The following is a 72,089-nucleotide window of genomic DNA, read 5'->3' as shown; positions in this document are numbered from 1 at the left end:
GTAGAAATGATGCACGTGTTTTATCCTTTAACATTACAAAACATCTTTTAAAATTCCAAACTCTGTTGTGTCTGATAACAAAGACTCTTCAGGTCACAAACCCTTCTCAACTTTGTTAACTCCAACATACTTCTTTCTCTTTGGCCGGGTCCACTTCCTGTTAGCAGGTTTCCACGTAAGTATCCCAGGGCTCTCATATCTTCAACATATTGGGGTCTTCAAGGCAATCTAGGCTTCACTTTCAGAGCTTCACCCAATGACACTTCTGAGTCCTCATGCAGGGACAACACCCCTGATACATACCTGGCCTCAGGAACTGTCCTAAGCAATGAGAGATTCCACAATCCTTTTCTTCTATCTTTGACCCCAATACGGAAGCACATGGCTGAAGCTGCCTTATTCTGCTGCTTGCCTGCGCTGGCACATGGGCCCCTCATTCAATTATGTCTTCACCAGCTCTCTGTTTTCAATGATTTCCTTCCTGCCTGATCTTGGCTGTCCTGGAACGTGTTCTGTAGACCAGGCTGACCTTGAACTCAGCGATTTTATGCCTCTGTCTCCTGAGTGCTGGGATTAAAGGTGTGTACACCACGGCTGGACATAAACTGTTCTTTCATTCGTTTTGCACAAGAGAGAAGCTTAGCTGAGTGGGGCCTTCCCCCAAGGTCGCTATTCCTTTCTTCCATTTCTTACTTTGCCATTTCCTTGAACATAGACTTGAGCTCCATTGACTTTTTAGTAGCTCTTTTCTCCACATTTTGTATTTTTCCTTGCTCATCTTCACCACAGTAAAATCTAGAGAAGTTTGCTGGGTTTTCTTCATTTGGTCCAGTATTTCGTCAATGTGCTCCCTTTCCTGTTTTGGATCTGCAATGTATACTTCGTGCCAAGTATGATTACAATTGACTAAACCTCTGAAACTGTAAGCCAACCCCAGGTACGATAACAGGAAAACTCCCTGCAGAGGATTCTGAATTGTCTGAGAGTAGAGAAAGCAAGCTAAGCACAAGCATGCATAAATTTAACTCTCCTCCCCCCCTCCCTCCCTCTTCCTCTCTACCCTCTCCTCCTTTCTCCCTCTTCCTCTCTTCCTCTCTTCCCCTCTCCCCCTCTTCCTCCCTCTCCCTCTCTCCCATTCTCCCTCTCCTCCCTCTCTGTCTCCATCTCTGTCTCTCTGTATCTGTCTCCCCCCCCCTTTCTTTCTTGATTGGCCATGTGACTAGCAGCTTCAAATTACTTCTACCTTACTTTTGCTATAATGAACTGTGACCTGAACTGTGACTGTGTGAGCACAATAAACCTTTCTTCCAAAAACAGGCAAACAACAACAAAGCATATATGTACATATATAATTAAAAGTTATTATAGTATTATCTTTCATTTGTGTTTTTCCATTGTTATCACTCTCTTAATTCCATACCTTATTTTAAGTTGAATGTTTGTTTTATTGGTGCTTAGGTATGATTAGTTATTTGTATTTCTACACATTAAGCTTCTGGCAAACATATAGGCAGCAATGGTTATTTATCATTCTATAAGATATCTCTCCAGTTGATGGATTTTTTTTGTGCTGTACATAAGCTCTTGAGTATTGTGATATCCAATTTGTCAATTATTGGTCTTAATGTCTGGCCTATAGTTGACTTGCACAGAAAATATTCATATATCTCTAAATTGAAATGTAGTCCCCATTTTCTCCTACAGGAGAGTCAAATTATTGGTTCTTAGGTTGGATCTTTCATTCACATCGAGTTGAATTTTGAGCAGCATGACAGATGGAGATTTAATTTCTTCCTTCTTCCTGTCCTGTCCTCTGTATTCAATATTTTCTTTTGAAGATGCTACCTGTTGTTTTCTGTACAGTTTTTGTTTGTTTGTTTTTACATTTTCGTATTGAGATGCAACACTATCCAAAAGAAATTAGGGTAGGAACAGAATTATTTCACCTAAATGTTACAGTTTATGACTGAAGAAACTCAAGGCAGGAAGTGAAACAGAGAACATGCAAGAGTGCTGCTTACTTGGTTATTTCCTGCTTCTGCATTCAAGCTTCCTTAGACAAGGTATATAGTCAGTACCCTCAGTTGTCCCTGCCTGAAGTAGGCTAGTCCCTCCTCTATGAACTAATAATCTGGAAAATACTCAACAGACACACCAGTAGCCTGTTTTATTTTTGGTCCTCACTTCTCTATAGTGTGTGATTGACAACTAACAATTACCATCACAGATATTTCAGAAGAGTTTAATGCTAAGGGACGTGTATGTTAGCTTTCTCTATCATGCTCCTATTTGAGTTTTCAGATCAATTTTTCAATCTGTACAAAGAAATGCATTGGAATTTTGGTAGTGATTTCATGCAAATACATTCTATCTCACATGTGGTTGCTTCCTTTGAATCTTGAAATAATTGTGTTGAACTGGTGTTTCATAAAGGTCAGAAAAATAATATAATGCCATAGGGGATATTTCTAGGGAACAGTATTAAACACAAAAGAAATGAAGAAAAATGGGTAATAATGCAGAATAAAGAATAAACAAGTGACATATTAAAAGTAGAGGAGAGAGTATAGGAAGGAATAAGGAATGAAAGACAGTTGAAAAGAGTAGATGAATAATTATTATTACTATAGCAAATTCTTACAATACATATTATGTATACAAGAAAGAATTTAAATGGATTACCCAGTAACAAGCAGTCAGTTCCTTTCCCTAAACACCCTGTATATCATTGAATAAGCCTAATGTAGGGTATTTGTTTCCTCTTTTTTGACTTGTCAGTGGCATCTTAGAGACCTGCGAGACATTTAGGGTACTGTCATTGTTTTTGATTATCTTCCAAAACTTGATAGAATGACTGTAGTTTTGAAAATACCACATTTGTGTGATACAAGGCATGGAAAAATCAAAGTGGCACAGAAATGAAGGTTCTGACCCTTTTTATATACTGCTGGAAGGTTCTGTGCTCACTGCTGTGAGAGAAAGGTAATCAGCAGTCTTACTCTGATGACAACACTATGACATATAACCTTGCCTGTGTGAAAGATATTCACACTGGTACAACAGTGACATTAATGACAATACCCAAAAACCTGCTATTGGACTTAACATGGAACTCATTCCTGTTAAGTAGAGTCCAAAACTTATCACTGGTAAGTTCAGCATCCTGGGGAAAGAATGTACTATTTTATTTCAAAGCAGAAATAATAAAACCCTGCTAACAATTTAAAGGAGTATTTCCTGTTGTTGATGATTAATACAGACATTGACAACTGAATGTTTTGCAAGAACCTGGGACTATGGAGACCTTAGGTATGGTAGATAGTGAAGACTGTCAACTTAAATGGCCAGTAAATATCTTCAACAAAATTATAGAACAAGACTTCTCTAACCTAAAGAAAGAGATGCCCATAAACATACAAGAAGCCTACCAAACTCCAAATAGATTGAACCAGAAGAGAAATACCTCCTGTTACAGAATAGTTAAAACACCAAATGCACAATAAAAGAAAGAATATTAAAAGCATTAAGGGAAAATGGTCAAGTGACATATAAAGGCAGACCTATCAAAATTACACCAGACTTCTCACCAGAGAAAAAAGCCAGAAGATCTTGGACAGATGTCATACAGACCTTCAAGTGTCAGCTTAAGTTACTGTATCCAGCAAACCTCTCAATTAACATAGATGGAGAAACCAAGATATTCCATGACAAAACCAAATTTACACAATATCTTCTACAAATCCAGCCCTACGAAGGATAATAGATGGAAAACTCCAACACGAGGAGAGAAACTACACCACACAGAAAGCAAGAATATAATTTCCTTCCAATGAATCAAATGAGAGACACACAAACATAATTCCAGCTCTAACAACAAAAATAACAGGAAGCGACAATCACAATTGGTTAATAATTCTCAACATCAACGGACTCAATTCCCCCAATAAAAAAGACATAGACTAATAGAATGAATAGGGAAGGGGAACCCTGCATTTTGCTGCATGCAGGAAACACAGCTCAGAGACAAAGACAGACACTACCTCAGAGTAAATGGCTGGAAAACAATTTTCCAAGCAAATGGCCTGAAGAAAGAAGCAGGAGCTGCCATTCTAATACCAAATAAAATTAACTTTCAACCAAAAGTCATTAAACAAGATAAGGAAGGACACTTCATATTCATCAAAGGAAAAATCCACCAAGATGAAATCTCAATCCTAAATATCTATGTTTCAAAAGCAAAGGTACCTACATTCATAAAAGAAACTTTAATAAAGCTCAAAGCACACGTTGCACCTCACACGGTAATAGTAGGGAATTTCAACACACTCTCATAAATGGATAGATAATGGAAACAGAAATTAAACAGAGACATACAAAAACTAACAGAAGGTAGGAACCAAATGGTTTTAACAGATATTTATAGAACATTCCATCCTAAAACAAAAGAACATACCTCCTTCTCAGCACCTCATAGTACCTTCTTCAAAACTGACCATATAATCGGTCACAAACCAGGCCTCAACAGATACACAAAGAAATAATTAATCCCACACATCTTATCAGATAGCCAAGGACTAAGGCTGATCTTCAATAACAACAATAATGACAGAAAGCCCACATAAACATGGAAGTTGAACAATGCTCTACTTAATGACAACTTGGTCAAGAAAGAAATAAAGAAAGAAATTAAAGACTTCTTAGAATGTATTGAAAATGAAGATACAACATTCCCAAATATATGGGGCACAATGAAAGCTGTGCTAAGAGGAAAACTCATAGCTCTGAGTGCCTGCAAAAAGAAACAGGAGTGAGAATATGTCAGCAGCTTGACAGCACACCTAATAGCTCTAGAACAAAAAATAAATAAAAAATAAACCCAAGAGGAGTAGAAGTCAGTAAATGATCAAACTCAGAACTGAAACCAAAAAAGTAGAAACAAAAAGGACTATACAAAGAATCAACAAACCAGCAGCTGGTTCTTTCAGAAAATCAACAAGACAGACAAACCCTTAGCCAGACTAACCGGAGGTCACAGAGAGTATATCCAAATTAACAAAATAAGAAATGAATAGGGAGACATAACAACAAAATCTAAAGAAATTTAAAATATCATCTGATCCTACTACAAAAGCCTATATTCAACAAAACTTGAAAATCTGGAGGAGATAGACAATTTTCTAGACAGATACCAGGTACCAAAGTTACATCAGAAACAAATAAACCATCTAAACGACCCCATGACTCCTAAAGAAATAGAAGCAGTTATTAAACGTCTCCCAACCAAAAAGAGCCCAGGACCAGATGAGTTTACAGCAGAATTCTATCAGAGCTTCATAAAAGACCTCATACCAATACTTTCCAAACCAATCCACAAAATAGAAACAGACAGACCACTACCAAATTCCTTCTATGAAGCCACAATTACTCTTATATGGAAACTGCATAAACCCAACAAAGAAAGAAAATTTCAGATCAATTTCCCTTATGAATATTGATGCAAAAATACTCAATAAAATTCTTGCAAACCGAATCCAAGAACACATCAAAGCGATCATCCATCTTGATCAAGTAGGCTTCATCCTAGGGATGCAGGGATGGTTTAATATACAAAAATCCATCAATGTAATCCTCTATATAAACAAACTCAAAGATAAAAACCACATGATCATTTCATTAGATGCTGAGAAAGCATTTGACAAAATTCAACACCCCTTCAGGATAAAAGTCCTGGAAAGATCAGGAATTCAAGGCCTATGTCTACACATAGTAAAAGCCAAGCCATATACAGCAAACCAGTAGCTAACATCAAACTAAATGGAGAGATACTTAAAGCAATCCCACTAAAATCAGGGACTAGACAAGGCTGCCCACTCTCTCCCTACTTATTCAATATAGTACTCGAAGTCCTAGCCAGAGAAATCAGACAGCAAAAGAAGGTCAAAGGGATACAAATTGGAAGGAAAGAGATTAAAATATCACTATTTGCAGATGATATGATAGTGTGCTTAAGTGACTCCAAAAGTTCCATCAGAGAACTACTTACCCTGATAAACAACTTCAGCAAAGTGTCGGGGTATAAAATTAACTCAAATCAGTAGCCTTCCTCTAGTCAAAGAAAAAAGAGGCTGAAAAAGAAATTAGGGAAATGACACCGTTCCGAATAGTCCCCAGTAATATAAAATATCTGGAGGTAACTTTAATCAAACAAGTGAAAGATCTACAGATAGTACAATACAAGAACTTCAAGTCTCTGAAGAAAGAAATTGAGAGGGTCTCAGAAGATGGAAAGATCTCCCATAGTCATGGATTGGCAGGATTAATATAGTAAAGATGGTCATTTTGCCAAAAGCAATCTACAGATTCAATTCAATCCCCATTAAAATTCCTACTCTATTCTTTATAGAGATAGAAAGAGCAATTTGTAAATTCATTGGAATAACAAAAAACCCAGGATAGCGAAAACTATACTGAACAATAAAAGAATTTCTGAAGGAATCACCATCCATGACTTCAAGTTGTATTACAGAGCAATAGTCAAAAAACTGTACGGTATTGGTAGAGAGAAAGGCAGATAGATCAGTGGAACAGAATTAAAGACCTAGAAATGAGCCCAAACACCTTGATCACTTGATGGTCACTTGATCTTTGACAAAGGAGCTAAAATGAACCAATGGAAGAAAGATAGCATTTTTTTTTTTATTAACTTGAGTATTTCTATATACATTTCGTTATTCCCTTTCCCGGTTTCCGGGCAAACATCCCCTCCCCCTCCCCTTCCTTATGGGTGTTCCTCCCAACCTCCCCCCCATTGCTGCCCTCTCCCCAACAGTCTAGTTCACTAGGGTTCAGTCTTAGCAGGACCCAGGGCTTCCCTTCCACTGGTGCTCTTAGGATATTCATTGCAACCATTTAGGTCAGAGTCCAGGGTCAGTCCATGTATAGTCTTTGGGTAGTGGCTTAGTCCCTGGAAGCTCTGGTTGGTTGGCATTGTTGTACATATGGGGTCTCGAGCTCTTCTGCTCTTCCAGTTCTTTTCTCTGATTCCTTCAACAGGGGTCCTGCTTCAGTTCAGTGGTTTCTGCTGGCATACGCCTGTATTTGCTGTATTCTGGCTGTGTCTCTCATGAGCGATCTGCATTCACATTTTGATCATCCTTCTTGAGTTTCATTTGTTCTAGGCCATCTAGGGTAACTCAAGCATTTGGGCTAATAGCTATTTATCAATGAGTACATACCATGTATGTCTTTCTGTGATTGGGTTAGCTCACTCAGGATGATATTTTCCAGTTCCAACCATTTGCCTACGAATTTCATAAAGTCATTGTTTTTGATAGCTGAGTAATATTCCATTGTGTAGATGTACCACATTTTCTGTATCCATTCCTCTGTTGAAGGGCATCTGGGTTCTTTCCAGCTTCTGGCTATTATAAATAAGGCTGCGATGAACATAGTGGAGCACGTGTCTTTTTTATATGTTGGGGCATCTTTTGGGTATATGCCCAGGAGAGGTATAGCTGGATCCTCAGGCAGTTCAATGTCCAATTTTCTGAGGAACCTCCAGACTGATTTCCAGAATGGTTGTAGCAGTCTGCAACCCACCAACAATGGAGGAGTGTTCTTTTTCCACATCCTCGCCAGCATTTGCTGTCACCTGAGTTTTTGATCTTAGCCATTCTCACTGGTGTGAGGTGAAATCTCAGGGTTGTTTTGATTTGCATTTCCCTTATGACTAACGATGTTGAACATTTCTTTAGGTGTTTCTCAGCCATTCGGCATTCCTCAGCTGTGAATTCTCTGTTTAGCTCTGAACCCCATTTTTTAATAGGGTTATTTGTCTCCTTGCTGTCTAACTTCTTCAGTTCTTTGTATATTTTGGATATAAGCCCTCTATCTGTTGTAGGATTGGTAAAGATCTTTTCCCAATCTGTTGGTTGCCGTTTTGTCCTAACCACAGTGTCCTTTGCCTTACAGAAGCTTTGCAGTTTTATGAGATCCCATTTGTCGATTCTTGATCTTAGAGCATAAGCCATTGGTGTTTTGTTCAGGAAATTTTTTCCAGTGCCCATGTGTTCCAGATGCTTCCCTAGTTTTTCTTCTATTAGTTTGAGGTGTCTGGTTTGATGTGGTATCAACATAATAATAATAGCCAGAAGCTGGAAAGAACCCAGATGCTCTTCAACAGAGGAGTGGTTACAGAAAATGTTGTACATCTACACAATGGAGTACTACTCAGCTATCAAAAACAATGAGTTCATGAAATTCTTAGGCAAATGGAATGAACTAGAAAATATCATCCTGAGGGAGGTAACACAATCACAGAAAAATATGCTTGGTATGCACTCATTGGTAAGTGGATAGTAGCCCAAATCTCAAAGTACCCAAGATGCAATCCACAGACCACATGAAGCTCAAAAAGAAGGATGAACAAAATGCTGATGCTCCCTCTCCTTCTTAAAATGGGAAAAAATATCTATAGGTGGGGATATAGAAGCAAAGTTTGGAGCAGCGTTGGAAGGAACAGCCATTCAGAGGCTGCTCCACATATGGCATATATATGTATATGTATATGTATATGTATATGTATATGTATATGTATATGTATATGTATATGTATATGTATATGTATATGTATATGTATATGTATATGTATATGTATATGTATATGCATATGCATATGTATATGTATATGCATATGCATATGCATATGCATATGTATATGTATATGTATATGTATATGTATATGTATATGTATATGTATATGTATATGTATATGTATATGTATATACACACACAGCCACACACACACACACACACACACAGCCACCAAAACTAAATAAGATTGATGAAGCTAAAAAAAATGCATGCTGAAAGGGACTGGATATAGATCTCTTCAGAGAGACACATCCAGAGCATGTCGAAAAAAGAGGTCAATGTTAGCAGCAAACCTATGAACTGAGAAAAGGACCCCCTTGTGAGAAATTACAGGAAGGACTGAAAGAGTTGAAGGAGCTTACAACACTTTAAGAACAACATTGCCAACCAGACAGAGTTTCCAGGGACTAAACCACTACTGAAAGACTATACATGGACTGACCCAGGGCTCCAACTGCATATGCAGCAGAGAAAAGACTTGTTTGTTCACCAGTGGAAGGGGAAGCCCTTGGTCCTGCCAAGGTTGGACCCCAGTGCAGGGGAATAGGGGGGGCAGTAAGGGGGATGGATTTGGGGAATACGCGCATAGGCAGATGGAGGGGTTGGGGACTTTTTGACAGGAAACTGGTAAAGGGAATAACATTTGAAATGTAAGTACAGAAATATATCTAATAAATAAATAAACAAAGTAATTAGCATGGTATAAAATTGGTTGATAAGTGGTATGAAAGGGAAACTCAGTTTTCTTCAGTTCAACATCATACTGTTTCTATCAACCATCTTCTAGAGAAGTTTGACAAAAAATTACTTCATGGTTTCTGTTTCTTTTTTGTGTATTTTCTCTCATTAATTTTTTAAAATTATTTTGTTTACTTGTTTAGAGATAAGGGATAGACAGAGAGATGGAGAGTGATGAGAGATTCCTAACTTGGAAGGTATGACTGTGAGAAGTATTGTGGCAAAGAATTGATCAAAATATATAGTATGGAAAACTAAACTTTAAAAAACAATCACTTTTCTCTTTCCTATATAAAACCCAGCTTAACATGGGGGTGAAAGATGACCATGACATCAAGGGAACTATTTCTACAACTTAGAGAACGATGCAGTGCATCGATTTTGAATGAATGAAAAGTGGTAGATCATTGCTCTGTATTAAGGTTTTGAATTATTTTTCTGCATGGTGACAGTAAAAAAAAAAACAGGTGAATAAGAGATATAATGCGGAAGAAGATAATGCATATATTCTAAGTGGTATATAAATACACACAGAAAAAGTAAATAAATCCAGCTATCGTTAGTGAAGGCATTAGGCAAAATACTGAAGAATAGGTCAGAAGAGTCTGTAAGTGGTTATGTAATACACAGTGGTCAGTACTGAGTTCATATGCATAAAGATAACATTATGCAAACTAAAAACATCACTTTGAGGTATTTAGGAATAGATCAATATTTAAAGAAAAAGAGGCCATGGATTTTATAAAGGGCGAGAGGAGTACATATGAGGAATAGAGGACAGAAAATCAGAAGGAGCCAATGATTTAATATTTTTCAAAGTGAATTTAGCAGCATTTACAAAACCTTGTTGTAAGTAGAATGAAAAGAGAACAGCTGATATGATCTTCAAAGTAGAAGAAACCAACATAGTCACCGTGAGTGGGAGTAGGGCGCGAGAGTGGGACACGTGGCTTTCGCAGCATTAGCGGCATATTCAAGAAGTCTGTAATAATCCAGTGAAAGGTCAAAGTTTCCGAAGAACTGGAATGGAGGACAAAACTTTAGATTATATTAACAAGTGTTGTCATTTATGGTAATGATCCCAGTGTAAATTATTAGATGCCTTCATGGATGATAAAGACTCAGAGAGAAGTTTCTGCAGAAAAAAAAAAAGAGCTGAATAGAGAGGAAATAACGGGAGAGAAAGAAGAGGGAATCAGAGAGGGCAGAGGGGAGAGAATGAAGGAGATTAAGGCAGCGCCTATGAATAAACCGTTTTCTGTGACTGGAAATGCTTTCTCTTAAACGGATACGATTTTACAGGTCATTTTAGTTATTTGAAACCACGTATATTACTGATAAGTAAACAAGTTCTTCATGCTTCAGAAGCAATGCAAAATAGAAATGTACGAACTACTTTTAAAGTGTTGGTCAGTGTGGGGTTTAGGGAGGGAGTAGAACAGCTAAAAATAGATCAAATTAGCTCTGAGTATAAGATGAATTTGCATATTCTACAGCATGCAAAATTGTCAAGTGAAGTCTCATAATTTCCTTTTATTTTAATTCATGAGAAGCTTGATCTGCATTCAGGAGCGTGTGATTAGCTGTACATTACCATCTCCTTCCTCATTCAATGTGGCTTTACGAAAGAATTGCCAAGGAGTAAGTTAGTGTAATTATTCATAGAGGAAATTAAAGTTGTATGAAAAGCATGAAGTTGAAATGTGAACTGCTCCACATTGCCTTACTCTAACCTAAAAGGCAAATATGTGCCTTGGAGTCATGGTAAAGTCATAATTGCTATGCATTAAAAGTTTATTAAACATAATAAGAAATGTATATGTAACTTTTAAAAAGTGGTATATGTCACTAAGTGTGATAGTTTTTAACTCACAGAAAAAATATAGAATTTATTAATCCCATAAAGAATAGAGTAGTTGAAAAGAGAAAAGTGTTTGAAACATTAATCAGAAATTCTGATAAAAATTAAGTGGACATTCCTAATGCTAACTTGAGACTTTAATATTATTATTACTTTTTTTTTGGGAAAAAATGGGACTATGTTTACCTCTCTTTTAGGATTAACAACATTACTTATTCCTTCCCTTTTATCCTTCTAGTCGATTTACTATGTTGAAATAATAAATCCACCAAATCTAGTAATTGTTAAATTGACTTATTTCTATCCTTTGAAATAATTGATCCATTAACAATTACATGTAAGGATCAGGGTAACACTGAACATCCAAGCATTAAATACCCTTCTCCGAATTTGTCCCTCAAAGTGTCCATAGCCAAACATGGATGGGATATTGCTATTCCCCTAATGCTACAGTCACGCTGCAGCCTTTATTTATTTGGGTTCTCAGTCACTGCCTAAGTGAAATTGTCATTGCAATTCACAGTGCCGATCTGAAGATTCCTCAAGCCACCAATATTCATTTGTTAGAGCTGGCAGCTTCAAACATATTGTCCCCAACCATATGTTCATCCCATTACTACTAACTAGTCATTACAGGCATGGATTATTTCCTCATCACACTCTCCTAGCCAGAATACTGTCTTTCAAAACTCCTAAATCAAGCAGGAGCATGTCCACCATGGTTTAAATTTTACTCTACCTATCACAGCTCTCCCAGTGTCACAAACTTTTGTATTGTTTCAATGCAATTAGTACATTGTGACTTTTTCTTGGAACTATATGGAATATATAGTAAAATGTGGGTTTTTTCATGTTCAATTCATCTCTATTCCCATTTTTAACTACAAAATATTAATAGGCGAAGCCTGTGTAAAATTTTAATCAATTATTAAGAACTTGGTCAAATTTACAATTAGCTATGTAATTTGCATATTGCCTTTCCTAAGCTTGAGCTCATAATTCAGGTGTTTTGAATGATATAATACTGCTTTTCTTGAAGAGAACTCATATTGAATTTATAGAAGAAGATCACTGTTGCAAATATATGTTGCAAGAACTTTTACATAGTAAACATGGGGAATAACCAATACAATGTGACTAATACAACAATCAATTCTATTTTGAATATATATGTACATATATATTTATTGATTATTAGATTTGCACATAAAACCATCTTGTGAGACACAGCTATGTGTAAGGGACTGTGTTAAAGTAGCAATTGCAAAATCAAATACTGTGTTATTTGTGCCATTAGCAATAAAGTCTGTTTGTTGAGATAGTGTGCTATTGAGATCACCTGCTTCTCTGAAAACTGGAAGTTAAGAATAAAGGAGGGATCAGCTTCCATTCACAATCTCCTCAGGAGAGATATAGATTTGTCTCTGTATCAGAGTTCTAGAGGAAAAGCTTAAGGAACAAGTGATAAGAATGATTGGCTTGTCAGTCACAGAACCTTTCAACCACAACAGCCAGTATAAGAAACAGAGAGAGGAAAAAATTAAAACCAACAAGAAAGAAACAATTGTCCTTTGGGTTATGTTTCCAGTAATGAGCTGGTCCCTACATCCAAATTAGTTATGTGGACTCATTAATCATTTAGTACAATTTTCTGTGTAGCCTGTCCTAACTTCAGTTGATTATGCTAATATATTTTAGACTACATAGGTGAGGCTGTACAATGATAGGAGGCATATGATGTGATGATTCCTGCACTAAAAGAGTTGAAAAGACACACCACAGATCACGTTTATGCAAATCTGAGGGTTCTTTTCCCTTTTCATTTTTGCACTCTGCATTATGAGTGAGTATGTGTTAGTATGAGTTTTGGAAAGTTGTAGGTTGAAGACTAATTTAGTTCTTTCACAATTTAAGTTATTTGGGGATATACCATCCCTTCTGCCTCAGTCTAAAGAGAGCTCAAGTTGACAAACAGCTTTGCTTAGCAATTGAACTGTATTTTCCAGTGTGTATATTTATTTTGTAAGATGACAAAAGTCTCTTATTTTCTCTTTTGTAATTGTATGTAATCATGTATTTAATTTATAAAATTGAGATGAATTAACAAAGCAAGAAATAGATTCAAGCAAAAATACTCACATTTAGGTTTATGCAATTGACCCTCAACTAATGAAAAGCTCACTTCTCAAATAGGTTCATCATGGGTTGGAAATGGTAAGTTTATAATCTATATACAAAAACATAATATCTGAGTAGTAAAATACATTCTAGAGCCTTTGTTTTCTATGTTGCCCTTGTTGCTTATATGCATATCTTTCTAGATATTACTGGAAAAATATCAAAATTCAAAGTTCAGTTTCAACTGTTCATATACTGTTTTCATAATATTTTAGAGTGGAGAATTGTGTGTTGGTCCACCATAAGTCAGAAATCATATAACATGCTCTGATCATGGTATAATATTAGACATGTTTTTGTCAGAATCCAATCTCCTCACTTTTGTTTGTCAGCTTGCCTGCTATGCACTAACCTTGAAATCCAAATTACCACCTCATAATCAATAGCACATTCATAGACATTTCCACTTCACTCATTTGTCCACTAGGCTTATCTCCTCTTTCTCATAACATAAAATAATTGTCAAACCATATCATATCCTCTTATCCTAGCAACTGTACATAACAACAGCCTCCTTTGTGTTCCCCCCTACACAAAAATCAAAAGGTGCTCTAAATATTTACCCCCCTCATATTATTCCTACAAGTGGCCCTTTTTCCCCCTGAAAGGGCAGCCAAATCAGTAAGAGATCTTTATACAAATTTATAACAACATAATATTTTATGGACTCATGAAACAATTATATTTGCATAGGCATGGATTACTAGACAAAAGTAAAACTTTTAACATAGAATAATAGGTAAGTTGAGAAATCAATGTAGTAATAATAAGAAAATACCCTGTGTGCTATTATCCTTGAGTGCTTGATCCCTACTTTTACTTTGTGCTTTGGTGCTTACAGTTCAAAATGTAAGCCCTCGGGTTTCTTTCCTGCCACCATCCCCCATGCAGACTGCCATTGTTCTATTTTGCAATATGCACATGTTTCCATCAGAAACTACAAACCAACAGAAACCATATTCCCCATAAGTTGATTTCACATGTTTTTCTTTTTGTTATCAGAACAGAAAAATAAGTAATATGAAAATAGGCTGGTAAAAGTCTTCATTATCAGTTTATAATAATTAGTTAGAAAAAGCCTTTGTGGACAGACTGGATAATAGAAGAGAAATACCAAATGCATTGTTGGTACAAATAAAAATAGATGGTTGCCCTGTCTACAAGATGTTCAGGGATAAAGATAGCAGGGATATAAGGATAACAAAGATCACAAGAGTAAAAGGGAACAGAGACTGAGGGAATAGTCAACCAATGACTGGCTCGACTTGAGTCCCATCCCACAGGACAGAGCCAACCCCAAAGCTATTACTGATGCTCTACTATGTTTGCACACAGAAACCTAGCATAACTGTCTCCTGAGAGGTGTCATCCAACAGTGGATGGAAACAGATGCAGAGGCACATAGTCAAATATTGGGTGAATCTCTTGAGTCTTGTGGAAAAGTAGGAGATAAAATTGAGCAAGCTGAGCAGGTTAAGGACACCATAAGAAGACCTATAGAATAAATGAAACTAGGCCCATGGGGGGAATCACAACATTGAATCAACAAACAAAGAGTATGGAGGGGCTTTTAAACATACCCCCCAACATCATTTGTAGTAGATGTGCAGTTTTGCTCTTCATGTGGGCCCTTGGACAATTGGAGCAGGGGCTGTCTCTCCTTATGTTGCCTGTCTTTGGATTACATTTTGCTATCTGGACTGCCTGGTTGCGCCTCAGTGGAAGAGGAGGTGCTTAGTCCTGCTGGGACTAGATATACCAGGATGGGTGGTATCCAAGGTAGCCTCTCAGTAGACAGTTATGTCAAGTTCCTGTCTAAAAGCATAGCAGAGCATCATTAATAGTCTTGAAGTTGGCTCTGTCCCATGGAATTTTGCCACAGTCATTGGTTGACTGTTCCCTCAGTCTGTTTTCTTTATCCTTGGTAGTATCATTTTCTATACTTAAAAACTTGAATAAAACCATAATTATCTAATAATAGTTATTAGATATTCAGATTTCTTCATATTTACCAAGATAATAATTTGGTTTTCCAGGGAGGCTGAAATTAATAAATTGTGTTAAACTTCATAATCAGAAATAATTGACCTAACTAATGTTTTGTTGTATTCTTTTCAATAGCTAGTATTTATTTTTACCATGTTCTGTCTTCATTTTTTCTTCCACATCAACTAATTAGAGAACCAACTCTGATGGCATGTACATCCATATGTCTGTGCACATCAACATTTATACACTAAAATTCAATGTGATTTGAATTTGTTAGTAAAGGACAGAGCTGGAGTGAAGTCCCAAAGGTCCTTGTATGCACTTATAAGAATCCATTAAGGGAGGATTATAAAATTCCTACCTATGTGTATTAAACTTCCTTAAAGGTTTCTAAAGTCAGCACCACTCAAGTGAGGTTATTCTATCTCCAATATTTAAGAATTGTTCTCAGTTTACAACGAGACAAAAGTGGAGCAAAGACTGGAAGAAAAGTAGCCCAGTGACTGGTCCAACTTGGGATCCATCCCATCCATGGATACTAAACCTGACACTATTACTGAACCCATGCTATGCTTGCTGACAGAAATTTGGCATGGATCTCCTCTGAGAGCCTCTACCAGCAACTGACTGAGACAGATGGATTTACTCACAGTCAACCATTGGACTGAGTCTTGGGACCCCTATGGAAGGGTTAGAGGAAGGATTGAAGGAGCTGAAGGGGATTGCAACTCCATAGGAAGAACAATAATCAACTAACACAGACCTCCTCAGAGCTCCCCGAGACTAAGTCACCAACCAAGGAGCCTACAGGGGCTTTTCCACAGCCTGGGCACATCTGTAGCATAAGGCTAATATTTGGGGGAGGAAAAGCTTAATCCTATGGAAACTTGATGCCCCAGGGAAGAGGATGAAGGTGGGGGTGAGATGGGAGTGGGTGGACAGGTAACAGAACACTCTCTCAGAGTGAAGGGAAGGGGGTTGAAGTGAAGAAATGGAAACTTGAGGAGGGGAGACTAGTAAGCAGGCAAGGGCAACTTTTGTGTAAATAAGTAAAATAATTTAATAAAAATATAAAAAGAAGTATAAAAAGAATATTTAAGTGTCATATGATCATTTAACATGTTGAAAACATCCATCCTAGGTCCTATGAACTTTAACAAAGCAATAAAAAGTTAATGGAAACATTTAAATGGGCTAATTCTGTCCATATTACTTTGCCTGAAAGAACTATAGGTACCAAGAAAATTACAAAAAAAAGTAATTAATTTTTTAAAATGCTGGGTGTACATTTGGATCCAATGCTGACAAAATAGTTAAAGACATCACAATAGAGAAACATTTAATATGTGGCAAAATTCCATTTCAAATCATAAAACAGAACACTGGCTTATTTAATTAACAATGGAAAGTTATTTGTATAACAATGTGTGCAGGCAGGCTAGATTCTGATCTGAAATGTACCCAGATACACCAATGGAGTAAATTCTTAAAGCAGGAGTCTTGGATGAAAAAATAAAAAAAGATTGTATGAAAGCCAAGTAGTGAGAGCAGGTGTGCTCAACACATTCTTAAAAGAGTGTAGGGACAGTGAAAACAGTAGCGTACTAGGAAACTTGGGAGTTAAATGTGCATGATAATGTTGAATGTGGCAGAGATACTGAAGCATGACTGATTAAAGTGAGGCGATGAAGCAAATGCTCATGAAAAAGGATAATTACAGCTGAGAGTAGAGTGGACACTGGAGCAGGAGAGAGAGCACCACAAGCTCACATGTGGGAGGTTTTTTTTTTTAGATGGGTACATTTTATTCTGTACATTATTGGGAAGTGTGAGCGTGTGTGTGTGTGTGTGTGTGTGTGTGTGTGTGTGTGTGTGTGTGTGCATTTGTGCAGTCATATAAGCCATAGGATCATAGGTATATCTGAAGATTTCAATTGATACTGGGATAACTATATATATATATATATATGTATGTATGTATATATGTGTGTGTGTATTCATACATAGATAGATAGATATATACATATATATTTATATAGATATAGATAAATACATATATAGATAGATTTGTATCTACATATCAAAAATAGTTACTTAAGCATTTAAACAATAAGACTTTAGTGTATTATAAAGTTGTTATAATATTTAAATTTCAGTCCTTATAAATAAAATCTTAGCATAATCCTGGTCATTTTGTTAAAGCCTTGGGACTTCAATATTACCAGAGAAGGTTTGAACAGTTTTTGACAGGACCACATGGCTCACAAGGTGAGGAACATCACTCTATTTAAAGGCATAAGCGGTTGACCACTAGTACTCTATGAGTTTCCCAATCTTTACAGCATCACAGCAATTTGTATGATGCATGTCCATGCCTCATATAGAGTATGAACATAGATCTTCGAAAAGAACATAGTGACAATGTAGTTTTTATGAATTGTGTAATATATGTATGTAATTATATCCGAGTGTTATAAAAATGAACACATACTGAGAACCAGTGGTATAGGATTTTGAGACACATAATCTCTTATGTTTTCTATTTGGAGGACTGTAGCGAATTTCCAAGAACAAGCTTTTATTTTCCATTTTAATTAAACTAAACATTTAATTACATTTCCACTACTCTGTCAGCAGAAATGAATCTATAAATGCGGAGTGAAAAATTATGAGAGTTGGTCTTTAATATCCCATCACAAGCAGAGCATGTTATGGGCAATCTGTTCTTGGAGGGTACATAGCAGCCGTGTTTCCCATGAATGCTAATTTTGCTGGAGCATTCAACTACAGTATAGAACTTTTATATTTTCAGCTAATATATACCACTTGGTTTCCAAGCTCTTGAAAGTACATGTCATATTTACAATCATACCTTTGCCCCTAAGGGTTTTAATTTTCAGCACAAGAGAATTGAATAAGTGGACAGACTTTGCATATCAAATACAACACCGCTGCATAGCTGAGTATGCATTGCCTATGATCAAATCAAATCAATAAAATTATATGAACACTTTGGATATTTTTTATTTTATTTTCAGGGGCCAATATGTCTACAGCGATTTGCTAGGCACCATGAAAACTAAATGGTATCATCACACAAAGTGTTTGTAACAATACACGAAGGAAGGCTTATAAATGTGACTGGCAATAAGAAACAAAGAAAGATTCTGCATAGGGATAGGTGCCACTTCCTGTTTTGTTCATATTTTTGTAACCAATGTAAATCTGTATTTACCAAGATTATAAGAGTGATATATAAAACCAATGTGGTTATATGTTAATACAAATTTGGGATGTAACATGGAATTTGACCAAAATAGCAAGCTTTGGTTCAAGTGTGTCCTCTATATAAACAAAAAGTAGTATCACGTCAGAAAAGAGTTTGGGGAATACAGACAGAGATTGGTTAATAAGATCCTTAAGACATTTATGCCAGGGTTGGGGATTTAGCTCAGTGGTAGAGCACTTCCCTAGCAAGCCCAAGGCCCTGGGTTCGCTCCCCATCTCCGAAAAAAAGAAAAATAAAAAAGACATTTATGCCATCGAACTAAAGAAATTAAATTCCTTTTTTTCTCGAGCTTTTGCTAATAACATATTGGAGGCCAACCCTTTGAGAAATAAAAATTCTAATATTTCTTGTTGGCTACAGTAATTGTACCATTCCTTTTGGAAAGATACTTTTCCTTACAAATTTAATAAGTGCATCACTCTGGGGCTAACCTTTCTTTGTTTCTCAGTTTGGTTCACCCAAGGCAATTGCCTTACAGCTGTGTGTAACTTCAGGTCCAGGGAATTCTAGGTGTTCTTTGCCTTAAAGCTACTGCACTAAGGTGAAACATACTTACACGGGTCTCAGACATCAATCGGGCCCCTAGCTGTATCAGTACCACTGATCCACAGATCTTTCAGCAACATAATGGGCCACAGTCATCCTTCAAGTAGGTCCCATCCAGAATGTGAGCTGCTCATTTCAGAACTCAATCACTGCCCAGAGCACAGGGCTACTTAGGAGCAAGGTGGGGTATTCTGGGACTGAATCTGGATCTGCTGCAGCCGCAGGTTGCTGTATACCGCCCCACCAAACCCACTGCACAATCATTTTTTTTCCACTGTGGATCTCAGCTCTCTCTCACACACATGTCACGGCCATCATGTCTCCAGTTCCACCTCTCTCTACAACTCATTCACTGCTCTGCCATTACATCTGTCTTATATTGTTCCTTGTTCTGGTGTCTTGCTGGCCACACGAAGTGGGGCAGGATGACATACTGAGGGCGCAGTGCCAAAAGGTAGATATTTAATAAATGCAATATGCTTGTAATTATGTTTTGTTATTTGAGGATGATTATATCCATTTACATTTGCTTGCTCATAATTCTTTGGTTATGTTAGTAACGTTTTTAAACTATGAATGTAGAACTTTATACACTTTCTTTTTCTTGGGGTGTATACTAGCAGGGGCCTAAGTGTTTGCACAAATATCAGATGGGACTGTGCAGTTCTTTTCATTTACAATACAAAATATTGACAAATATTTTCATATATACTTTAAATTTTCTACGATTTGGTTACGTTTAATTTTATCCCTTTAGTCCAGCAAATGTTTTAATTAAATGTCATTCATTAATCCATCTTGGGGATACTTTTAAGTATAGAGACAAAGAACCCTTCTATTTTTAAGCCCCTTCTCTTTGAATATGCCTTTGCAATCCTGCCTCTCCCTTACAGTGTCTGTTACTGAATAGTTCAGCACAGGCAATATTTTGCAGACACCAAATCAGTAAGGGTTTCCACCCATGCTCTTGTCTCTCATGTCTGTGTCACTCACTAATATTGCTCCTATGACTGTAACTGTCTATTCAAATAAATATCCATGTTCCCTTCTCACATCACAAACCTAGCATTTCAAACATAGAAATAATGCTTATTTCCAAAATACAGATTTCTCCCCATGATTTTGGTTTTAATAATCAGTAGAATTACCAATACTGTCATCCAATTCAGGCATCATGGGCGATGTTGTGTTTCTACTACACTTTAACCTCCCACACACTCATCTGACAATTGTTACACTGTCATTTGACATCCCTAATAGACTTTTCAATTCCATCTACTTTTTCCTAGCTGAATTGACATACTTTTATCCAATTTATTATCATCTTTCTTTTATCAAGAGGAACTAGTCTAATTAGTCTCTCTATAAACATTACAGGAGAGCTCCTTTTAAACATAGCACTGATCCTTTCTTGTTGCTTCATTAGCATTGTGAAAAGAATACAATTCACTTCATCGGGGAAAGGAGAGTTGTTATTTGGACATAGAGGGGATATATATATATATATATATATATATATATATATATATGTCATAGTTTGTAGAATACTAAACTGTATCCAAGTGATACGATTCTTCAGCATTTTCTTTGTAGCTGCTACATACGAAAAACATAGTTCAGCATAATGGAATCCAAGATTACTTCAAAGGACAGAAGAAATGGGAAAAGTAAATGAGGGGCTATAAGGAAAAGATGGAGAAGGATGCCTTTCTTGAAGAAAATGAAGCATGAAGATAATGAGGAGTTCACATTATGACATGATTTTGTGCGGACTGTGAAAAAGATCAGAACTGAGCATGAAACTGTTAGAGCCACGTTTATAGTGTTCATCCTTCTCAACAAAATATTTCTTGAAGTGATTTTTTTTCCTGCTCTATAATGATATTTAGATCCCCAAAGAATGGGCAAAATGAAAAGAGAGTTTACTTTACTTTCTAACTTGGAAGACATATCAAGTGGCTTCCTAGTGGGAGAAAAAATTGATTTTGAAGTTCCAGCACCTGTGGGGACATGGAAGAATAGCCACCACTGCCCATGAAAATGGATGAGGCGATAGTACAAATCCTGACCAGAAAGAGTGGCGAAACCACATAAAGCTTTGTGTAGGTTTAAGAAACATTCTCACATTCAATGGACATATGTTGTATAAAACATATTAGCTTCCTAAAAGACCTGGAGGCGTTGAATAACAAATATCTTTTATATTCTGTTTTCTCCATTCATTTGCCATCTTTTAGTCCAGTGCAGATGAAGCCATTTTGATGCAGATTTTCAGCATTACTTAAGTTATGCATGTTGTTTGGAGATGTCAAGGTATAGCTTCCCTAGTCTAATATGATAATGAGCTTTTGCTTTTCTTTTGTTTTTGTTTCCTATTTTTCAGTGACCGAAATGCCACAACGAGTTTTACTGTCAACTTCACACACCTGAGAAGAAAGAAATTCAACTGAGGATTTGCCTCCATCTGATTGGTGCATGACCACCTTTGGGGGATTTTCTTAACTGAACCTTCATGGAGGAAGGTGTGTAGGCAGTGCCATCCCTGGGTGGGCAGGTGATCCTGAGCTGTATGATACAAGGAGCTGACCTGGAGGCCGGAAGCAATCCAGCAACTGCATTTCTCCCTTATCCTTGCTTCAGACCCTGATATGTCTTTCTTGGTGGATAGACTGTAACTTGTAAGCCAAATCAATTCTTTCTTCCCCCAAATTATGTTTGGTCAGTGTTTTGTCACAGCAGCAGAATAGCACATCAGAACACCTGTCAGTAATACAAATGTAGTGTAAAGTCACATGAGTTAAAATTGCTTCAAAACAATTCTATAAGAAGTCTCACCAATAATATACCTTAGACCAAATTCCATTTACTTTTGGGGGGGCAGGAATAGATTTACATATTCAATATATAGTATTTTTCAAAAATAAGATATTTAGAAACAGATTTAAAGATTATCCATATTATGTCAAACAATAGGTGGGTAAAATTAATTTTTCCTTTTTTTAAATAAAGTAACTTTCAAATCGATTTATTTCCCATCGAGATGTTTTGTAATTTAAATGGATTTTTCACAAGTAACAAACAGTAATAATTTGCCATTATTTCTGCAGTATCATAGATTTCCAGGAAATAGCTATTTTTAAATATATTAAGAAGACAACAATGCCAACCAACCAGAGCTTCCAGGGACTAAGACACTACCTAAAGACTATACATGGACTGAGTCCTGACTCCTGGGCTCCAACTGCATAGGTAGCAATGAATATCCTAGTAAAGGCACCAGTGGAAGGGGAAGCCCTTGGTCCTGCCAAGACTGAACCCCCAGTGAACCTGATTGTTGGGGGGAGGGCGGTAATGGGGGGAGGATGGGGAGGGGAACACCCATAGAGAAGGGGAGGGGGAGGGGTTAGGGGATGTTGGCCACGAAACCGGGGAAGGGAATAACAATCGAAATGTAAATAAATACTCAAGTTAATAAAGATGAAAAAAATAAAAAAAGAAGGCATTACTATAAAAATCTGGAAAATGTTAGAATTTTATTAGCACTTTCTACAATGTAAATGTAAAACAATAGAATTTTAAACTTTCTTTAGTATATATATATATATATATATATATATATGTTTGTGTGTGTGAGTGTGTGTACATGCAAATGTGCACACTCACATACTATGACTTGTGGCACAGCTAATGTTAAATAAGTTTTCCTTCCTCATTTCTATGTAGAGGCTGCAGAACTCACTCAGGGTTGTCAGGCTTGTGCCTCAAGTGCTTTCTCCAGCTGAGCAATCAACCTTGCCACCTGTAATTACCTATGATTCATAAATGAATTCCCAAATTGAAAAGAGTGGAATATAGCTCCCTTTCCAAAAAAAAAATCGATTTTGCTATCCTGGTCATCATTTACATGTGCAAACATGATTTCCACATGGGCTTTCTTTTACATTGCAAAGTCATGGTGGTGCTTTCATTGCAGTGACATTATGTGTGGTGCGTTGAGGCCTTGCAAAGACCCCATGTAGCACAAAATCATCTGGCTCAGGATGGCAATGTTTTAGCTATGTCTCCATTTCACAGGGCCCTTCTTTCAACAAGGACCTGTAGTAGTGTACTCATTCAGTAGTTATTAGGATAGTTTAGTCTTAGCATAATCACCTTTATGAGTTCTTCATTATTTGCATAAAACATGTTAAACGAATTAGACTGATAACCAATTTAGAATGACTTTGAATCTTTTTTTTTCCCCCAGTCTAGGATAGCAGGAAAGTCAAAGATTGTTTGAAATATTTCTTTGTATCTTACTATGCTTATTTATGAGTTATATTGATTGACTAATGCTATGATGGATTTTATTTATGGGAGCTATCCATCTTAAAATGAGTTAAATGTTCAATGTCTCCAGTGCCTCAACTTAGAGTTACATATTTTCTGTGGAGATTTTAAAAGCAAGGCTAATGACAGAACACATGGATTTAAATTCACAGTTACTAGGGCTGAAGAAATGGTTCAGTGGTTATTATTATTTGCTTTTCCTTAAATAGGGCCAGGATTCATCTCTCACCATCCACATAACAATGCAGAAACACTGTAATTTCTGTTACAGGGGGCAAAACACCCTCTTCTTCCCTCCACAGCTACCAGCCTCTTATGCTCAGAAATGAATGCAGAAAAGCACTTGTATACATAAAATAAAATATAAATCTTAATTGCAAATCCATCAAATAATATTTAGGTAGAAAATCTCAGGAAGAGGCAAACAACACCTTTTAAAATACACTATTCTAACTGTTCTTTCAGTACCAAAATTAAAATACCACTTTGTTTTACACGGTTAACTGTATTTCTAATATGCTTCCCCAAATGCCATTAAGAGCAGGGAAAATTGTTATGGTGAGATTTAAAATATTTTTAGATTGCTTATATAAGTCAGTATATACCCTGCTGTTTAATATACCATTCTAAAGAATGTATACAACTGTAGTTATGCAAAATTGCCAATGGCAGAATATTCACATTTCTCTGAACTTACATGGAGAAAGGGTAAGGGTTCACTGGTTATGCCATGGAGGCGTAGAGCTACTGCCCTTCAGAAGCAATGTCAGACTATTCAGGAGTAAACAATGACCTGAATTTCAAGGCAATTGATAATGAATGGCTCTTTACTAGGTATGGCCTAAATATTTAAAAACCAGAGAAATCAATCCAATCACTGCTTTAAATATATACTACTGTGGTGGTTAGAATGAGAGCTCCTAGAAGCACATACGAGTGAATGTCTTTTTATCATTTGCTGGTTGTTTAAGAATTCTATCTATGTGTGTGTAGCCTATAATTTTAAACAAATCCATGCTTCTTCTGGCTAGGTGCCTGCAACAGTGGTCTCACCCACCCCCAAAGGCTAGCTCCAAGCAGCTGTCTGGTCCTCCCATGACTGGTCTAGAGAATGACAACAACCATTCCAGCCTTACTCAACTCCCTTTAGCCCCATAAAAGGAAAACACTAGAGACATATATTTCTTCTAGCCAGATTATATCAGTAAATCTCCAACCTCAAGATGCCCATGCAAAGAACACACAACTCAGTTAATATGAATACAACATGCTGCCTGCATGCCTAGATTGGGTAATCCGTAGCGACTTGTGGCTCCTCAAGCCCATGTGGGTCTGCTTCATCTTCCATATCTTCCTCCTCCACATTCTTCTTCTTCTGTTCTTCATTTTTGTCTTTTCTTTCCTTACTTCTCTCACCTCTAAAGCCACACATTTCCATTCTGATGTCCAATCATAGTCTCTAGCCTTTATTTTCAGTTAAATTGAGGAGCAAGTTCCCATGGAATCACCTGAGTACATGAGCCATTCCTCCTATGGAGCACGATTAGCATCAAAATACAAGGCGATCCACAGTGTGTGTGTGTGTGTGTGTGTGTGTGTGTGTGTGTGTGTGTGTGTGTGTGTGTGTGTGTGAGTGTGTGTGTATTCAACATGTATATATATAATCTATATCTATACCTATATGCATGTGTGTATGAGTATGTACTTATATACATATATAAATGAATATATATGTCATGAGTATATATATGTATACAAAAGAAGTTATATGCATATATTTTTGATTAGTTTAAATCAAAAACTTAAGCCTGATTGAGAAAGCACTATTTCAAAACAATTTAAATCAACCCGGTAGAGAGATTTAAGCAATTATATTTCCTGGTTTATTAACCCCAACTGGAGAAATATTTGTTACTTATGTTCTAATATAACAATGACTGAAGTACAAATTTTCTCTCAAATACTGGTTGTCTTTTTTTATCTAGAATCTGTACGTTAAAGGCCAGAAAATACATATTCTTCTATGCAGAGCTTCTGGGGTATGAAATTCTGGAGTTTTAAAGATTTTGTTTTTTGTTTTTTGTTTTTTTTCTCTTTTTTGTAAGATGATGTCATCATGCAGGTGAAGGCAGACACAAGATAAACAAGGGCTGTCATTGGATGAGAAGGAAGGGAGGTGGGAACAGAAGCTGTAGAAGGAGAGGGAGAAGCAGAAGAGACAGAAGAAACAACTTGGAGGAAGATGTAAATGATCCTCACCTTGCATCCTTACATAGATACAGGTTGCTATGAATAATTCTTAATGGACAGATTTATATAGGTCAATTTACCTTATTTAAAGGGGGAGGCGGTTTATATCTTTATCACATGGTTTTGAGTTATTGTGTGGATCTATTGAGGATTGAGAATTTAACAATAAATCTGATTGCTGAATTACAGTTTAATGATTCCTGATTTCACCAAGTAGTTGGGAGTGTGGTCAGAGTCTGTGGCAGGGAGAGGTAATAGACCAGCCTATGATGGACTTCTAGAGCCCTGATTTTACTAGGTAGCTGGAACCAGATAGTTTGTGGCTAATAGAGAGCTGCTGGGAGAGATACTAACAAGAGATAAATTATAGATAGTTCCATATGGCCCCATGGGTGCCAGAACTAACTCTAGAGACCAGCTTGGCAAGGTGCCATGCTGAAACAAATAACGGATTGCCTGGATCTGAGAGTACTTGGGAGCAGCATGCAGCCACTGAGAGAGAGATACCCCACAGTACCATGTAGCCCTACAGGTGCTAGCGCAGGATAAAAGGTTCAGGCACCTTTTTAATATTTACAGCAACATTTATTTTATTTATTTATTTTAATCATTTTATTTGTTTATATTTCAAATGACATCCCCCTTCTTGGTTACCCCTCCCCCAAACCTCCATTCAATCCCCCTTCTTTCTCTTTCCCTTTCCCTTTCCCCTTTGTCTCTGTGAGGGAGCTTTAGAGCTTGAATGAACCTTTCATGGGGGTCCTCTAATACCATCATTAAAAGCAGATTTCACATTATGATTCATAACAGCAGCAAATTTACAGTTGTGAAATAGCAAGTGCAATAATTTTATCTATGGGAACTGAATTAATGTATCATGGCACTGGAAGCTTGAGAACCACTGCTCCAGACTGAGCAGAGCAGCTTCAGACTGTTGAAAAAAGGATGGACTTCCTTTTGATTAGAGGTAACACAAACACATCCATTATGAGAAGAACAGTGCTCCAAAGAGCTTGGGAAAGCTGAGATAGGAATAGAAAGAACCATGTTTTTATAGAACTACCATACGTCTTTGAGCATGATTGATTTGTGTGTCATGTTAATACAAATGCTTGTCCAGGAATAGAGAACGGGACATTTTTAGCTGTGAAAGAATGAACTAGAGCATCCAGACCAAGGTTCTTATAGGTCTAAATTTCTTTGAAGGTGATTCAATATTTATTATGTATCTATAACTAGACAAGTAAGAAAAGCATATCTGGCATATATCCTAGAACTCTGAGTAACCAAGCACAGACTAAGCATCAGAAAGTCGCACAGACGTCTTAGGGATATAGAACAGCAACATTTTAAAGGATTAGAAAAATCGAGACTAAATATTTGGTTCATAATATTTGATAATGTACAAGTACTACATTATCAGTATCATATATATTCATGAGTAAGAAACATAGAGTTTTGACTTTAAGATATTACTTTGATTGTAACTTATATGTAAATATTCATTTTAACACAGTTAAATTTGAGGATACTAGCATATCAGCTCCTACTTAGTTACAGGGAAGAGTATAAAAGAACAAATTGGTAATCAGACAATTGAATGATATAATCACCAAAGGTCCCTAGAGGTTACCAATCATTTCTAGAATATATGGGTGAAAAAACACACTTGTATTCACACCATCAAAAAGGACCAGCAATTTAAGCACAAAACGCATAGTTACTCTTCACAGGCTTGTGTTATTTGTTTGTTTACTTGGCTTTGGAATTTGATTTTCAAAAGGTCAGTGAAAGTAAGAGGAATTAAATACAGTGAAGTCTTTATAGGATTGGAGCACAGGTTAAATGTTTTAATCAGGGGATTTAGACTTCTGAACAGACAAAATTATACTGGTAAGATAAATAGGGCTCAGGGAAGAAATACAAAATTCAACCTGAAATCGAGCAGAAATTGTAGGAAAGATACATTTGGTCTTCTCAAGAAATTATCAACATGATATGTGATATGGCCATGGTGTAGATGTTATAAGCATTACCAAAGGCTAATGAATAGAGCAGATGTTAAATTCTCCAACTCTCTCTCTCTCTCTCTCTCTCTCTCTCTCTCTCTCTCTCTCTCTCTCTTTCTTTCTGTGTGTGTGTGTGTGTGTATATGTGTGCTGTGGCAGCGTGTCTGTCTTACATGTCTGTGAGGGGAAAGAAGTTAATTTTCCACATATCTATTAATATAGACCTGTGCAATGAGGCACAGTGACCTCCTGTATTTTGTACTTCAGTTTATGTATTTTTAAAGTAATTCATATATTTTTTCTTTGCAATCATCACTTAGTATTAGTTTCATGGTGCCTCTATAGTTCAGCACAAATATACATTGTCTCATAGGTTGATTATTTTCCAAGTCATTAGTATTGTCAAATAATAAAGAAATCAATGATTAATTGGTATAATTGTTATGAATATACATTTTAAATAATACTTCAACTCCATCTAATTGTTTTTTTTAATGGATCATTGTCTTTTTTACATTTAAGTAAATATTATCAAGATTACATTAAATCAAAATTTTCTAAAATATTTTTTAATTGTCTCATAGAAATACTTTGATACACTCATTTCTCATTGTAATATAACTTTTTTAAACCATTCAATATATTTCTCAGGCAATATCACTAGTTATGAAGGACAAAATAAAATATTGTGATGGTCTCAAATACTTAAAGAAGTACTTTTTTGGATATTTGTCTTGAGATAAGTAAGAGAGATTTTTGTTGTCTTAATGTCAAGTCTGTCTCTTGTCAATATGATGGGATAATATACGAATGATCGAATTTCAGCTTCTAATGACTTTTTCCTTCCAAAATAAATGTCAGGTTCTTTATTTTTGGATGAATGTACTCTCTTAGGTCCTTTTACCATTGAGAAAAGAAATGCTATTTTCATGGATAATATTTTACTCAAGTCTGAGCACACCACTTACCAAGTCATTAAAACTTCATTGATTAGAAGGGAAAAATGAAGTCACAAAAATAAAATTGGCATAAGTCACATAATAAAAAAGATAAATAGTCCCTTAGATAAAAATTACCTTATTGCACAGGCTGACTTCTACTGAGTGAATGGGTGATTTTATATTTATCTGATGACTGTAGGCTGAAGATTGGGATCACATCTTTTATTTTTGGTAACTGAGATAAGAAGTGAGTTTCACCTGAAGGATTTATAAAGATAGAACACTGTGGCAGGATTCCAAGACATAAGAATATTTCATAATATTCAACCTGCCCAGGGTTGTCAAACTCTACCATGATTAAGGCCATGCTTTAGTCTCCCATCACCTAAGGCTAGCTACAGAAAGCTATGTGCTAAATGAATAAGCAACCTTCCACTTTGTACTTCAGTCTCCCCTTCAACTTTCCTATCAACTACACAGCTTAAATAGTTACAGTTGGTAAACATACAGCTGTAGGTGAAGGCTACATTTCAAATTTTGTAGCAATGAACATGATATTTTGATGCTATCTAATGATTTTTTATAGTATTTCTTCTTGGTAACTCACTGATTTGTATTTGTTAAAACACATGAGGTGGAATGGTGCACTTTTCTCCTAAACAGATGGCATTTCATCCTTAAGAGTCCTTTTTGTGTGCTCTACCACTGAGCTCAGTGGTAGAGCGCTTGCCTAGCAAGCACAAGGCCCTGGGTTCCGTCCTCAGCTCCGGAAAAAAAAAAATTATAAAGAGTCCCTTTTATCGCCTCTTTCAGATTTCAATTTCATTAAATTTCAAATTATATGTGTGTTTCGATTCTGTATTTCAAATCCGTGTTCATGTTTGAGTTTGTGCTCATTCAATTCTCAGATCTTTTCTAGTATCCTTCTCAATTGTTATTATCAACTTGACGGTCTAGACTCACTTGTGAAGAAGGAAACAATTGTTGAAAATTGTCTATCAAGTTGACTGGTGGCATGTCTGTGGAAAAAAAAATGTATCTTGGTTTAAGACTCCTGTGCACCCCAAGGCAGGCGGGTAGTGAATAAATAAGAAAGCTAGCTCTTCATGAGTTGGGGAGCTAGCCATTAAGGAGCATCCTTCTGTGGTTTCTGCTCTAAATACCTGCTTTAAATTCCTGCCCTTGATTCTTCATGGAATGAACTATGAACTGGAAGTACAAGATGACAAACACTTCCTCAGACTATTGCTTGCATGTGTACCTGATGTCTCCTCTCTCTTCTATTATCATTACAGTGTTTAAACCGTGCATTAGCTAGGTAAGTATCTCATTTACACAAATGTATCATTCACAATAAATAGGAAATGAGTTATTCGGCACCAGTACTGTAGAGGAAATCAGACTACAGAGCCAGCACCACCAAATGACCTACTCTAATCAGAATCACAAGCGTTGGTCTAAAATTGTTTTATCTGTAAACTATTACAAGCAAAACATCACTTAAACCCAGTTATGTACAGGCTGTGTATTGATTAGATGAACTTAAATTCCATCTATAACTAATGATTCAGAGGAATTATAGAAATATGCTTTATATTTTCAACCAAGTTAATGAAGAAAACTACTTCATTAAAATGAGGGTTGAATAAATAAATTCAAACCATATAGCACATATTGTGATTAGAATCAAATTTCTAAAAAAACAAACAACAAACAAACAAAACCAATGGAACGAGTATTCCTTTGTTAAAAGACCTGAATCATTGTGTAAGGGCAAAAGGTAGGTAACCTTCATGCATATGTCTGAACACCTTGATTCTTCAAAATTGGTCAGTAGTTCATTTTCCCTTAGAATTGTTCAAAACTATCATTTCATAAAAAAATTACAGGTATTAAAACTGTATAATGTTAAATGATGTTATGTAAGATCCATGATAAAGAAAATGATAACAATGTCTGAAAGCCGATTGTATGTTTAAGTAAGTCATAGCTAATCATGATATTCAAAATGTATGTTATTTTTGGTTTAATATATACAAGCATTAGTAAGTTTGCAAATAAATAGTAAATCTTTTGAAATGCGTACAGATTTTGATGTCCATTTGATGAATAAGTATGAATATGAGGCTTTTCTTTTGTTTGATCTAAAGTACAGACTGAAATCTCCAAATAGTTGAGAATTATTGAGGGATTCTCTATAAAGGCAGAAATGCTTATTTTGTTCTGAGATTACTGTGGGGCATCCACAGAAAAATAATGACTCTAAAACCACACAAAACACTTGTGTTTTTTAAAGATTTATTTATTTATTTTATGTAAACGAGTAGACTACAGTTGTTTTCAGACACACCGGATCCCATTACAGATGGTTGTAAGCCACCACGGTGTTGCTTGGAATTGAACTCAGAACCTCGGAAATGGCAGTTGGTGCTTTTATCTTTTTTAAAGATTATTTATTTACTTATTTACTTATTATATGTAAGTACACTGTAGCTGCCTTCAGATACACCAGAACAGGGCGTCAGTTCTTATTACTGACGGTTGTGAACCACCATGTGGTTGCTGGGAATTGAACTCAGGACCTCTGGAAGAGCAGTCAGTGCTTGAAACCACTGAGCCGTCTCTCCAGCTGCGACATACTTACAAACCACTGTCCTAATACTCCATCTCTATTCTGGAGGGGGCTGCAAGTGTTAAAGAAAGCAAATGTGTTATAAGTAAATGAAGATGTGATTATGTCCCTAGCTGACCTACAGGGTCTTTGATAAGGTGTTAGATCCTTCAACAATGGCCTCCAAAGAGTTCTGCTGACCAAATTAGTCTTTTAGCTCAGCTCGTGTCCTTTGCTTCATTCATGCTTTTTTTCTTTCTGGAATAAATACAAACTCATAGTTTCCTCTCATTTCTTTCTACAAAGATGCATCCAGAAAGGCTTCTGATTTATAAATCTTTATGCTGCGAGGCAGAGATGGACAACCTCTCTTACTATGTGTACTATCCAGCCTTTTATTTCTAAGTAAGCCACATACCCTGATGTACTGTAAAATCTTCACTTTACGCCTTCATGTGATTTGCTAAAGGGTAGAGGCTTTATTTTTACCTCTGCACTGTGAGAGAAAAAAACACACGAATTTGTGTGGAGTGCAAGAATTTTAGGAGGATGCAAGGAAACACCCTGAAATTGTATTACAGGATTCCCCAGTTTTTATTTCTCTGATAGTTAATAGATCACATTTCTATCTAAGTAAGTATCAGTGGTGTAAAACATATAATATGGATAAATATCATTTTAAACTAGTGGGTAGGAAAAATATCATCAATATAATTATTTTGCCAATTAGGAAAAGAAATAGAGAAGAGTCTGAGGAAAAGCCAGTTCAGCGTCAGGCCCTAAGTGGGATCCAGCTCAAGGCAAGTCCCCAAGACCTGACACCATTACTGAAGCTATGGGGCATTCACAAAAAGGGACCTGCTCTCCACAACACCGAACAAGCAGCTGAAAGAGTCAAATGCAGATATGTGCACCCAACCAACGAACAGCAGCTGCCAACCTCTTTGGTTGACTTAGGGAAAAGGTGGAGGAAGCTAAAGATTAGGGCAACCCGTAGGAGGACCAGCAGCCTCAATTAACCTGGACTCCCAATATCTCTCAGACACTGGATCACCAACCAGGCAGCATACACCAGCTGAGATGAGTCCTGCAACACATATACAGCAGAGGACTCCACAGTCCGTGTTCAGTCAGAGAAGATGCACCTAACCCTCAAGAGACTGGAGGCCCCTAGAGAGATCTGGTGGGATGGGAGGGTTGGGAACATCCTTGTAGAGACAGGGGGAGGAGAATTCAGGGGGGTCGGGGGGAGGTAAGGAGGTATGGGATGTGGAGATGTGGAACCTTCGGGGAGTAGACTGGGAGGGGAATAAAATTTGGAGTGTAAAAATAAATAAATAAATAAATAAATAAATAAATAAATATAAATAAATAAATAAAACTCTATGTTCTTATTTTAATCCTTCATTCTAAAGTTGACCAATGTGTTGCACAAATAAAATGTTAATTCTTTTCAATAAAATAATGTCTGTTGAAGGCCTGGGTCACTTTTAACTGCTCTCATTTTCTCATAATCATCTCTCTTGTCTGCAGCCTCATTCTCCTTTAATTAATTCAGGCCTTGCCCATTGTTAGGACAACTCAAAATTATAATGCTCATGCTTGTTTCTTGGGCTAGCCACCCAGCAAGTTATTTCACTTCTTTCAACAACTCTTTCTGACACTGCATATTTGTCACATGTTTTATTTCATAGGTCCTGAATTTTACTGTAAAATATATTTTATCGAGTATGCAGCTACCCTTAAAATGTAACGATATGTATTATAAAATATTACTGCTTACCTCTCGTATACACTTACATAAAGGTACACAGCATGTTACCTCCTAAATAATATCTGGATTTGGATGTCAGAAAATTGATGTGAGTGTTTTCTTAGCTAAATATAGTAAGAACCAGCTTGCTTTTCTTTTGCAAGATAAAATAATGCATGAGACATTGGATGAGAACATGTGAGGTTCTCATGTGTGGTTGAGAAGTTCAATTGTGCAGTAAAATCCTAAATTGTGTGGTATATAGACACTGAGAAGAATTTCGCGGTCTCTCACACTCATATTTTCTGAAGTGAAATAAAGTCGTTAATATGATTCTCATTGAATTTCTGTAAAGTTAAGGACAACCTTCAGGACAAGCCTACAAACTTTATTTAGCCTGTGTTTATAGATTAGGCATAAACTTATATCACATGTACTCTGTGCGTCTATGGACATAAGAGTGTAATACTGTAAATTAGCTACCAAGCAGCAACATACAAATATGTTCAGTTTAGTGCTTAGAACACTTCTCGTACAAATCCATATTATACATGATTACCATGTATTACCACTGTTACACAGGAGTTCAACTCTGCCGGAAGTAAGGCCGAAGTAAACTGTTGTAAAGAAGGACTATTTAGAAGCTGTACTTTACTATTAGAATACATCAAACAAACATCCTTCTATAAAACAATTTCAAGTAGGGTTAATAAATAGCTCAACATTTTATGCATTTTTTATAATCTTTTAAATGTGAAATTATTATATCAAAATGTACCTAATGTGTATGTAATTAATTTATACTAATGTCTGATGGAATATGATTAGTAAGTTATAACAAACAGATACGTTCGATTATAGTTTCCAATGTAATAAATGATTAAATATGGCTATTAGAAAAGAGATTTTCTAAGATATTATATAATATCTTTACTTTAACGTTATAAATTTACATATATAAAATATATTCAAATATGTAAATTGAAATTGTATCAATAATCAATAAAATATTAATATTTTGTCTCTTTTAAAGGCATTACTACCTTTCTCTTTGGGAATATATTATGCTAGCTTGCTTCTAGAGTCATCTGTTTTTTAATGTATGAGAACTATGAGATCATCTACATATGTCTGTGATCCTAGATTCTACTGTGACTGAATGAGACAAATATCACTTGCTTTTCAAGCATATTAACATTTAGCGTCTCAGTGGCCACTTCAGTGAGGAGCAAATGCTAGTTATATTGGGTCTGAAAATGATTCTTGAAAGTGAGAAAATAATATGAGGTCAAAACAAAATGAAGTTCTGATTTACATCCCCACAAATATCATCTTTGAAGACAAAGAAACTATTATTTTTGTTAGTCATATATTATTTTAAAAATTAAGCATTGACATCCTTAACCTCTCATCTTTAATTTTCAAACATTCTTATTGTAGTATATGCTGTTTATGAAACACACACACACACACACACACACACACACATCCTGTCAGTTTATAATAAAACTGACCAGAAAAGGCATTTAGATGCTCCAAGCACTCCTTCCCATTCAGCAGCAGGCAAGTTCTTAAGGGACATCCCAAGCAGGACCAAAATTGCTACAACTATATCTTAGGGTGAGCTGAGTTTTGGTGCATTTTTTTATAACTCAACAGATAAATATCAAATTTTTCCTCAGAATCTCATTATGCTACATAAAATGACTTGCCAGTCTCCAAGAAAGTTTACTGTATTTGTAAATCTTGACTTTAAGTTATGTTCAAATTCTAAAGTTTACTTTATTTTAAAATTATTGAAGTTCTACTTGATGTTTACTGAAAAGGATTCTCTTCTTGTTATGAGGTTATCTGTGAGTAGTGTTTATTGGAAAATGATTAATGACTAATTTTTAAAATGAGTTTTGTATGAAACACAATAGTGAATTTAAAATGTTTATTATTTGGGATTTTCAAGAAAGGTATCTTAGGTTAATTATATCACTTCTAGTCATGAATGATTATAACCACATTAGTTCTTATTGTCATGTAACAAAGTACACAAACGTAAGTAAGTCAGCACAGCTATGTAATAAAAAAAGATAGAGAGCCTGAATTCTCTGCTCACAACTTCATAAAGTAGAACCTAAGGCATGTTACTCTCGGTTCTATGAATGCTTGGGGACAAGTTTGCTGTAAGCTTCATTCTGTCTTCTGTCAGAGTTTACTTGGAAGTAAAATCAGTGTGCTGCAGAGATTTCTACAACCCTCTGTTTATTGTGGCAATATTCACAGTAGCTAAGATGCAGAATCCGTATGTCTGTCAAGCAAGTAATAAATGTGTAAAGAAATGTAGTTGATTTAAATAATGGCATAGTAATCAGATAGGCACCATGTTGTTAGTAGTAATATCAATTGTTCTAAAGCCACTCTGTTGATGGGATACACCAAGCACCAAGAAATTCCATATGTTATTAATCATATGCAATCTAATGGGTAAGAACAAAATCTAGAAGGATGTTAAACAGACATTAGTCAGGATAGAGAAAATGAGGCACAGGAGGATGCTGGCCAGCATAAACCAAGTTCTATTAGTTATAACAAAACTGACCCTTCTAATTCAGTGTCAGGTAGCTGGCTAACAACAAGCTGAACACTTCAAAATTCTATGAAGAGAAGATTGTGTTCTTAAATGACCTCCAACCAACGAACGGATAATTAGAATGTGTTCTACCACATGGTAGAGTAGTATTCAAACGTAAAGAGAGATGAAACCCGGAAGTTTGGAGATGAGTGGGTGGAATAGTAGGACACAGGTGATAAAATGGAGAAAAGGAGGAAAATGTCTATGGAGGTTGCGGGTGGCTAAGGTGGAAATAGTGATCCATGTTGAGGAAGAGGAAGAAAGTACAAAGAGTAATAACAATGATAGATAATCCATGAGTTAATAGTATTCATATTATTTAAACACATATATGATGTCCATGTGTGTGATGTACATATACGATGTACATGTGTTTGTTTAAAGCCCAAAATATTATTATATATCATTTTATACATATAAATGTATGTCACATACATTTATATGTTCATATTTATATGTAGTTTACAATTATATTTACATATAGACATATTTTATACATGGCATTTACATGTGTACATATTTTATTTAAATATATATGTATAGATCATACATATGTATTTATTCACACACATATAATTTAAATGAGATTTCATCCTTTAATATGATAATGGTCCTCAGGAACGCTATAATTGATTAACCCACTGAATAAAAGCCTCTCTCTGCATATTTTCTGGAATTTTGTGCAACTGAATTTTGATGGGACAATTTAGAATGCTGGCAATCCCAATAACTATTTAGATTATGTAAAAATATTTAATTTAGTAAGAATTTATTTCTTAAAAAAAATCCAGTTATGTTATGTGAATATGTTTTTGTTTTAACCCCATGTCTGGACTAAGAGGCTGCTTCACCACAGGTGATTTTGATTTGCCTCCCGCTCTAACAGGGGCGTGCTTTTGGCAGCTGCAAGTATTTTGTGTGATTGTGTAGATTTGGAACTGTGGGAACATTTGAGACAGTATAAATACAACCAGGATTCTTTAATCTGTACAAGAAATAGGGTCTTTAAAGTTGCAGTTTAAAATGTTGTGATATTAACATAATGGGGAGGGCCTGTGTCGTGATAGATTTCTGTGCATGGTACCATACACTCTGCATTGAGAAGTTCAGAGTGATCTGTAACTGAGGGTCCAGACTTCCCTAGTGTGGGCTTACAACTTTTGAGAGAAATGGGAAGTTGGAAAATTGCTTCTCTTGCATGACAAATGGAGACTTTAATTCAACTCATGTTTGTTAATAGGAACTTGTTTATTTTTTAGAGGAAATTTGGATAGCAAAACTGAGATATGATAGAATTTGAAATAGTCATTACTAAACTACTTGTGTTCAAACATCCAAGGAACAAATAAATAGTTTAAAAGAGAAGTGTCCATAGTGGTCTTTAACCTTTACATGATATCTTTTCAGTTTTAAGATTGAGATGATTATGGCAGAAAATTTCTCAGAGACCATGATTCACACACAGCTATGCGCAGAAACATCGACAAAGGTCAAGTTGAAGAACGCATTTCTAGAAACTGTCAGTGGGAAATGGAGTAAAAAGTGGCTTTAATAGAAACATAGATAGCTGGGGCGGTGACGTGATAAAGAACATGCTGTGCCCAAGAGTGTACCAAGGCAGGATGCCGTCAGGAGAGTATAGCTGCTCGGACCAAGAGTCAGAGGAAGGGCTGGGGAAAGGCCATCCCTCTGAACAGATGGCAGAAGAATTCATCTAAATGGAAACTAGGAAATATATGTTCTAATTTTCATGAGTATTGTATGTAAGACTGTCTTCTGATCTTTCAGAAGAAAACAAAACTTCTATTAAATAATGTAATAGAATCAGGTGAAGGTTTATATTCAGTGATGTAGTTCAGTGGTAGAAAGAACACCTAGCATGTATGAGTGTCTATAAAGTTCATAGTACTGACAAAATAGTAGTAGTGGCAGGAATAGTAGTAGTAATTGTAGTAGTAGTAGTAGTAGTAGTAGTAGTAGTTGTTGTTGTTGTTGTTGTTGTTGTTGTTGTACTACTAGTAGTTGTATTAATTCTAGTCATAGTATTAAGTGACACATATGAGAAGGAATAGTTTCAGTAAATCATCTCATCAATGAAAATGGTAATGTGCACAAGTAAAAGCAGTATTCAATGGAAAGAAGCCCTCAGAAGGTGACTGAGCCATGACCTGTACAGGAAACCTCATGAAACACTTTTCCAGCAGATCGTAGGGGAGGAATGGTTTCTCACCTTTCACAGGAAAGTAAATCTCCAGCGTCTACCAAAAGTAATAATATAAAGTAAAAAAAATTAAAGAGAATGTGGAGTACAGTATAAGGTGGTTTGTGTTGTTAGTTTAATAGCGATTACCCTGCCCCGGCCTAGGAGAAAATGTCCCTATAAGCCACTGCTTCTCATCCTTCTTAGTGCTGCAAGCCTTTAACCCAGGTCTTCCTGTTATGGTGACTCCCAAACATATAATTATTCTTATCACCACTTCCTAACTGTAGTTTCACTACTGTTATGAATTGCAATACAAACGTTTTCGGAGATAGTAGTTTGCCATAGGGATTGTGACCCCCACAATGAGAATCACTGTGGGATCCAAGGCACCCTAAAGTGCTGGGATCACCCCTAGTTCTCTGGGCTCAGTCTGCTGAGCTATTAGAGAGAGTGTAAAAAATGGGGAGTATTCTCTCAGGATTTGTCCTTATTTAAGACCCCAAAGAATAAATATGCTATGACAGCTTTGATATGTCTTTATTAAGCACATAACACATATTCAAGGAGAGGAGGATAAAGAAGAATTTACAGTTTACTATGTAGTGACAAACCTGATGTTGCTTTTCTTTTTTAAAACCAGTTGTTTTTCCATGAAGTGTTTGTGCATGTGCATGCATGCAAGTGTACACAGGCCATGCTGCATGTGTGACCGCTAACTTGTGTGAGACAGGATCACTTTGTTGTTTGCTGCTGGTTGCATTAGGGGAGTTCACTTTAAATTGCCGGAGACTGTCCTGACTGTGCTGTCCTTTTTATAGCAGCTGCACTGGAATTACACAAACATGTCCATGTCCAGGTGTAGATGGGTGATAGGAAGACGAGGAACATCCTTCCATCTGCATGGCAAGCACCTTACATGCCGGGTTGTCTAATGACTTTCTTGAATAACTTCTAATGACTATTTTGCTTCAATGAAATCTGTGATAAAGTTATGATAGTTTGCTATACGGATACTATACTTACTGTTCAAGTCAAATTACTTTCATTCCTACTGTTTAAATATTTTAAAATTGTTGCTCAACCTGTTAAATAATGGAACATATTATTTAACATATCATAAGTTACTTTGTTGTAGAAGAATGTTAATCCAGAAAGATGACAGTTTTCTCAAGAGAACACATGTCATATGTGTATATATGTGTATGGATTCTTCTCCCATATTAGACATAGAAAGTGCTACGTCTAACAAACTACTAAAGAATATAAAATTTGAAATTCTTGCAGGCAACTCATATTGGAATATATATAAAACATTATTTCAAACTGTTAATGGAATACATCTGATAAAGCAATAAAGTAAATAAAATTATATGATAATTAAAAAAATAAAGATCAAATCCAAACACTTCCTAGGACAATGTAATTAGGCTGGAATGTAGACATGCCCTTAGTTCACACTTTTAATCCCTAACAATGTGGGTTAGTCTGTAGAAGGAAGGAGCCATGTTTGAACGTGATGTCTACTTGTGGGACAAGGAGACAAATCAGAGAATGATTTGACAAATGAGTCAGATATAAAATATGATCAACTCCTTCAAGAATAACACATGGAAATGAAGGCAACTGAAGAGAAGAATGCAGTGCAGAGGGGGGAGGGGTTGAGCACACAGGAAGTTTTACATGGACATTTCTGCAGAGACAGGTTGCCGATGAAGACAGAACAAGCCAGAGAATAAAAAGGAGCTAGAAGATTAGGATACATTGGGGACTGGAGAGATGGCTCAGTGGTTAAGAGCACTGACTGCTCTTCCTGAGGTCCTGAGTTCCAATCCCAGCAGCCACATGATAGCTCACAACCATCTGTAATGAGATCTGATGCCCTCTTCTGGTTTGTCTAAAGACAGCTACAGTGTACTTATATATAATAAATAAATAAATAAATAAATAAATAAATAAATCTTTAAAAAATTTTAAAAAGATTAGAATACATTGCCAGAGAGTGTTTGATGTCAAGCTTATCAATTCAGTCAGAATCCAAGAGAAGCCATCTTAAGTTAGTATGCTTTGAAAGGGGTTTGGGCCAGAATAGCTGATGTTAACAAGACATCCAGAGTTTAGAAAATGATAAAAGGGGTGAGTTATCCAGCAGTAAACCTTTGTCCAAGACAGTAATTAGATCTACCAAAGGAAAGTTACGTTTACACGCTGTAGTATCAATATGTGAATACAACTTGTACAGGTCAGAGGGGTAACTCACGCTTCTTTGTCATTATTTATGAATATGTGGAGACGCTTCTTTCACTTGGCATTTCAACTAATATTTAAGGCTGAGACATTTGAACTCTAGCAGCCTTCTGTGGACAAGACAGCAGAACTATGTTTTACTTTAGGTTGTTTTATTTACTAGGATATTTTGGCAACTTGATGGAAGTTGGAGCCATTGAAGAGGAGGGAGGCTTGACTGGAAAAACAAATGCTTCCATATAATCAGGTTATAGGAAGGACTGCATGGGTTTTCTTAATTAGCAATTGATTTGGAAATGACCAGCAAATTGTGTATAGAGCCAATACCAGGTCGGTGGTTCTAGATTCTAAAAGAAAGTAGGCTAAACAGGCAATATAGATGAAGCAAGACCAATCCATGGTCTCCACATCAGCTTTCGCCTCAACGTTTCTGCTGTGTTGGAGTTCCTGCCCTGAGTTCCTTCAGGGATGAACTATGATGAGGGATGAGGGAGTGTAAGATAAACAAACCGCTTCCTCCATGAATTGCGTTTGATTATGGAGTTTTCTCAGAGCAATAGCAACACTGTCTAAGGCAGTTAACTAATCACTGTCTATCCTGATCTGTCAATTTCATTATGCTCTGATAATTACACCTCTATACGCACACTATTACCTCTCTTTCACATCTGAGAGAAAACCCAAGACTGTCTTTATTCATCTCACACTTTAACTACTTACAATGTTTTCATTTTCATCTACTTTGCTGTACATGAAAAACATGATGTTAGATTAAATAATGTTACACCATGTGACTACACCACATATATTTTTATTCATTATGTGAGTCCATATCTTACATTCTGAGAATATGCAAATAAATTGGGGATTTAGTTATTCCTTTGATATGCTAATTTCATATATTTTAAATATAAATCCAGAATTGGGACAGTTATATAATATGATTGATCTGATTTTAGTTTAATTAGGAGACTCCATGCTGTTTTCAATAATGCCCCTACTAATTCATATTCCTCTTAACACTATCCAAGAGCTCTCCATTCCTATTGTCCAGAGAGGTATGAAAATAAGGGTAAATATTGAGACAAAAATAGTCTAGTTGCAATGGGCTTTCGTATTTAAGGAGACATTTTCAATGGTGGATAGTTAAATGCCAGCCAATATATATGAACCTTCCTCTTTATTATTAGCCATTAAAACATGTGAATGTCAAGTTGTCAGAAAGGTGCAGAGCATTTCACCCCATCACAATCAGTGCTTTAAGAAAGAATGGATCTGGAACTTATCTGTTCCTTAAAATATAAATAAATAAAGCGTCCTCCACTACAAAATGACAAGGCTTAGTTAGATAACCCTAAGACCATCTTATTGTTTTAAAAAATGATTTCTTTGTCCTCTGGACCACAAAATATCATAGAATATTGAAATTAAGGCATGATTTTATCAGACAGATTGATATGTCTGTTCCAGACGCTGCTACACAGAAACACATACTGCAAACAGATGTGGGAATAGCACATTAAATGGAATGACTAGCTCACCAGAAGGGAACAGACTGTCTAGAAGTTGGAGTCTGTGTTCCACACTTCTGAAAATAAAAGGGCAGAAAACTTAGATTCTAGACTTAGGTGTGCTTAGTGAGTCTGCAGGCTTTCCTTTCTCCAGCCAGTTATAAAATGTAAAGTCTTTATTTTGGAATGGTGGAACCAAATACTACATCATAAAGCAATCTGTCTGTTTCCCTTGGCAACCATCTCCTTTATTTTTTGCTGTGCTTTTAGCAGGCAAGTTATACAAGTATTGTTTAATGTATACAGTTATACATTCTACTAACATTAATAATGATTATACATTGCAATGCAGTCTTATGTGTTGTCCTAGTTTATGCTTTTATGAGTTTATATAAGTGAATTTTCATGCAGCTCCTTGCTCTTTTGGATGACTAAATGTTGTTGTAGTAAAAATATAAATATAGACTTGTGCTATATTTTATGTGTATATGTTTATGAAAATCACGGATCCTGACATAACTCAGCACGCAGAAAAGAAAAATCTCATACAAGAATGGCACAGTTCTCAGAAATTACAAGAAATTGAAAAGGGCTGACTTACAAAAAAAGCAGATGGCTGTGGAAGCAGCTGCACACAATCTATTCTGAAGTGCCGTAGAGACATATGTGCATCGGGATATGGAGTGTGGAAGCAAACCATGACTATATATGAAGAGGAGAAATTGATAGCTTCAGATTGTGACCCCACAACTAAACATAAAAGACAAATATGACTTTTCCCTCAACTCCATTCCTATCTAACCAAGGGGCTGTGAAATAACCAAAATGAAAGAATGCCTCCACTATTAATTTCAAAATAACTTTACTTACATTAAAATATTTTGAGGTCTGTGTTATTTTCTAATAATTCACCAAATTTATTAAAATTTATAGTCATAATTTTTAAATGTTATTTGTCTTCTTGAGTGTGTGAATATATATGCATATGTGTACATATTATGATATTTCATGTTTTTGTATATGTCTTGGATTATTTCTGGAGTCAGTAAAGAAGGCGGCCCTTTTAGTAAGGGTGGGGAACATCAGATCCATTGCATGTATGCATGAAATACAAGTTGGGTAAAACATTTCTTCTAGTGCCTAGACTCTATCATTTCAATGTTCTCTTCAGCAAGTTGTCTCCTGTGCCAATATGTTCAAGGCAGTTCCTCACTTGCTTATCTATCAGGATCAGTGTGTCCTATTTTATGTTGAGGTTTTTGATCCACCTGTACTTGAGTTCTGTTCATGGTAATATTGATGAATGTCTTTGAATTCATCTATATGCAAACATCAAGTTTGATCATCACCTTTGTTAAAGATAGTTTGTTTTCTTCAGTATGTATTTCTGTCTTTAGGGAAAATCAGGTCCACGCGTGTATAGATTTATGTTCAAGTCTTCAATCAATTCCATTCATCAACGTGTCTGTTTTTATGCCAATACCACGTGGTCTTTAGATTTATAGCTCTGTATTAGAGGTTAGAATTAGGAGTTGGGTATAACTCCATAAGTTCTTTCACTTTTCTAGTGAGATTTATTTTTGTTTTCCCATATGATGTTGAGATATGTCTATTCAAGATATGAGTTTTGTTGAAATTTTGGTGTAGATTGCTTTAAATATGTAGGTTACCTTTGGTGGATGGCCATTTTTACCGTGTTAACTAATAAGCATGGGGGAGCTTTTCACTTGTCAATGTGAAACTTTTATCACACTTGCAGCTTCTGTGGACACAGGCCTATTGACAGAGCTTGGCAGTTTCTTCTGGGTGGAACTGCCATTGCTGATTCAGGAGTGGTGATGGCTGAGTCGTCTGGACTGTGTTGCTGATTCATGCTGGTGTTCTGCTAGTGAACTGCACTTCTGAATAGTCCGAAAACACTATTTCTAACATGTCCTCCTTCCTCCTTTCCTAATAACATTTCTTTCTCAGTACCTCTGGTAAGTAATGGACTATAGAAGAGGGTGAAGCATTTAAGAACCCTTACTGAAGTAGGTTTGAAAAATATTAGCCTACTCAGGAGAATTGTATTGGTGTTGGGCTCCCATGTAACAGAAAGAACTTACAGCTGGGGAGAATCTCTATTAAAAGGCTTCTGAGAGAAACAATATAATATTGTGTAAATTAGAATGAAAAACACTTGAAGAGGTCTTTTAACTGAAAGAAAAAGACATATAATGTTTTTGGAAGTCTGGTGAACTATAAGTGATATATGCTTAATTGCAGACGAAAGTGAAGCTTCTGACTGGATATGAATGTGAAGTTTCATATGCAAGCAGAATCATGTGTAAGCTTCTGTATCTGTTTTTTATTTCACTTTACTTCTTTAATTTTTATTAAATTGGGTATTTCTTATTTACATTTCAAATGTTATTCACTATCCTGGATTCCTGTACATCAGCCCCTAACCCCAACTTCTCCCCTTCTATATGGGTGTTCCCCTCCCTATCCTCCCCACATTACCCTCCCTGCCAACAATCGCCTACACTGGGTGTTCAACCTTGGCAGGACCAAGGGCTTCCCCTTCCACTTGTGCCCCAACAAGGCTATTCACTGCTCTCTATGCAGTTGGAGCCCAGATTCAGTCCATGTATAGTCCTTGGGTAGTGGCTTAGTCCCTGGAAGCTCTGGTTGTTGGCATTGTTGTTCTTATGGGGTAGCAAGCCTCTTCAGCTACTTTAGACCATTCTCTAATTCTTCCAATGGGGATTCCCATTCTTGGACCAGTGGATTGCTGCTGGCATTCACCTCTGTATTTGACGTACTCTGGCTGCATCTCTCAGAAGAGATCTATATCTGGTTCCTATCAGCATGCACTTCTTAGCTTCATCCATCTTATCTAGTTTTGGTGATTATATATATGGGCCAAATGTGGGGCAGGCTATGAGTGGGCATTCTTTCAGTCTCTGCTCCAAACATGTCTCCCTATCCCCTCCTATGAATATTTTTGTTCCCCTTTTAAAGAAGGAGTGAATCATCCCCAATCCTTCTTGAGTCTCAAGTGATCTGTGAATCTTGGGTAATTCGAGCATTTGGGCTAATATCAACTTATCAATGACTGCATACAATGTGTATTTTTTGTGATTGGATTACCTCACTGTGGATGATATTTTCTACTTCCATCCGTTTGCCTATGAATTTCATGAAGTCATTGCTTTTCATAACTGAGTAGCACTCCATTGTGTAGACGTATCACATTTTCTGTATCCATTCCTCTGTTGAAGGACATCTGGGTTCTTTACAGCTTCCGGCTATTATAAATAAGGCTTCTATGAACATGTGTGGAGCATGTGTCTTTGTTGTATGTTGGAGCATCTTTTGGGTATATGCCGAGGAAAAGTATAGTTGGGTCCTCAGGTAGTGCAATGTCCAATTTTCTGAGGAACCTCCAGACTGATTTCCAGAGTGGTTGTATCAGTTTGCAATCCCACCAACAATGGAGGAGTGTTCCTCTTTCTCCACATTCTTGCCAGCATCTGTTGCAACCTGAGTTTTTGATCTTAGCCCTTCTGACTGATGTGAAGTGGAATCTCAGGGTTGTTTTGATTTGAATTTCTTTGATGACTAAGGATGTTCAAAATTTCTTTAGGTGCTTCTCAGCCATTCAATAGTCCTCAGCTGTGAATTCTTTGTTTAGCTCTGTACCCCATTTTTAATAGGGTTATTTGTCTCCATGTGGTCTAACTTCATGAGTTCTTTGTATATTTTGGATATTAGCCCTCTATTGGCTGTAGGATTGGTAAAGATCTTTTCCTAATCTGTTGGTTGCTGTTTTGTCCTAACCACAGTGTCCTTTGCCTTACAGAAGCTTTGCATCTTTATGAGTACCCATTTGTCCACTCTTGATCTTAGAGCATAAGCCATTGGTGTTCGGTTCATGAAATTTTTTCCAGTGCCCATATGTTCGAGATTCTTCCCCACTTTTTTTCTATTAAGTTGAGTATGTCTGGTTTGATGTGGAGGCCCTTGATCAACTTGGACTTAAGCTTTGTACAGGGCGATAAAAATGGATCGATTTACATTCTTCTACATGCTGACCTCCAGTTGAACCAACACCATTTGTTGAAAAGGCTTTTTTTTCCCCCCACTGGATTGTTTTGTTTCCTTTGTCAAAAATCAAGTGACCATAGGTGGGTTCATTTCTGGGTCTTTAATTCTTTTCCACTGGTCTATCTATCTGTTTCTGTACAAATACCATACAGTTTTTATCACTATTGCTCTGTAATACTGCTTGAGGTCACAGATGGTGATTCCCATGGGAGTCCTTTTATTGTTGAGGATAGTTTTAGCTATCCTGGGTTTTTTGTTAATCCAAATGAATTTGCAAATTGTTCTTTCTATATCTATGTAGAATTGGATTGGAATTTTGATGAGGATTGCATTGAATCTGTAGAGTGCATTTGGCAAAATGGCCATTTTTACAATATTAATCCTGCCAATCCATTAGCATGGGGGACCTCTCCATCTTCTGAGATCTTCTTCAATTTATTTCTTCAGAGACTTGAAGTTCTTATCATACAGATCTTTCACTTGCTTGGTTAAAGTCACACCGAGGTATTTTATATTATTTGGGACTATTACAAAGGGTCTCATTTCCCTAATTTCTTTCTCACCTTGTTTATCTTTTGTGTAGAGGAAGGCTATTGATTTGTTTGAGTTAATTTTATACCCAGCCACTTTGATGAAGTTTTTATCAGGCTTTGTAGTTCTCTGGTGGAACTTTTGGGGTCCCTTAAGTATACTATCATATCATTTGCAAATAGTGATATTTTGACTTCCTCCTTCCCAATTTGTTTCCCTTTGACTTCCTTTTGTTGTCTGGTTGCTCTGGCTGGGATTTTGAGAACTATATTGAACAAGTAGGGAAAGAGGGGGCAGCCTTGTCTAGTCCCTGATTTTAGTAGGATTGCTTCAAGTTCTATCCATTTAGTTTAATGTTAGCTACTGGTTTGCTGTATATGGCTTTTACTATGTTTACGTATAAGCCTTTAATTCCTGTTCTTTCCAGGACTTTTATCATGAAGGGGTGTTGAATTTTGTCAAATGCTTTCTCAGCTTCTAATGAAATGATCATGTGGTTTTTATCTTTCAGTTTGTTTTTATAGTGGATTTCACTGATGGTTTTCTGTATATTGAACCATCCCTGTACACCTGGGATAAAGCTTACTTGATCATGATGGATGATCCTTTTGATGTGTTCTTGGATTCGGTTTGCAAAAATTTTATTGAGTATTTTTGCGTCTATATTCATAATGGAAATTGTTCAGAAGTTTTCTTTCTTTGTTGGGTCTTTGTGTGGTTTAGGTATAAGAGTAATTGTGGCTTCATAGAAGCAATTTGTTAGTGGTCTTTCTGTTTCTATTTTGTGGAATACTCTGGAAGGTATTTGTATGAGGTCTTTCTATGAAGGTCTGATAGAACTCTGCACTAAACCCGTCTGGTCCTGGGCTCTTTTTTTGGTTGGGATACTTAATGACTGCATATATTTCTTTAGGAGGTATGGGGCAGTATAAATGGTTCATTGTTCCTGATTTAACTTTTATACCTAATGTTTGTCTAAAAAGTTGTCCATTCTTTTATTATGTCTCCCTTTTCATTTCTGATTTTGTTAATTTGGACATACTCTCTGTGCCCTCTGGTTAGTCTGGCTAAGGGTTTATCTATCTTGTTGATTTTCTCAAAGAACCAGCTTTTGGTTCTGTTGATTCTTTGTATAGTCCTTTTTGTTTCTATTTGGTTGATTTCACCTCTGAGTTTGATTATTTCCTGCCTTCTATTCCTCCTGGGTGTATTTAATTCTTTTTATTCTAGATTTATTTAGGTTTGCTGTCAAGTTGCTGATAGATGCTCTCTCCTGTTTCTTTCTGTAGGCACTCAGAGCTATGAATTTTCCTCTTAGTACAGCTTTCATTATGTCCCATAAGTTTGGATATGTTGTACCTTCATTTTCATTAAATTCTAAGAAGTCTTTAATTTCTTTCTTTATTTCTTCATCACCAAGTTATCATTGAGTAGAATATTGTTCAACATCCATGTATATGTGGGCTTTCTTTCCTTGTTGATATTGAAGATCAGCCTTAGTCCATGGTGCTCTGATAGGATGCATGGGATTATTTCTATTTTTATGTATCTGTTAAGGCCTGTTTTGTGACCAATTATATGGTCAATTTTGGAGAAGGTACTATGAGGTGTTGAGAAGAAGGTATATCCTTTTGTTTTAGGATGTAATGTTCCATAAATATCTGTCACTTCTGTAAGTCTCTCTATGTCTATGTTTAATATCTGTTCTATGGTCTGTCCTTTGATGAGAGTGGGGTGTTGAAATCTCCTACTATTATCGTGTGAGGTCCAATGTGTGCTTTGAGCTTTTGTAAGGTTTCTTTTATGTATGTAGGTATCCTTTTAATTGGAGCATAAATATTTAAGATTGAGAGTTCAACTTGGTGGATATTTCCTTTAATGAATATGAAGTGTCCTTCTTATCTTTTTTGATGACTTTTGGTTGAAAGCCGATTTTATTCAATAATAGTATGGCTACTCCAGCTTGCTTCTTCAGACCATTTGATTGGAAAGTGGTTTTCCAGTCTTTCACTCTGAGGTAGTGTCTGTCTTTGTCTCTAGTTGTGTTTCCTGTAGGGAGCAAAATGCTGGGTCCTCTTTACATATCCAGTCTGTTAATCTGTGTTTTTTTTTTCTTATTCAGGAATTGATTCCATTGATATTGAGAGATATTAAATAATAGTGATTTTGCTTCCTGTTATTTGTGTATTTGGAGATGGGATTATGTTTGTATACTTCCCTTCTTTTGGTTTTGTTGCAAGGATATTACTTTCTTGATATTTCTAGGGTGTAGTTTACCTCCTTGTGTTGGACTTTGCCATTTATTATCCTTTTTTGGGCTGGAATTGTAGAAAGACATTGTGCAAATTTGGTTTGTGTCATGGAATATTTTGTTCTCTCCATCTATGTTAATTGAGAGTTTTGCTGGATTCAGTAACTTGTTCTGGCATTTGTGTTCTCTTAGGGTTTGTATGACATCTGTCCAGGATCTTCTGGCTTTCAGACTCCCTGGTGAGAAGACTGGTGTAATTCTTATAGGTCTGCTTGTATATGTCACTTCACCTTTTTCCCTTACTGCTTTTAATATTCTTTCTTTGTTTTGTGCATTTGGTGTTTTCACTATTATGTGACAGGAGGAATTTCTTTTCTGGCCCAATCTATTCAGAGTTCTATAGGCTTCTTGTATGTTTATAGGCATCTCTTTCTTTAGGTTAAGGAAGTTTTCTTCTATGATTTTGTTTAAGAGATTTACTGGCCCTTTAAGTTGGGACTCTTCACTCTCTTCTATACATATTACCCTTAGGTTTGATCTTCTCATTGTGTTCTTGATTTCCTGTATGTTTTGGGCTAGGAGCTTTTTCAGTTTTACATTATCTTTGACAGTTGTGTCATTGTTTTCTATGGTATCTTTGCTCCTGAGATTCTCTCTTCTATCTCTTGTATTCTGTTGGTGATGCTTGCATCTATGACTCCTGATCAATTCCCTAGGTTTTCTATCTCTAGGGTTGTCTCCCTTTATCCTTCCTTTATTGTTTCTATTTCCATTTTTAACTCGTTGATGGTTTTGTTCATTTTTTTCTCCTGTTTGGTTGTTTTTTTCATTAGTTCTTTAAGGGATTTTTACGTTTCCTCACCAAGGGCTTCTGCTTGTTTACTTGTTTTGTCCTGTAATTCCTTAAAGGAGTTATATATGACCTTCTTAAAGTCCTCTATCATCATGATAAAATGTGATTTTAAATCTAGATCTTGCTTTTCAGGTGTGTTTTGATATCCAGTGTTTGCTTTGGTGGGAGAACTGGGTTCTTATGATGCCAAGTAGCCCTGGTTTTTGTTGCTTGGGTTCCTGCGCTTGCCTCTAGCCATCAGGTTGTCTCTGGTGTTAACCTCTCTTGCTGTTTCTAATGGTGGTTTAACCTTCCTGTGGGCCTGTGTGCCAACATATATATAGACCTGTTTTCCTGTTTATTTTTAGCCAGTTATGGGAATAGAGTGTTCTGTTCTCAGGCTTGTAGTCACTCCTGTTGACTGGCTTTCAGCTCTTTCTGAGAGCAGAAGCCAGGAGGAAGGTCCTGCCCCTACTGCTCCTAGGTCCCTGTGCACTGAGGCACAGGTGGCACTAGGCATTTACTCTTGAGTCAGGGATGTGAGCAGAGAGTAATCTCCTCTGTGTTCTCAGGGGTGTCTGCACCTCTGTGGGTCTAGCTCTTCCCCCCATGGGATTTAGGTACAGGGAGCTGTTTGAGAGGTTCAGTTCAGATCCGAGTGCAGCTGCAGGGCTCCTGCAGCTTGACTGCTCTTATATTCCTGTGTCCAGAGGCACTATGCAGTTTCCTCTTGGACCAGGGATGTGGGCAAAGTGGGCAAAAGTGGCAGTTTGTCCTGCACTGTAGTCTCAGGATTGCCTGCACTTATGGGGGATCAGCTCTCTCTCCATGGGATTTGGAAGCAGGGAGTTGTGGACTGGGATCAGAGCTTGTTTCTGGTTTTAAGAAGCAAAACCTCCTCATGGATCTGGGATTATTTTTCACCAAAAAAATAAAACAAAAAACAAAACAAAACAAAACAAAACAAAAAAACCACAAAAAACAAAAAACAAAAACAAACTTTAAGGAAGAGTTTTGCTGAATTAATTTCAAAGTATATAAAGCAGGACAGTAACAAGATACTTTCCCCTCCCAAAAAAAGAAAAAAGAAAGAAAAGAAAAAAGAAAACATGCTTAACGGTCAGAGATCTCTAAAGAGATTTTCAGAAAATGTACCCATGCGAATTATATCCTACAGCAATCCTGTCCTTATAGATGCCGGTTCAGGCAACTCTTCTAACCTCCTGACCCTGCAAAAGGGAGGTGGGGTGGGTATTATTCAATAGAAATGTGAATTGTAAGGCCTATTGCTAGAAGTCCTTGAGAGTATGAGAAAATTTATGGTTTTATATACCTCTTTTTCAATCTATTAATAAATCCATCAACTATGTAAATATTTGTACTGTAGTATAACCAACAATTCTTGAATGAAATTATTTATCACTTCCTTGAAAGTCAAGACATATAATGTGTTTATTATAATTACAATAACCTAAAATGTATGGTAATAGTGACTTTAAACAAAATGGTAAAGATATTACATGAAGCCTAACAAATTGCTTTTATGATTGGAATTCTCAAACAGGTTATCTATTTACTGTAAATACACATAATATTTTCAGCTCCCCATAATTTGGATGCTTTCTTAGTATATTTCATTGAATGTTTTAAATGAAATATCGTCAGGATATAAAAAAGTCAAGTGAGATTTACTTAGTTCTAAACAGTCTTTGCCATTTGTTCTGCTTTCAGAGATCAAGATCCAAAGTTTGATTTACAAATCAAACAGAGTTTAGAATACTTCCTTTTAAATATTGTCGCTAGCAGATTGCTAACATTCTATGAAACCTGCTCAGAGAGGTAAAACATTATAGAACTTTTGCTTTGAAAAGTCTAAGCACTTAAGTGGGTGGTGTTCTTTCTTCTTCCCCTGAAAATTCAATTTTCTGGTTTGTGTGATGAAGTATTGCAGACAAGAGTTTACACAAAAAGGATAAGAAAGTAGTCAGAGGTGATGACTAAATAGCTCCCAGAATTATCTTGTTAGTTTTCCTATTGTCTAAATTTAGAAAAATCCATTATTTTATTTTAAAGGGCAAATCGTTCTTATGCTTTATAATGCTCATGTCTTTGCGGTGAGTCAGCATTTGTCATGATAGAACATTAAACTTTATGTTTCAGACAAAAAAAAATCACCATAATAATTGTAGAACTGAATAGAGCTAAGTAAGGAATATCACCTTTGTCAACAGATCACAACTATTTATAAGTAACTTGCATCCACATAAATATACTACCTCTGCACTAGCAATATGAGATTATCGACCATGGTTCAAGGCATGGGAGCTCTTCTCATACCTCCTGATCTTAGAATTCAGTGTCCTTTTGTTGAGGCAAACATATCATTTTAGTTCAATGATGGACACTGATAAATGTCCTTCATGGTATAGATGAATTATTTCCAATCAAGCTGAAACCATTAAGTTTATTTTCTACATAAAACTTGATTCCTTTTTTGGATAAGTCATTGGGATTACAAACTAGATATGGGGGTACACACTAGAATTGATACCAATCAAGAGGGTAAGGAAGAAGGACATCAATTTCAAGGCTTGTCTGGGTTTTGAAACAATGTCATGCCTCTATAAATTAAGTGCACAACAAAACACAGGAAAAACAGCAACAGTAGCTAGAATTCTCTGCAGTAATGCTCTACTGGTTTCTGTGTATTTAACTTAAGGCCTTGCTATATGTTTGTATCTCAAATCAAAAAGTGTGTAAATTATGAAATATTACAAGAAAATTAATTTAAAAGAGATACTTGAAATACAGAATTTCTATATTTTTCAGTAGTATATGTAACTTTCAATGTATTTAATACTGTGACAAAAGGCTACATTAGGAAAACATTTTTCAAGAAATATACTCAGCAGGTATGAATTAATTTGAGTGTCAACTTTTGTCACTACATCATCATTTCTATTTGTCAATCTTCTTCCATTTAACCACCACATGTGTTCATCTGGGATTTGCCTTTGGAAGTTCAGCAATACTGATACTTTGAATAGGAAATTTATCTGATGAGAGTTTTAGTTAGGCATAAATAACATATATGTGTTGCGATCTTTATCTGCTGCTCTCCTGACAGCTAAGTTTTTCTGACTTCTTTTCTGCTGACGTTCAGTTATAATCTTTGTCTCAGTTGTACATTAAACATAATCCTTTATTGATTTTGCTAAACGTGGTTCTCTATTCACGGCATTAAATGATAACTTCTCTGCCTCCTGTTGCTGAGCCCTATCCTGGGTATAGAAGCTGAAGATCAGACAGAGGCTGAATTTCTTCCATAGATCATTCCTTTACAAGCCACCTTCATACAGTACAAGAATTATTACCTCTTCAAAGGTGCTCGTTTTATACTATCGAAAACTGCCCTAAGTAATTGGATGCCTTGTAGGTGGAAATTAATGTATCCATAGTGACTTGATAATAGGAGTATTCCCAGGCTAGTCTTCAAAAGTCCATTGACCTATTAATCAGTTAAAGTCTGCAATTGTTATCCCATGGTTTTTGAAGCTGGGTAATGGGAGTCCAGCTTTAAAGGAAAGCATAAAATATATGGCTGGGTTTTAAAAATATGTTTTACTTTAATGCAATTTGGCAAATAATTTAAACCAAACTTATTTATCTTCCATACTCTTCCTGATTGTTTCATTTCCAAAACCTTTTACATGGATTTCTAAGTTACATAACTGGAGCTGGGGACATGGTTCACTCTGAAAAATTCATGATGCAAAGCATGAATACTTGAACTCAGATGCCCCGAATCCAAGAAAACATTCACATCCCATGGCACATGCCCATATCTCCACCACTAGCGGAAATGTTGGAGGCAGGAAGTATCCTAAGCTCATTGGCCAGAAAACTAACCCAAAATGATAGGCTTCTGATTAACTAGGAAACATTGTCTCAAAACGTAAATGTAATGGGCTTTTAGAAATGCTACCCAATGTATGTCTCTGGTGTTAGAACACAAATGTACCTACATTAATAAGTGCATGAGTCACATATGCACAGCTTCAAACACAAAAATTATTCCATGGTTATTTATTACATATGAAAATGATTTTTTTTATTTTACTTTTATCTTTTATTGTTGAATATTTTAAAATTTACATTTACATTTAAATTTACATTTCAAATGTTATCTCCTTTCCTGGTTTCCTGTTCATAAACCTCCTATTCCATCCCCCTCCCCCTTCTTCTATGAGGGTGTTCCCCCACCCATTCACCCACCCTTTTCCACCTCCACATCCTGACATTCCCTTACACTGGGGGAGTCCAGCCTTGGCAGGACCAAGGGCTTCTCCTCCCATAGTTGCCCAACAAGGCATCCTCTGCCACATATGCAGTTGGAGCCATGAGTCTGTCCATGTGTACCCTTTGGGTAGTGTTTTAGTCTGTGGGAGCTATGGTTGGTTGGTATTGCTGTTCTTATGGGGTTGCAACCACTTCAGCTCCTACAATCCTTTCTCTAACTCCTCCAATGTGGACCCCATCCTCAGTTCAATGGTTGGCTGCTAGCATTCGCCTCTGTATTTTTCTTGCTCTGGCAGAGCCTCTCAGGAGATAGCTGTATCAGGCTCCTGCCAGCATGCACTTCTTGGCATCAACAATAGTGACTGGGTTTGGTGACTGTATTTATATGGGTTGGATCCCCAGGTGAAAATGATTTTTGTTGAGAAATGCTAAAGGAGATAAATTTCAGGTAGATGGTAAAGGGCTGAAATACATAGTTATTGCCTAAGTAATTTACCAAATAGAGTAATAAATACATGTTTAATATTGAGTCCTTCAGCATCATTTTCTCTTAAAGGTAATTTCTGTAATCTTTTATTGCACTTCATTATTTTGTATAAGAAACAAAATATTAAGCATAGTAAGAACACACTAATCGTCCAGCTCTTCTAATGCTACATGATAATTGAACATGTTTCATGACTTCAGACAAACACTAAAGTTGGGGAAAGATTGACAGAAGTAACTGTAGCAGTGACGCAAAGTTACTTGGTTAAGCTTCTCGTGTTGCACCCTGAAAATCAGTGTAAGAAACATAAGTAGCTATGCATATATTTTCACCTCCCAAAGGGATGCTAACTTGCACTAAGTAATTATGTTCTGTTCAGTCATATATTTACTCCTATGCTCATAGTTCTAAAAAATGTACTGAGAAGATTAATTTAATGAAAAAAAATAAGTAAAGTATTACATGACGTGGTAACCATTTTCATAACACATAGTTCTGGGAATTATCTCGTTGAAGATCTATTATTTCTTTTTTTCTTGGAACTTCTTATGATTGGGTCCAGACAATACTCTATCTGGTGTTATAATTTCACCACGGCATCTCAGTAAATTGATAATGTCTCTTCTTCTATACATTTTGACAGAGGATAATTGTAATAAAATAAAAGTTATTTTTCTTTCAAAAATTCAAAGACACATTTAACTCACCAAACCATGCTATTTCTATAAAGGAAATAAATGCCATTTGTGTTGTAAAGTTTATTTTCTCATTAGAAAATGATGTGCATGATGAATGCCCTGAGGTTGCCTGAATCCTCCTTCCACAATTCTCAAATGTTCTGTTCATTCGTTCCTTTTCCATTTTTCTTTCCTATATTTCATGTTCTCATTACTTCCTTCCTACTCCTTCTTTGCCCCTACTTTCTTTCATGAGACATATTCATCAGACAAACATAGCATATTTCCACATTCTCATAACTACAAAGGCAGCACAGGGGAACTATTTTTTGCTGAGACTGGAACACAAACCACTGTTATTGTGCCATCACTGTGATTTGGTCCATGTTGGTAAGCCACAATCTGGAAATGGAAACATTAGTCTACGAAGCTCCAGGTACAGATTGAAGAATACACTACTATTCTATAATTGTTATGAGTACTCAAACTGGCTATTTACAAAATAAATATATGTAGCTCATAAGCATCTCGAATCTGGGACATATCTTTAACTTCAGGTGGTAAAGACGGCTATATAGAGGGGAAGCTGGTAGGCAGAAAGGGTAAACTCTGAACGATACAAGACTGTCTCTGTTTATAAAGTCTGTTGTTACATATTATATATGCCACCAAATTATTAAACTTTCTAAGACTATACATATTAACAGTACATAACAATTGTTAATGTTCTGGGATAGGTAAGTTAATTCTTACACTCACACCTCCTTCAACTTGAGTAAAATGGTCTTTATTTTATAGCTTAATGTATTTGGTGATGAATTTTAGTAGGTGCTTCCCAATGATAACATACAATACTCATCAACTGACTTTGACCTTTCCTCTCTGCCAGTCATCAAATGTCCTTTTATCAATAATATTATGTAATTCATATATATCACAATCATATGTGTAAAGAATTATTATATCTGTTAATAGAGAGGTGAATTTTGTTTTGGAGAACAAAATCAATCATTTTGAATAGCTGAGAGGCAGAACATTGCATGAAGCCAGTTCTATCATTCTGAATCTTCAGTGGTTCTTTTCTCCTTTTCCTCCTCCCCATTATTCATACTGTTCCACCAAGTTTATAAATACTATTTGATCTCCATTATTATTGTAATAATATGTGTTTGTGAATACTTGTGTTTTCTACTAGGTAAAGTATATTTTAACTCTTGACACAATAGTATAAATGCTGAACACCTGTCAGGAGATCTCTATAGTGAAAACTGTCCATTTTTTAAAAATTTTTTCCATCTTTATTAAATTTGGTATTTCTTATTTACATTTCAAATGTTATTCCCTTTCCCGGTTTCCAGCCCAACATCCCCCTCGCCCCTCCTCCTCCCCTTCTATATGGGTATTCCCCTCCCCATCCTCCCCCCATTACCTCCCTCCCCTCAAGAATCCCATTCACTGTGGGTCCAGCCTTGGCAGGACCAAGGGCTTCCCCTTCCACTGGTGCTCTTACTAGGATATTCATTGCTACCTATGCAGTTGGAGCCCAGGGTCAGTCCATGTATAGTCTTTGGGTAGTGACTTAGTCTCTGGAAGCTCTGGTTGGTTGGCATTGTTGTTCATATGGAGTCTGAAGCCCCTTCAATTCTTTCAGTCCTTTTTTTATCTATCAGAAGGACACCGTCCATCTACAATAGATATTTTCCCATGTTTCTTCAATATAGTCCTATACTTTGACAGTTCACTACCTAGCACTAGTTCACATAATAAAGTACAATGGACATTTTAAAGGAAGACTTCAGTTTTTGCTTCCTTTTGTCCTGAAACTCAAGTGAGTTAAGCTATGTCTGCCATAAAGTCTAGTCACTACCATTGTTAAAAAAGAAGTGGTTCACGTTTTACAGGTAGGAACTTCTTTGGTGGTAACATATCATTAATATAAGATGTTTATATTCTAATTCAAAAAATAACAAAATTACAATTATGAGGTAGCAATGAAATAATTTTATAGTTGGTGGTCACGACAATAAAAGGAACTGTAATAAAGGCACAGCTTTAGGAAGGTTGATGACCACTCTTACAGAGCATCTAGTTAATATTCTTGCACTTTTCTGTACTTATCATTGATGTCACATCATGGCCCTTCCTGTCTCTTATGGCCTCATCCCAGAGATCAGAAGTCAGTAGAGTGAGTATAAAGAATCCCCGAGAAAGACCATTACCTTCCTATTTAAAGGCTGATGATGCCAACTCTAATTAGCTCTAAGATGCTCATTACATCTTATTCAGATAAGCTCCATAGTTTAGATCCATGTCATGTAAGCCAACTCATAGTTAAAGAAGCAGGGGGCTCATGCTGCTATCAGATCATGCATGTGAAGTTATAGCTGAAAACAAAGGTTTCCAAGCCTTATTAACCCAAACTCAAAGCGTTTGACAAGAGAACTGTAGCACTCAACTGAGCAAACGTTTGCTTTCAGCTAATCTATTGTTAAAGACTGAAAAGTGCAATGCCATCGAAATGATGCACAGACTGCTGCTCCAGACAGAAGAGCAATTAGGAAGCTGAGTATTAGCAAGTATCACTCAGAAATAAATATTTACTGTCCTCCTTACAGATGTGAGAAGTCCTGTTTCTACATATAGTTCTAATTGGATATAAACTGCTTCCTAAGTATTCCAGTAAATCTTGGATTCTCTTCTAACAGACGGCCGCATTACGTTAGCTTGCTAAACTTCAACAATCATTAAACACACCGAATTACCTAAAATTAACCTAGAGCATTTGGTGAGCTGTTTTTTTTTGTTGTTGTTGTTGTTTTTTTGTTTTTTTGTTTTTTTTTTTTTTGGTGGGCTTGGGGTCCTTTGCAAAATATTTAGTGATTCAATATTAAAAACATTTCTGAATGGTGGGTGCTTTGGATTTACCCCTGCCTGACTCAATTTGCTCCAATTTCATTGTTTTCTGTCTCGTTATTGAACTGTAATTTAACTCTATCGAATGATTTTTTTTTTTATTTTTCTTTCAATTTGTTGGGGAGGGGAGGTAATGTCGGGTGGATGGGGGGAACACCCATATAAAAGGGGAAGGGGAGTTAGGGAGCTGATGGACAGGAAACCAGGAAAGGGAATGACATTTGAAATGTAAACAAGAAATATCCAATTCAATAAAAATGGAAGAGATAAAAATAAGTAAAGAAGCTAAGAATGATAAAACTCAGCAATAAGGATTGACTGTGTCTGACTTCAATTGTTTGTAGCTGTACAGTATTTTTATCCCATTACTTGCAAAGAAAGAGCCAATCTTATTAATTGGTACTTCTTTCCTAGTGCCTTCCAGGTGGTTTGAATACACTTGGCGCAGAAAGTAGCATTATTAGGAGGTGTGGCCTTGTTGGACTAAGTGTGTCCTTGCAGGAAGTGTGTTATTTTGTCTGTGGTCTTTAAGACTCTTCCTCCTAGCTGCCTGAGAAAAGTCTTCTGGTTCTCTTCAGAACAAGATATAGAAGTCTCAGTTGTTGCAGTAAACATTAAAAAAAAAATAATAAGGTGGAACCTTTTATCCTATGCCACATCCATAGGGCCACATGAGACTGAGGTATCTTAATCTCAGTGACTCCACACTGTCCCGAAGGGCAGACCCAGGGGGTTCACGAGACATTCCACTCAGGCCCATAGAAGTTAGGTCTGTCACTGGAGGGCCACTTGGAACTAACCATATTTGTCTCTGGTTAGTATCTTTTCTGGCAGTTCTCTGCTAGCTGAGAACTCTCTGTAAAATCAGGGCTCTAGAAGTCCAGCATGGGCTGGCCTATCACAGCTCCCTGCCACAGACACTGTTCACACTCCCAACAATTGCTCCCTTGTAAAGTATAAACTCCCAACTACCCTATGAAATCATGACTCAACTGTAACTGAACAATCAGATTTATGTGTTAAGTTCTTAATCCACAATATGTCCACACAATAAACTCACAACAATTGATAAAGATATAAACCGCCCACTTAGATGGGATACATTGACCTATAGAAATCTATCCCTTAAGAAATATTTATAACAACCTATATCTATGTAGAAAACATGATGAGGATCATTTGCATCTGCCTCTATGTTGTGTCTCCTCTCTTCTGCTTCTCCCTCGCCCGTTCCTGCCCATCTTCCTTCTCGTCCAATGAAGGCCTCATTTTATTTCATGTCTGTCTTCACCTGCATGAAGACATCAACTTCCACTCAGCTTCATCTCCAGTGCCATGCCTGCCTAGATAATGCCATGCTTCCTACTGTGATGATAATGAACTGAACCTCTGAACTTGTAAGCTAGCCCCAATTTAATATTTAGTCCTTTATAAGAGTCGCCTTGGTCATGGTGTCGGTTTACAGCAGTAAAATCATAGCTAAGGCAGTGTTATAAAAGTAGTGAGAGAAGTACATCTGTATAAAAAGGCCCGCTTGGGAAAAACATTTGGTAGGATATTGAGATCAACATTGCCCCTTCTATGCTTGCCCAGGCTGAGCTGCTAGAGTATAGCCTCCCTGGCTTCTTAGACTGTGTGCACCTGTGATCTGTAAAGCTTTCAGGACAAAGAAGATCAGTATTGCCATTCACATTTTAGGCCTAATAGAATAACTTTGCCAAATAATAGCATGGGGTTTACAATAAATGACTCTTTACACCAGAGATATTGCATGATAATTATTCTCTAATAAATATGCCCATTCATAAAATTTATCATACTTTCAGCTTTTCCTATACAAACTAAACAAAACTAACCTGTCAGAAAATGCTTACTGATTTCTTTGCACACAGAGGTTTTATCTATTTGAAACGTTGTTCTATTATAGATTTGTATACTTTAATTTCTCTATCACTAGCTCCTTTTAAATATAATATAGATAACATAGATGCCAATAGAACATCTTATAAGGTTTTTCCAAAGCAATGAATTTTTTTCCCACATGGAAGAGGTTTCTTGAGGACGACAGAGATAAATGGGGGAAAAGAGATAAAGAAAGAAGAGAAAAGAAGAGGCATGATTTTTTTAAAAAAATATGTAATACAAAGCATACTTTATCCTTTTAAGGTATGAGACATTTAAAGTGTTTCTCAAAGTTCTTATTGCATGATTCTGAGCAATGTGAGCTAATAATGATTCACTGACATATACAGGTTGAATGATAAAGGATGAGAAACAAATATGGAGCATTATTTAGTTTATTAATAAAACAAAATAAAATAGTAGAAGATTTTAAAAGAAACTCACAAATACAAGAGAGAAAGTTTTGGATGGGGAGTCTGGAACTCAACGAATCAGAGAGGTAATGAATATTTAAACTTGCCATGGTTTTTCAATAATTCAATAAAGAGTATAAGATGCTCTAAGAATAGTAAAAATAATGCACACAAATAAATGGTTCATACACAGAAAATGCTAAAATGTACTGTAATGCATGCATTATGGTAAGAATAAATAACAGAACAATATAGGCCATATTAACACAAGCATATACTGTTTATTTTTATTTTATTTTTTAATTTATTATTTATTTTTATACTCCAGATTTTATTCCCCTCCAGGTCCACCCTCTGACTGTTCCACATCCCATACCTCCTCCCTGTTTATTTTTACTTTTTTTAGATTAGCACAATTATGTTAAATCCTCCCATCCTTTACTTCCTCCAAACCTTCCCATATATCTATCTGTTCTATTTCAAATCATTGCCTCTTTATTCATTAATGGTTGTTTACAGTTGCACATACATATCTATAAATATATATTCTTAAGAATACTATTAATCAAAACAATAATAGTCCTGTAGTCATACACTAATTGCCATGAATTTAAATTATACCTCTACAATGCAAATATGAAAAGCTAGCTAAGGAGAGAATCAAACTTGACAAAGAAAAGCAAATCTTGCAAGATTATTGAAAACTAGCATGCAAGCAATTCCTACAGAATGTGAAAAATACTGGCCTGTTCAAAATACAAGTTGAAAATAAAGTGAGCTTCAACATATGAAAAAGAAAAAAAAGCACTCAGTTGTGCCTATGAGAGGTGACAATGCAGTGAGAAATGTACGAAGTAAGGGCAATGATTAAAAAATGGTTTAAGGAAAATTAAGACGAAAGTGTAAGCTAAATTCCCATCTACAAAGGATTACTAAATAATGAGAAAATTTCACTTGTCAAATGAGTTGCAAATCTGAACCAGAGAGAGATGGCTGGCTCAGGGGTCAGAGTACTTGCTGCTGTTGCAGAAGACCTGGCTCGGTTCCCAGCACTGACTTGGGCGCTCATAATCACTTTTAACTGCAGTTTCCGGAGCTCTCACCCACGTTTCTGGCCTCTGAGGCATCCTGTACACATGTGGCACAGATAAACTCATGAAGGGACATGAAAATTTACCAGTTAAAGACATGAATCATTTTAAAATAGCTTGCAATCTGGTATTTGTAGGTGTAAATTTGCCTCCAATTCCAGAAGGGATTAAACATATTAGGGAAATTATTGCCTTAACAAGTTGAGGTTAAGAATGTTTCTGTTAAAGAGATTTGACTATGCTGTCTTTAATACATCGTTTTGCGTTCTTAAGGCCTGCCAGCTTTTAGGATTGTTTATGATGTGCAGCTCTGATTGTTTCAGGCTAAAATTAAACAGCTGGGATGCTTATTTCAATTTTAACTACGAGGACATTGGCTCCAAAACAGGAAGGCTAAAAAACCAGTTGCCCTTTCTTCCAGTTCTAGGCATGCCCTGAAATTTCCAGCACGTAGCTGTAGTCATTGTGTCACTGAGATGGAGAATACCACGACTTACACATAGTTTCACACTTATTTTGATTTTTATGCAAATGACTACATTGAATACTTAAACATCAATAACTTTGTATTAGCTTAAATACTGAAATATAGCTTATCTCAGAAGATACATGTATCTTAACAAAGAGAAGTCCTGGAAGACCTAGAAAGCCTATTTTAGTCTTTATATAATCAATAAGACAAGAAAGACTTACTCCTTGTTGCACTGGAATGCTTGTGAAATATAATGATCTGCTGTTTAATTGAAAATGACGGGAAAGAGAATTGTAACACCACAATACTATTTTTCTCATAGCTTTTTTTTAACACTAAAACTATGAACATCAGTGAGATGACAAGGCAGGTCACAGCAAGGTGCAAGTTCCTGAGATCTAAGAAAATTTCTCTCTTCTCTGATTAATTTTCTGCCTTGAGGGTTATAGATGTGTGGGTTTGGTGGCTCCTCACTTCAGTGAGGTGGTCCTTTCTCTCCCTGTTCTATCACTCCTTCTGCTGACACGTGAATTCTTTTCCTCATAACTCTGCTTATAGACATCTAGCTTTGTTTTCTTCAGTCCGACTTCCCCACCTATGACCCCTCTCAGGGATAGGTAGGGATGGCTAAATAGCCTGCAGATTTCCAAGTTAGTCAAACCACTAGGGTAAGAAAGTAGTACATTCTTATGTTTTAATATGTTACTATCACCTTACAGGAAATCAAGCCCATCCCTTCATCTAAGCCAGGTGGAGGTGACTTTTGTCAGAAGCTTGATTGCCTATGACCTTGAAAGTGCTTAGTCCTCGTAAAGACACAAGGTAGAATCCCTAATTACAGTCTGCAGAGGCTGAGCTCCTGTCAGCAGAGGTGTGCAATGAAGCCTTCACACAGCAACACCATTGTTTCAGCTTCTGTAAATGGCCGTCAACAAAGCAATCAATTTGCTTTATTGTTCCTGGGAATTTTTACAGAATTATGTTTTTATTATATTTTCGATTATTAAAATATGTTAGGGAGTACTCATTGTAGATACATCTAAGAACCATGAAGAACCACTTCTAACTTATTATCATTGGATTTAATTTTATGTATTTCCTTTGAAAGTTTAATTACATTAGAAGAAATAAGCCTCTTTGGTCGTGAAGCATTCTCATGTTCAAGGTTGGCAGCCAAACAAGCCGAGCTCTCAGTTCTTAAATCCTGAATTCTAAAACACCTTTTCTTTCAGTTGGATACATATTTTTAAATTGTGAAATTATCTTATAACTGTGAGCCAAGTAGAATGTGTGTCTAGGAAGAATGCATTTTGTTGTTGTTCATAAGCCAGAGAGATAATTTCTTCAAGGATGCTTGGAATGTGTCCCTTGCAGGAAAGCATGCGGTAAATTTAGCTGCGGTATTTGTATTCTGTACTCATGCTCAGAAAGACAAGCTAAATGCGGATTTATAAAGTAAGTAAATAAACTCAGCCCACAATTGGCTTTCAGGAGGGCCTGCTTTCTCTCAGCAGCCGCTCCTTCTGGATGGTGCTTCTTTTGAATGAAAGAAATGAAGTGTGGGAGAGAAGCACACCCCACTGAGTTAACACACAGGTCCTTCTTTTTGAAGCATGTGAGAAGAATGGGAGTAGACATTTACACTTTCATTTTGTCACCTGGCCTGAAAGGGAAGGTTCTTCATACAGATGACAGGAGTCCATGAGCAACTGCTTCTGAGATCAGTATGAGAAATTGCTGTTGCTATCTAGGGAAGATGCAATTGGCTTTCTCCAGCAACATTAAATAGGGATTGCACCTCGAAGGTTTCATTTCTAAAGTTAGACTCTAAAATACATGACAGGTTCTAAATTTACAACAATGCACTTTCACAGTCAAGAGTGGGCAAGTTACTTCCTTAGAATAAAGCTTCTCTGTCTTCAATACATATTTTCCTATAAAGGGAGGTGTCCCACAGCTCACTTTGTCTATGTAAATTGGCACCAGATTCTAAGTGCATATATCAAGGTGTCCCATGCCAATTTGAAGAATGTTAAGAAAAATTTTCTTCCACTCAGAAATGCTGAGACAAAATAGGAAGCTGGAAAGAATTGTTAAATTCCACATCTTCAAAGCAAAGGCAAAAGTAGTTTTATTTCTGAAAATAGTTTCTTCACTTCTGTATGAGATGTTCCATGGCGCAAATGAGAAAGCCCAGAGACCAAAAAGAATGGCAACGTCATGAGAATAAAGTCATAGTTTGTGTTAAGTACTCTCCAGTGTTCAGATAATACTACACATAATACACACATAGTGCACATAATACTAGCAAATAAGTATTTGCTTATTATGTATCTTATTATTTAAATATATCTCCAAACAGTTTGCTTCATGAACACTTTATTTAAAGAAGAAAATAAAAAGTTATTTAAATCTTTCAAATATTCACCCATTAGGCTGCTTTCTACTAATTTTGTAATTTCTGTTCTAAATAATAAACAGCAATGTCTTATTCTCTACTTCAGACAGATTTCACTTTCATCCTGTTGTATAAAAATCATTAAGGAATGTAAGAATGATGGATACCACACACCCTTTAGTAATGTAGTGAAATATTCCTACTGCCTAACTTAGCAAATTCTTTAGGAGTTGTCCAGTATTTGTTAGATCATATTTCATCCACTGAGCTACAAATATTTGAAGAAATATGTTCTCTGTAAAATTTAGCTACTCCCTGAAAATAGAGCTTTGAAAGGTACTTGACAACTTTAATTACTCTCTATGATATTGTTGTCATTGATCTGAATGAAATACTGACATGTTCGACTCATTGTGATTTTGATCTGATTCTGAGAAACCAGAAATCCATCCTTTTAGTTCCTCTGCCTGAGAAAGTTATTTTTTCTCTCTTGTTAAAATGATAAATTAAGTCAACATGAAAGATATTTTCCTAATATTGTGGGCTAAATATACAATTATCTAGAGAAATATCTATTTAAGGTGAAATTATTAAATTCTAAGATTTTTTAAATGAATATTGCCTCTCAAATTTTGCACTGCATTTACTTATTTTTGGTAGCATATATTGTTTTACTACGTGAGGAATTCATATAAATATACAATGTGTTTCAAGCAAATTGGACCTACTCTCTTTCCCATAAAACACTTTCTATATTCCTCCATATATGAAATATATAAAATTATATACATATATATATATGTTACACAATATATACATAATATATTATATATGATATCACACACACACACACACACACACACACACACACACACACACACACACACACGAATGACACATCTAGTCTTGCTAGCATTTCTGTAGGCCAATATGGTGGAGTCCTTCTCTCCATTGAGGTTCTAGATTCCCAGATGCCTTTACTTTGAAGTTGACAGCAACAAATCAGCACTCTGCACTCAGCACAGCATCATTAAGTGTCACTTCCACCAGCAGGAAATAATTTAAACATTTGGGCTACATACATTTTAGATATGATTCAAATATATTCCCTACACTATCGTATCATTAATAGAATTGAATTCCAATTTTGAAGGGCATCCAAAAAAGCCAGTAAATAAACAAGTATCAAAAAATAATAATAATTAAGTCAAAACATAGCTATGAAGAATAGATCACAAGTGAAAGAAGTATTTTACATATGTAAATGTCCATTATTTTGAGTTTTAAATTTTTCTAGTAGTTAGCTACCTTCTAACACTATTTACATTAACTAAAATGTATATAGTAAGTTTCCATTTCTACTTAACTAGCACATCTGAAATAACTACTGTAGATGTGATGGCTTACGAGTTAACCCACCTGGAAAATAGTAAGTTAGGACTCTAGATGTGAAAAACCACACATAAAATGATGTAAATTCTGACATCGGTTGCCGTCTTTACCATACTTCTTAGATTCACATGTCTGGTCAGTAGCATCTTTTTCGTATTGTGAATTTATGAAAATATGACTATTTATAAGTGAACTGTCAAATTTATTAAAATAGAATTGTTTAAAACGGAAACAGCATACCTCTGCAAAAAAATGGTATTTTTCTTACACCAGGTAAAGGACACATTAATCCACTCTAGTTAACCATGAATCACTTAAGGAATTGGAATTTAGTTCATACAAATCTCTTTTGAAGAAGCAATCCCAGAGTAAGTAACTCATTGCTTACTTTGAAATGCATAAAAACTGATTCTAAAATAAAACATTTCTAAATTTTAAAAAATTCATGCATCTTTATGTGAGTTAATTTTATTTTTCTAAAGTTAATTTAGCTCTACAATTGCAATGTAAAAACAGTTATTTTGAAATGGAAAATAAGTTTAGATTTGTAATAGACTCAAAACTTATGAAAATAATTCATATATTTTTATGTTTTCTTAATTCTAGAATCTCTGTTATGATATTTACTATGTGGATGAATGTTTTGTTTTGGTAGATTTAAAGAAAAATTTTGACATATCTATCTCAGGGATTAGGTTAGTTTAAAGGCAAGTATGAATGCAGCCCTATAAATATTAAATTTACAAGCTACCACAATTCAGAAATAAACATTAAATAATTAATACAGGTGATTCTGAAAATACTCGAACTACTCTAATGTGATTAAGCAATAACTCCTTTCAACTTAAGATACAAAATATTCTCTGCAGAGCTATTCAAAACTGAGTATAAAGCAATATTTATACAGAGGGCCTATAACTGTTTCTTTGTAATAATTTTCAATTTATGAATGGATTAAATTAAAGAAGGACCATTTTTTTTAAATAAACTTTATGAAATAGAATGTACTTACTGGGAAATAATTAGAGCTACACTAAATGTTATCATTTTTCACACTCAGTAACTTTGGTTGTGGGGTTGTCTGATGAATGAAAACTGTTCAAACAAATATGCGAAGATTACTCTGAATTCCAAATTATGTTAGTCAAAAACAACAGTAGGGAATTTTTTACTCTAATTAATTTTCTTTTTAACTTATTTATTTGTTATATAAAATTGATAAATTTTTCATAGAAATATTCTCAGTAGACTAGCTTTTATTAATAATGTGACTTGGTACAGTTTGGTGCTTAGCTCTGCAGTACTTTTCCAATAAGAGTGAAGGGCCTTGCACTTTCCATAGGTCAGATTATGGATGTATTTCCCTCCATCTTAGTTTTTCTTAATCTACTTCCTATCTATTCTTTCTTCACTCTCACGTCTTCATAAACACTTAGAACTTTATAGTGGTCTTCCTCTTTTCATTCTTGTCACATGGGCTCTACTTCACCATTTTCATGTGTTTATTTGTATTGTAAGATCATAAATAAAGGGAGGGGGAGGGGAAACATGCTGCAAAATGGAAAAATCACTTCTTCAGTCAGTTTTGATAAGTTAATATCTTATGATTTGTCATGCATAATTGTCAGTCTGAGGAAATTTCTCGATATTATGTCTTGTAAACTAATAAAAACAGCATGGGTCATTATCTTAGATTTAATGAATGAGATTTCTATTGACTTGAACCATTAATGAAAAGGAGACAAAAGGTCAAGACAACTTGTTATTCTGGAAGGATAAAAAAAAATTGAAGATGATATCAGAAGACAGAAAGATCTCCAGTGGTCACAGATAGGTAGGATTTACAGAGTAAGATGACCATCCTGCTAAAAGCAATCTAGAGATTTAACACTATCTCCACTAAAATTCCAACAATTCTTTACAGATCTTGAAAAATCAATTCTCATAAGGCAAAAATGAAACAAAACCCAAACAGGATTGCTAAAAAAACAATGATAAAAGAAATGCTGGAGATATCAATACCCCAGATTCCAATTTGTACAACAGAGCTGTAATAACCAAAACAGCATGGTATTGACATTTAAAAAATGACATACTGAGCAATGGAATTGAATTTAAGACCCAGACATAAACCCACATACTCATGAACACCTGATATTTTTTATATAAAAAAGTCAGAAATATACACTGAAAAAAAATAAAGCATCTTCTGCAAATGGTGCTGGTAAAACTGAAGGTAAGCATGTAGAACACAAATAGATTCATTTTTATTACCCTGCACAAAAGTCAAGCTTAAGTAGACCACACACATTAATACAAAAACAGATGCATTGAACCTGATAGAAAAGAAAGTGGTGATCAGCCTGAGTTCAATGGTACCGGAGACAAAAACACCAATAGTGCAGCCACTAAGATTGACAACTAAGAAGTGGGACTCCATGAAATTGACAATCTACTGTTAGCTTACAGAGTACCTTCTCTCAGCAAAAAGACTAGACATAGATGAATCCTCCACGGAGGCATCAGTTCCATCTCTGTTTAATGAGCTCTGCAGATGAAATTCTCGGTATTTGGGCCCCACTGTCAAAAGTTTTCCGAGTACAACATTCTGTCCCAGCACCAGACAGGATTGTTAGTGTGCTCTCCCCTGTTAGTGATCTCCACGGATCCCTTCACCAACAACTCAACCAAATGCAACCATGTCTTATTTGACAAGCTTTGCCTGGCTTCAAAAGATGCCCAGGTCAGACTCCATGTCCTCTGAGACTAGGAGCCCTCATTAGGAAAGTTTCTACAAAACTAGGTTTTCACACCTTCCCAAATTCCCTCATCACAGCTGTCTCATGCCATATTCTCTTCCATCCCTTCTTCCCTCTCCAACGCCCACCCGATCCTTCCTGTTGCTGTCCCACACACACATACCCCCTAGACCACCCGTAAAATTTCTTTTATTTCACCTTCTCAGGGATGAAACCGAGAGCTCTCCTGTTTACCTAACTTGGCTGGGTCTGTGGATTTTAGCTTGAATATCATTTAATTAACTGCTAATATCCACTTACAAACAAATATCATACTTGTATTTGTGAGTATGGATGCCTCACATACATGATATTTTTTAAAATTTTTATAGGCTATTATTCACTTACTTCAAATATTACCCCTTTGCAAACTCCCTATCCCATCGCCATCCCCCTGCTTCTGTGATGGTGCTTCCCTACCCACCCACCCACTCACCCACTCCCTCCTCATCACAGCCGTTCACAGCAAGTCTACAGCTAACAGCATCCTTAATATACTTTCACTAAAATTATCAATGTTAACAATGATCATATCAATTTAATATACGACTTGAAATCTTAACTCAAGCAATAAGACAAGTGAAAGGTTCACATGATATAAATAGAAAATGAAGACATTGAAGTGTCCTCATCTGTGAATAATGTAATCGTACACAGAAATACACTGAAGACACCACTAAGATATATCTACAACTGATAACATTCAACAAGTGGGATAATATAAAAGTACACAGAGAAAAGAGAGAGAGAGAGAGAGAGAGAGAGAGAGAGAGGAGAAGAAGAAGAAGAAGGGAGGAGGAGGAGGAGGAGGAGGAGGAGGAGGAGGAGGAGAATGAGGAGAAGGAGGAGGAGGAGGAGGAGGAGGAGGAGGAGAAGGAGGAGGAGGTGACGGTTTTACTTGGACAGTCTTATAGACACATTGCAGGTGAAGACAAAAAATGAGAAGGAGCAAGAAGATTGTAATAGAACATAGGAATTAATTTGAAGCCAAGTAGTGCAATTCAGTCCAAAGCTGAGAGAATCCAGTTTGAATAATTCAGGTTGAAGAGTAGTTTGGGACAGAACAGTTGAGTTGAAACACCCAGTGAGAGTTCAGAAAAAGCAAGAAGCGGTCAATTTATTCAACAATAAGTCTCCAAGATGACAATTGCATCTGACAAATAAATGTTTCTCTTACAGATATTGTAAAAAGGACCATCCTAATAAAAACAATCTACAAATTCAACCCAATCTTCATCAATATCTAATGGAATTCTTCACAAAAATTGAAAAACCTCCAAATTCATATGTAAACATGAAATATTCATGATAGCCTAAACAATCCAAAAGAACTCCCAGACTGAGCTAAAATGCTGCTATAGAGGATACATGGTCAACGAAGTTGGTCAACAGAATACAAGTGATGACAAATGATATATTTACACATATAATGACATTTAATGTTTGACAAAAAAGCCAAACATACACACTAGAGTTAAGACGGCATCGTCTACAAATGGAGCTGTTCAAACTGGGTACTTGTATGTAGTATTGCTTGTTTAAACATCTCAATTCATAACATTTATAAGATGACAAATAGTTTATATTTGAATTGTGTACATAGAATTGGTTTAAAATCTCACAGTTATAAAATATCATGTTTCCTTAGATACTTTTAAATTAATGGTTGATGTATTTATCAAATGTTTTTTGAATTGTCAACATCATTTAAAGACCTTTTCATTCATGACTTACTTTTTTAACATATCATTGATTTATGTGAATTTCATGGCCCAATACTTCATGAAGCACTTACTCAATTATGTCAAAATAAATAGTATTTTCAATATGTCACACTAGCAAAATAAAATCAAAAGTGTCTATGTTTCCCAATTTGTGGGGACTATTTTTATTTTAGAAACAATTACAGAACACTTTTTTAAAATTTTTATCTGAAAAAGAAACCATTAAACTTGGTCCATGTGGATTAGCTGCAGCAGAGCTGGGAAACCTGAAGTAGACTTTCAATGGATGTGCATTAAGTTTCTGTCCAAACAATACACAATTTTAGGTATCACAAATAATCAAAATTCTAATGTACTTTCACAAAGATTCTTGATTGAACCCTATCGTATGTGCAAATGCTACATTTTGCTAGTCAGCAATTGACCTCAGATATTTTGAACATCAAATCAGTTTGAACAGCAAACACTGTCGCAGATGTTTTAATGTTAACCAAAATTTTTTCTAATAACTAAATTCCATTGATTTGAGCCATTGTTTAATTATATGTTTCGGGGTCATATATCAAACCAAAATAATAAACCTATAATTCCAACTCACTTGCATTCAGTCTCCTAATATCATGAGTTATAAATATACTACCACTAGCAGGGTGGCTATCCATAAGGATACAGTGAAGAAATGTCAACTGAATATTTAATAATCACAAAGCAAGGTCATAACAAATAATACTTTTGTAAAGTATTGTCCACAAATTCTAAGACACACAATTTTGTTCAAAAATTTCAATAAACAACAAACATATTATGTTATTTTATAAGTTCTTGTAAAATACACTGTATATCAAAACCAAAGCAAAAAAAGAAACAGAAGGTCTTTACTTTTATAGCCTTCATATATATATAAATATATGCAACTTAAACACCTCTTCAATATGTTCTGTGGAATCTAACTGCTTGTCAACATATGGAGCTTTGTGTGAAATCTCAGCAGCCACACTGCACAGGTGGTAGTGACAAATACTCCCAGGACTGTGGAATTGAAATTCTCATACTTGAACCTTACTGATTTAATATACAATGCCACATAAAAGCTTGATGACATTTCTTACTATTTCATGTACAGGCAGAAGAGCAAAAAACGAATTGCCTTTATCAGGAAAAACTGGCAAATAAAACATCTAGCCACATCTATTTGTCCTGAATCTTGCCTCTTGCCGTTAATCTAGAGCTCTTGTAGGGAAGGTGTTTACAACCTATGAATTGCTCCAGATGACAAGAAATGATTTCATCCACTATGGCAAAGGAATACTTATTACTGTTCTTTAAAGTGTCTGTTATTTCATATGTACTCTGACAGATTTTACTTGAGTGAAATTTTTTACATTTTGTATCATTTTGCTTGATTTTTCTGATACCTAAAAGTGTTCCACACCTAACAACTGACGTGCTTGATTTCTCTGATCACTAGAAGGCAAAGGATAAGTGACATGATTTTAACTAATTATTTTCTAGTCCCAGTCTTTTCAGAACACCTATATGGATGGTGACATTGACTACACAGGCATGGAAGAGAAGTGGTTCTTATTAAAATATATGTTCGACCTTGTATCTGACACTCAATTAGCATCCTCACACTTATGAGCAAAGCAGTATTTTATATTGTATATTTAAATAAGTATGCTCACATTATAATAAATATATATTGGTGTAATTTTCTTGTATTTTTTTCATATTTTCTTTTGTCTTTGTTAGTAATTTCTCTAAAACCTTGAAATATAAATTGCCACATTAACTTGGGGACACACTTTGTTCTGCTATGTAAATCTACTTTCTTTTATTATGTTCTTGTCCATATTTCTGTGCCTTTTCCAGCGCCTTGCACCACACCATGACAGTGACACAGGTAACGTCTCCAGCTTTACTTCTGTTGTTCACTCATTTTTAAAGTCATTGCTTTCATCAGGGCATTGGGGAGAATTAATATCTTGCATTTACATTATATGTTGACTTTACTTTTGTATTGAAGTAATTATACATTGAGTTTAGGATGCTTCATTTAACATATTTTTATTCATGTAAAACACCACCTATAT

The sequence above is a fragment of the Rattus rattus genome, chromosome 3, assembly GCF_011064425.1.
Source record: "Rattus rattus isolate New Zealand chromosome 3, Rrattus_CSIRO_v1, whole genome shotgun sequence".
In the NCBI taxonomy this organism is placed as follows: domain Eukaryota; kingdom Metazoa; phylum Chordata; class Mammalia; order Rodentia; family Muridae; genus Rattus; species Rattus rattus.
The sequence above is the reverse complement of the archived record's forward strand: the minus strand, read 5'-3'. Positions refer to the sequence as shown.